Source organism: Equus caballus, chromosome 17 (genome assembly GCF_041296265.1).
Source record: "Equus caballus isolate H_3958 breed thoroughbred chromosome 17, TB-T2T, whole genome shotgun sequence".
In the NCBI taxonomy this organism is placed as follows: domain Eukaryota; kingdom Metazoa; phylum Chordata; class Mammalia; order Perissodactyla; family Equidae; genus Equus; species Equus caballus.
In genome coordinates this window covers 71,147,853-71,219,941 of record NC_091700.1, presented here as the reverse complement: position 1 = coordinate 71,219,941, position 72,089 = coordinate 71,147,853, and positions in this window count along the sequence as shown.

The window sequence follows — 72,089 nt, the reverse complement described above, 5'->3', positions numbered from 1 at the left end:
TATGTTAAGGAGAAAACAGAAGACATAAAAAGATCCAAATTAAATTTCCGAAGAGAAAAAAATACAATGTCTAAGAAGAAAACATATGGAAATTATCTTAGGAATTTCTTGGCCATAAGTATAGAGGTTTTGTTAATTTAAAATGAAATGTCCTTAAAATAACTGAGCCAAAGTATGTGGTAAGCACAGATTTTCTTTTTTTGTTTTCTCCCTTTTATCCTGCCACCCTAATCTCTACCCTCCTCAACCAAAACTTGTCTCATAAGCCCCTTGAAGCCTCTTCTGGGCAGAGGGAAGGTGAAGGGTCTTTGTGGCTCAGTAGTGGGGGACTTGCGCTCCTCAGAGAGCCTCTGACATGATGGTGTCACTGGTTTTCTTGATCACTGTTCATTGCTTTGGCATCTCCTTCCTTGGAAATATCTACCCTCCCTGCTTCCCTGGGCATAATGGCTTCCAAGGAAAATGATTTGTGGGAAGAGAAGAATGCGAAACATCAAATTACTATTTTCAAAATATTGTCCCAGGCATGTAATAGTTTGGTTAAAAAGAACCTTCATAACCACCTCTTCAAAATAGGGGTATGCTGGAACAATATTTTGTAAACTGTTCACATTGGAGTCTACCACTTCCTGTGGAGTTCCGCAGAGAATCCTCTAGTTTTTCTATGAACTGTGCAAACTGTAGCATCAGGAAAAATCCTGCTGCAGATTATCAAATAGCTACAATCCAAGCCTCTGTTAGTTGTAAAGAATGAGATTAAGTAACATTTTGTTTATTTACTTACCAAAATACTTTTTTCCTTGCCAAATAGACTTAATTATGTTTTAATTGGTTTGAATTCAAGTTCATGCTCTTGGCATTGACATTTCCTTTGCTAAAACATGTCACCTCTTCCAAAGTTCATATGTGACTTTAACAAATAACAGAAGATAACTCTGGAGGATTCTGCTCTAAAATGTGAGATCCTAAGGGACATTGAACTACATTTCAGTTTTAAGAATTTTTTTAACAGCATTTCACATCCAATCCAAGAATGTCCTGTTGAAATACGTCTAAGAGAAAAATAAATATTTATGCAAATTTTGTTGAGTTATTTATGTTGTGTGATAGATACTTTTATGGAGCAGGCTTTTGAAGAAAGAACGAGTTTGATGCACTTTGGCATCAACAATTGAGCTTTGAGTATAATGGATCAGTTTGTCAGTTTTAGGACTGTTTCACATGGATGAAACAAAGATTCTCTTGTATTTTATAGCTAAGTATAAGTAGCACAGAGTGTTTATTTCTTATAAGTCAATGATACAAATTAAAATAGAATTTGGCCCAAGGATTTCAAAATGGTTACTATGAGCAACGAAACAGTTTTAGCTTTTTAAAATGCTTTGTAAATTAATGGGGGTTTTTTTGTATGTGTGAGGAAGAGTGGCCCTGAGCTAACACCTGTTGCCAATCTTCCTCTTTTTGCTTGAGGAAGATTGTTCATCTATTCTGTATGTGGGATGCCGCCACAGCATGGCTTGATGAGTAGTGTGTAGGTCTGTGCAAAGGATCCAAAACCGCAAACTCTGGGTCACCAAAGAGGAGCACATGAACTTAACCACTATGCCACCAGGCCGGCCCCTGTAAGTGAATGTTCTTATGACTAAATCCTGTTAACTAATGACCACAAGATTAAAGAAATGACTGATAATTTACCTCCGTTTCACATAGACAAATTGCATCCTTTGGACATAGCTATTTACCTTGGTCATGAAAATAGGCATAAAATATAACTAAATAACCATAAAAGTAAAGTTTAAACAAACCATCAAGCAAAGTGTGTGCAAGAATACTGGTTTTCAAATAAGTTAAATTCAACTAATATTTATAGAGCATTTAATAAATGCAAAGCATTGTACAAAATCTACAGGTGACATAAACAGGACAAAAGTATATTTCCTGCCACTGAGACTTATAGAATCTTAAGTAAGACAGACACACAAATTATTAATGTAGAAATAATGAATGTTGAACTATGAAGTTATACGATAAAAATATTTATTGCCATTATATGTATTCACTACTCTGATAGGTTCTTTTTCATGAATTAATGTATTTGATCTCCCAACAACCTTATGAAATAAACAATCTTCATAGGCCTACTTCATAGATGAAGACGCTGAGACTTAGAGTTAAATGACCCAAGGTCAGAATGGTCAGAGGCAAGATTTGAATGAAGTTGGAGTTTGTAGAGATATAAGCAAATGGCCATAGGTAGCTGAAACAGTAAAAGAAGAAAAGGATAGGATGTAGAATCTAATTATATAGATTTGAGTTTAAACTATGGCTCTGTTTTTCACTAGCTGTATAAAATGATTAAATGCTCAAAGAAGCCTTTCCAAGGTTTATTGTCTGTAATCATAAAGGGATTATATCAGCTATTGCATAAGGCTATTATGGGGAATGTACAGTTTAATATTTACAACAAACCCAGTATAGTGTACTACATTTGGCTCCTCCCTCACAGGACTATAATTATTTTTATTTTTAAAAGTGTCTTATATCAGTTAGGAATAACAGTAATACAAAAATAACAGTGGCTCAAACACTCAAGTGTGTACTTTGTCAAGTAAATGAAGACCAGGGTTAAAAAGTACAGCATTGCTGTCACAGCTCCATGGAGTCATCAGATTCCTAGACTCTTCTATACTTCTACTCTACTGTTTTTGGTATGTCCCTTCCATATTTAAAGTGACCTCATGATCTAGACTGGATGCTGGAGTTCCAACCATCTCACCCACATATGAGACAGCAGAAGGAAGAGGAGAAAGTAAAATGAGTCTGTCTCTAAGGTCCCACTAAAGGATCTTCTTGGAAGTCTCTCACAAGACATCTATTCTCCCACATCTAAATTGGATAGGTACAACAGGCTCAGTCTGCCTAGGATTGTCATTCTCATTCAAATTGACCCTATGGTAAGCTAAAAATTGGCATTCTGTTAGTAAGGAAGGAGGGAAGGGGTATTGGATTGGCAACTGGCATTCTCTCTCATGGTTCTGAGGACAACACATGAACTAAAAACAATCTAGAAGATTGAGGAAAGAAAACACTAGCTACAATTCTTACTTGCTGACATGAGAACACGCTAACACATCCTAATGCAAAGGAAGAGAATGCTCTACCCTGTAAACGTGGAGATGAGGGAAGTCACTGTCTGATGCTGACCTTTGCATCAATAAATTATGCAGGCCCAAAGATGGCATCCGAGGTAAGAATTTCTTCACAGAATATGATAGCTGGTATCCCCACAGCATTGATTAAGGAAGTTGGTAAAACAGGTCTTGGAATACAATTTTTAAGCAATTACGGAAAAGAAAGCACAATGAGAGTGAGTCAGTAGGTTTTCAGTGGCCAACTCAGATAGAATTAAACACAAAAAGGGTGAATGTATGCCTCCTGTTTGCTGTAACTAAGCTTTTGTCGATTTCCCTGTCTGATCTAGGTGTTTGGGAAAAGAAATGAGAATTTTCAGGTATTACCTTTCAAAGCTTCCAGCTAGGTGGCTTCCCTTGGCAGCATCAGAGGTAGTTCCAGAAAGGTGCAGGAGGGGGAGCCCATGGACCAGTAAGGCTTGCTGGCAAGTCTCACTTGGCCTACAATCCATCACCCCCCTCCACACACCCCCACCTCTTAACCTTTGCAGCTGTCCTGACCATTGGAAGGAAATAGAGTCGCCTCGACACAAAAGGGTTCTAAAAGGCCTGAAATTATGGCTGACAGAACTGGGTTCATGTCTGATCTCCACAACAGGCCAGCTGGCAACCTTTGGCCCAGTTACCCATTTTAAGTCTTGATCTCTCATCTGCAAATCAGGGATGGTAATATTAACAGTACCTACCTCGTGGAGTTGTTTTGAGGATTAGGAGCTCAGTAGAGTACTTCATACTTAGTGAACACACAATAAACACTAGCTCTTCTGCACGTTGGAGTTGTATGGGTGAACGGTGGAATCCATGGACCAGCTAAGCAGCGTAAACTTCTAAGTCTCAACTTCTCAAGCATCTAGCACCTCACAGGTTTGAAGTAAAATGTAATGATTTTTTGGTGATAATTTCATATGCATTTAATTTTGAAATTATGTATATAAAGAAAAGCAATTGTTTTCTCGATAAGAGTTCTGGAAATTGTCTCTAACAAATTTATTTAACTACAAGTATACTTTATTATAATATGCCAAAGAACTCATTTGATATATTTCCTTCTGTCTTCAAACCCTCTCAAGTGGTGATATAACAAGATATATTATTTCGAGGGCAGATATGCATTTGACTTAGCCATAAACCAGTGTAACAGAAGACCCCTACCTCTTAGATCTGACACAAACTGCTTTCTTTTAATGGTAATACAGAATGTTGAAATAAGTCTGGATGTGTAAGCTTACATTTTGGTTCCATTAGAATGTGCAAAAATCATTGTATTTAAGCTATAGTCTCAAAAGGGATCACCTTTTATCTGCCAAATCTTAAAGACTCCAGACTTCTGAATTCCAGAAATTAGTTCACTGACCTAAATATTTGGAAAGGAGGTAAACGCATTTTCCCGAAAAGGGAATAAATCTACTATAGGAACATTAGCCAAGGAGGGAGAGAGCTTACCCTTGGAACAAGAACAGTTGGGTTTATACACAGTGCATTAACCAGCAATGTATTTAGTGCATTGTGACAGTCAGAAAAGGTACAGTAAGGCCAGGACTTTGCCTGCAAGAATGTTAACCACCTGTTTTCAGGAACCAGGCTATTTGGCTGAGTGTGGTTGGTTATTGATTCTCCTGCTTTCGTTTTTCATGTGGGCAAAACACCAACTGTTTCAAGACCAATGGTGCGTTTTCATGTTAAAAATATAGATATTAGGAAATTGTTTGAATTATTTTGCAGATGAATTATAAACCCAGAAGTTGGTAACATATTCCAAAACCAGTGAAAGTTTACTATTTTCAGGATTGGAGTTTCGAGGTAAGATAACTTCTTATGCACTAAGTCTGAAAACCAGTGGCTACCAGGTGACAGGTGACATCTTCTAGCAGTGCTATTTTCTTACTACAATTTCAGGTTACCTCAAGATGAGAAGAGAATGTTCCCACTGCTTCAGCTCCGAAACGATATGTGCTAGAATTATTTGGATGCAAATCGTACTCATATGCCATAGATCTCTTCACCCTCATTATTGAGGAGACATTCAGGATCCAAGCACTGCAAATGGAACACAGCGACTTGGAAACATATCAGTTTTGGGTTTCAGATCTCAACACTACTGCTAATGATGGGTTTCTCCCACACCCCAGCCAACCACTCCCTTCTTTTCCCCAAAGGTGTCTGCCAGAAGCAGACATTTAATAATAGCCTATGATATATTATTTCTCTGAGAAAAAAATTACTCATCGTTATAATCCTTTATTAAGTAGCCTAATAACCAAGACCTAATAAACAAATAAATACTGTGGCATCATTGGTATAGCATAAAGAACACTGAATTTGAGTTAAGGAAATTGGAGTTCAAATTCTGCTTCTAGCACTCACAGGATTGTGACCTTGGGCTGGTCTCTTAGTTCCAGTTCTTTGTTTATTAACTAATTCATTCACTCACTGCCCAATGTGTTCCAATCACTCTTCTTGGCTTAGTCATACAGAAGAGAAGTAAAGAGACAGTTTCCTGCTCCTTTGGAGTTTACAATCACAGAGACAAGAATGACATTTAAGACATATAACATCAGGTAGTGGTAAGTGCCATGAATACCATGAACAAAAATATAGCAACGTAAGGTCTCTTGTGTCCTAGGGGGTCACATTTTCGATAGGGAGGTAAACAAAGGCTTTTCTGAGATCAGAATGAAGCGAAGATGGGAATGTCTAGGGGAAGAATATTCCAGAAATTCCAGGAGTAGAGAATAATAGGATATGCATCCTTGTTTAAGGTAAAGGCTGAGATTGAGTGAGTGAGTGGGGGAAGTGCAGGCAGGAGATTGGGGGATGGGCTTAGTGTCAAGTCCAGTGGTACCTGGAGACTAAGTGAGGGATTTGGGTTTCATGGGTGATGAGCAGCCATTGGAGTGGCCTGAGTAAGTAGCATTCATATAAGATCTCTTTGGATACTGCTTGGATAATAGATTTTGGGGGTCCACAGTGGAAACAGGATAGGGATTCATAAAACAAAATACATGAAAATTCTGTGCACACTTTGTGTCAATCCTTGAGTTTGTTAGAGCTGAGAGTGAAAAATAAGTTGAAGCAAGGAGTGATTTCTTTGTTCATGGACTTGACTGTCATCAAACACTTGTTTATATTCTCTTGTGATGCTGGATCCTGGACTTTTCAATTCTTGAGTCTCAGCTGCTTAGCCAAGGAAGGTGTTAAATGCCTCCTGCAGGCTGGACTGGTTTTACAATCCTGGCCATGCTCCGCCCCCATCCCTACCAGAAGAAGACTCTAAGGAATTTTCCTAAATGATTATCATCCCTGGAAATTCTTCTTTTTGCTCCTCGCTGGGCTTTATCTTCTGACCAGTCGAAAGTATTCTCCCCAACGCTCAAGTGCAGTGTATGGCAGAACCGGAAAAAATGAGCTATAAGACAAAACACTATAAAGGACATTGCATAATATTTTGCCTCTTCTCGCGACAGATTCTCAACTCCATTTTCCAGTTTGGGTTCATGTTACCCAAGTGTATAAAAAATTCGAAAGGAGATTCTTTTAGAAATTATTAATTTTAATTCCATAGGAAATGCAGAATAGATATTCTCTTAGTTAAAAGAAAGTTTTAAAATATAACAGATTAGACTAAATCCCTTCTAACCAGCACTTCTAGTCTTAGTCTCTATTCTGGGTTAACTACAAATAAGAATTTGGTGTGTATCCCTTCAGAATGTCTTCCATGCCTATACTTTTCTAGAACATATCCTATCAGTTGGAATAGTTTCCTGTATATTTTTCTTTTTACAAATTTACGTATATGGTATACTTTTGCGAGGTCTTTTTTTGTATATATAAATAAAACATATCACTCTGTGCCATGCTGCAAATTGCATTGTGCTCCTAACAACACATCTAGTAGAACCTTCTAGGGATAAATATATGTCTTATTCCTTTTAACTGCTGCAATGCATTCTACAATATGAATATACAATAAATTGTTAGCCATTACCATTTTCATAAAAATTAAAAGTTTCTCTCTTGTTTTTCTGCTAAAGCTAAGACTGCAGTAAACACTCTTGTATATGATTACAAGTTCACATGAGAACATCATGAGTATTACTCCAGAGTAGATTTCTAGAAGTAAAATTGCTAGATCATAAGCTATATGTGTTTTAATTTAACTAGATAGTATCGAATTGATCACAAAGTAGAACTAATTTATAGCCTTACCATCAGAGTATTTACCTAGTTTTACTTATTTATTTATCTAGCTAGTTAGTTATTGCCATTCTAGCAAATGAAAAGGGCTATCTCATTTTTGGTCTAAATAGTTTCCCTTGTTCCTAGGAAGTTTGACCAGCTTTTCGTGTTCTTACTGACCATTTGTAATTCCATATTTTTCAATTATCTATTTAATTCTTTAACCATTTTTTCTATTGTGTTATTTGTCTTTTTCTTATACATTTGTAGAAGTCATTTACGTGTTTTCAATATTAATTCCTTGTCTATTATATGTTCTGCTAATATTTTCTCCAGGTTTATTTTTCTTTTAACAGTTTTAGCATGTCTTTTTTCATATAAAAGCTTTAAAGTCTGATTTATAGAATCAAATTTATCATTTTCCTTTATGTTTCTTCCATTATAACTTTGTTTTTTGTTTTAAAAAGCTATCCCTATCCCAATTAATACGCACATGTTTCTATGTTTGCTTCTTAGATGTGTCAGTTTATTTACGTATTCGCTCATGTATCTATTTGCATTTAGGTGTTTGGGCCATTTTGGATGCACTTTTACTAGGAGTGAGGGTGAAGAACTAAAAATAATTCTCCAACAGGAAAGCTAATTGTCTCAAAACTGTTTTACTGGATTGTCCACTCTTTCTGCCCAGATTAAAAATTTCACCGTGATTGTATACTAAATTTCCACATACACATGGGTCCATTTTCACACCTAAATCTGTGCATTGATGTAATTACCTTCCAGTTCCCCCTCCTCCACTTTCTTAGCTTAGCTTGAGACTTCACATATACAAGTGTGTTAGTATGCTTTGGGTTGCAAGTAGTGAAAAACTCCACTGAAATAGATAAACAATTAGGGGAATTATTGAAAAGTCCAATGAACTGAGAAGTCACTGAAAAAGTCCAGAAGTAGGGTCAGATTCAGGCCAGACTTGGTCTAGTGTCTCATGTGATGTCACCGGGAAACTTAGCTGCAAACAGTGCAAACAGCTAAGTGTTTCTTAGCTGCAAACAGTGCTCTCTCTCAATTTCACAACTTTGCTTCATTAGGGCTGACTCCATTCTTGGCAGCTCCCTTGCCATGGTTCAGGAAGATGAGAAAGAAAAGTCTATGCCCAGAATTTCCAGAAAAAAATTCTCTGAAGCTTATTGTGATTGAATCCCTGAACCAAACTTTTTTTAGATGGGTTAATGTGAAATGCTTGTGAGATATCTAAGTGGATATGTCAAGTAGGCAGTTGGATATGTGAGTCTGAAACTTAGGGGAGAGCTTTGGGCTAGAGACATAAATATGGGATTCACCCTGGATCTATATTTTATATAAATGACTATAGATGAAACATATATATAGATGAAATATAAAGCTATGGAAATAGATAAAATCTAGCAGGAGAATTTAGAGAGAATTCAGTAGAGGGCCTAGGATTTACCTTTGAAGAACTCCAGTGTTTAGAGGTTGGAGAAAGAAGAATATGCTATAAAAGAGTCTCAGAATATGTCCCCAGTGAAACAGAAGTTAAACCAAGAGAGTGTGATGCCCGAGTCTTGGAGTGGCTCACAATGTAAAACAGGTAAACTGAACTATGGGTATGCATTCATGGAGCATCCAGACAAGTGGGACAAATAATAATTAACTAATTCATGTGTGGACATTGATATACTTTCCTTTCAAGTTCATGATAAAAGTGTGTTAGAAGGTGCATCAATACATTTGGTGAAGCAGCATAATTTTGGAGTCAGACAGATAAGGGACTGTCTCCTTTGGTCAAGTTCCTCCCTATCTTGAAGCTCTAATTTTGCCACATGTTAAATGGGGCTAATCTACTTCATAGGGTTATTGTGAAGATGGATGATAAGACATGCATGAATCCCTGTTAGGTGTTTTCTTCTCCTTACTAGGAAGAGGAAGTGAATGGGAGAGGGGATTACCCGTGGTATATACTTTGGAGAGTAGCTCTGCGTACCCATGTCTAGATAGGTTTGACTGAGAGGTTAACAGTTCTCTCATCCGCACTGTCGGGCTTCATGGAGAATATGACTTGTCAAAAGCTGTTTACGTGACAGGAAGGACATGACCTGGCCTGGCTGTTCCTTCTGGACCTTTTGATGTCTTTGCTCCTCCTGTTCCTCCCACACACACAATAGCTAAAGAAGTCATTTCACATTTCAGTATGATTTCTAATTATTTTAATCACCTCTAAAGGAACAACAATGTCTATCCCTATGGGGTGTCTTCTACATCTTAAGGACATGTCTGAGTCTCTCTTGACTCTGGGTTATTTAGACATTGCCTTCTCCAACTCAATTCTTTGCTTGCTAGTGTTTCATATTCCTTATTCTTTTAATAATTCCTTTTCTCAATGACTTCTTCATGCATTAGTAGACTGCTAGGGCACAGATGGTTCTTTGAGAAGTAATCTCATCTCCCATCACTTTGATTTATTTCACAACTCCAAGGTTACAAGATATTTTTGCTTGGACTCAGTCTTTTAGAATATTTTGACATTACAAAACACTGAAGAGTATATTGTACCAAACAATGCTGTTCTCAGTACAGTGTCAACCAGATGACCTAATGCGTCTTTGCAGTTCTAAAATATCTTACAGTATGGAATCTCTTCGGAGCATAATAGTCTTTTATATGAAGAAATGAATATATCATCTAATTCTTTATTTCCTTTTTTAACCACAATGTAGCTTCTGATTAAACTACACATTGAAGTTAGAAAGCAGATGAACATCTTTCAATATCTGCTATAGCCTTTGATTAAAAGGTAGATTCAAAATTGATGAGGTCTATATATTTTGTAATTATCTTATATTTCCTTCTGTAGACTATAAAAACACAGAACAAAAACACATACTCCTGCTCTTCTATAGTGTATTTATTTTTCATTAAAACCTTTTCCTAATTTAAAATCAGTTCTAAATCAGTAAATCATCTGGTGTCATTTGTTTCAGGACATCAGTCTCATTTGCTCCACTAGATACAGTTTATGAATAATGTGCTGTTTTATCATTATCAGGGTTTAATTATACCTAGCACTTTATATCTTCAAAGATATTTATCATTGTTAATTGGAAACAATAGAATTTGACTGATGTGTATGGAACTTTGTTTATTTTGTGTGAGGAAGATTGCCCTGAGCTAACATCTGTTGTCAATCTTCCTCTTTTTGCTTGAGGAAGATTGTCATTGAGCTAACATCTGTGCCAATCTTCCTGTATTTTATGTGGGACACCGCCACAGCATGGCTTGATGAGTGGTGCTAGGTCTGTGCTGGGATCCCAACCCGTGAGCCCTGGGCCCCGAAACAGAGTTGCATGAACTTAGCCACTACACCACCGGGTCGGCTCCTGGATGGAACTTTCTTGCTAACAGTTTAGTTTTGTTAATATTTTCCAAGCAGTTTAAGAAATTCTTAATTCACATCTTGAAAAAAATTACATTTACTTACTTCGCTTGCTGTTCTATACATTAACAGGGAGAAAAAATTAAATTACATTCATTGCTTAATGGTATAGTGGACCTGTGAAGAGGGCCCATTTGTCTTTTAGGTACCACATGAGATAAATGCTTATCCTAAAATCTTGTTCCCAGCAGGTCCCTGACAGATGATGATATGGTAATACATATACAGCTGTGAGTAGTAGTTGTTTACTGGATGATTTCCATCAAAGTCATAACAGAAGACTATTTATCATAGATGATTAAAAATGTTATTGTGTTTTGTTAATAATTTTTAATAGACTTTATTTTTTAGAGCAGTTTTAGGTTGACAGCAAAATTGAGTGGAAGGTACAGAGATTTCCCATCAATAATTTTTTATGCTGAGACTGGGACTGTCAAAAATGTAAAAGCAAGGCTGCTTTTCTAATTGAACTACATTTAGTAAATTTATTCCAGGGCTAAGAAAGGAGTAAAGGTGCACAGAACTGACATAGCAGCATCAGCTGGAGGCCTCATCCACACGCAGAGCTAAGGCAGGCTAACCCTGTTGAGCAGTTCAAATACAGCAAGTAGCCAGCCTGGGCTGTGGGCATGTGGCTGATTTACTGAGAGGTGGAAGTAAAGGTGAGAGGAAGAACTAGCCTTACTCTGAAGAGGAGCAAAGGAAGGCCTCCAGGGACTGTGAGAACTGAACTCAGAATCATCACGTGTCCAGATCATTCCAACCAGAGATATTTTAAAAAAATATTTCATGAGTCATTCTGAAGTTTTGGTGTATTCTGACACTCCAGCCACCTTACAAATAGAGGACTTCCTAGCTGCCTGAATAAAGTACATTTGTGAAAGTCCTCAGACCTTTAATTATAACCTCCTTTGGTCCTGGAACCTGTGAGCAGATCTATTTAGTAATGCTCATTAAGACCCATGTGATTCAGGGCTCCCTTTCCACTTCAACAGTGTCAGCTTTGACCAAAGAGGAACCCCAGTGGAACTTCCCATGGGGTCATCACAACCCACCCTGTGAAAACAGAGAAACTCAGTATTTTGGTGACTGACACAGTGGTGTTTATATGAACTACATTTTATTGCTTTTTTCTTTCATATTACCACAATTCCAACTCGACACATTTCCTTACCCTTGATTTAACTATTGCTCAAGTAGAACTGATAAGTGGTCCAATTTTTCTCTTCATTTTACCTAGGCAAGAGAAAACTTCTTCCCATTTTTCAGTTTTCTGGGGCATGAGAAATGGCAAATCTGAGTGCTGAGAGCCTGTCTTCACAGGGTCTAGATTTATAAATGCTTCAGATAAATGAACAACTTGTAAAAGCAAGAAGTTGTGGTTTAAATTGTTCTTTCCTAAAACCGCTTATGCAGTAATCCAGGAGAGATTAATTTCAAATCCTTTTTTTAACAGTGAGGCACTATAAATAATCTTGCGATATGTACTAAAAAAAAAAAAAGAAAATTAGTATACCTCTAAGGCCTGAAAGTTCTTTGCATTTATGCTGATTTACCACATTTCCTCATGACTGCATCCTTATTGCTACTCATAAATCACTGCATATCTATCAAAATCTATCATGTATATCTATCATGAGTCTAGTCTAAATATAGCATGATCTTCCTAAAACACAAAATGGCATTTCTAAGATGCAACTCTGATTGTGTTATTTCTCTGCACAAAAATCTACAATGACTTTCCTCTCTGCCCATCATATTAAATCTTAACATGATATTTCCAGCTATAATCTGAACCCAATCTACCTCCCAGGATTTATAGTCCCCTTCCTACAGTCCATGTATCTTAGAGAGCTGACAACTGTTTCTTTCCCAAACTTGCTCAGGCTTGTTCCAGCTCTCTGCTTTGGCTCAAACTCTTCCTTCTGATTTATAATTCCTTTCCCAATTGCTGTACTTCCCACCATCAACATCCTTACTCACCATTGCTGTCTTTCAAAATCTACCAATGCGAGGAGTAACGTCAGCATCATGGTGGAGTGAGCTTCCACAGTAATCTCTCCCCTCCAACATACAACAAAAAGCACATTCATACTCAAACAGAGGACATCCAAACACAACACAAAAAATGTCAAAGAGACCCAAGCGGCCTTACAATGGAGGGTGGAGAGGCTGGAGCCCCTCTCAGAGGAGATGGAATGACTTAAGAGAAAACTTCGCTCCCTCCCTCAAAAGATTGTGATCTGGGACCATGGGAGGCCTCTGAGAGGGAAGGAACAGGGGAGGGAATGTTCATTTGCGGGAACATCAAACATCCCAGTGGGCCCTTGAAACCTAGAGGGAAACCCTGCAGTGAGGTGAAAGCTTTCACAAGGGGTAACCTTATCAAGCCAACACACCAGGAGAGCAGATAGTGAGAGCAGAGTGAGAAAACCCCAAGAGCACACAGGATAAAGCAGCCCTCCCCCCACCCATCTAGCCCAGCTCCAGCACCCAGGACCTCAGCTGAAGGCAAAGGGCTCAGAATATGCAGCAATAGTCAGCAACTATGACCAAATAACACCAGGATGTGAAAAAACATAACACTCCCCCAGCAATATCAAACATTATATAAGATCTCCATACCATAGAGAAAATGACAAGTACCCAGAAACCAGTCCTGAAGACACAGAAATATATAACCTAAATGACAAAGAATTCAAAATAGCTATCATCAAAAAACTCAATGAGTTAAAAGAGAATGGAGAGAAACAATTCAATGAGTTCAGTAGCTACTTCACAAAAGAGATTGAAACTATAAAGAAGACTCAATCAGAAATATTAGAGATGAAAGACACAATGGAAGAAATAAAACAAAATATGGATTCCCTGAATGCTCGAGCAGACACCATAGAGGAGTGAATCAGCATAATCGAAGATAGACATGTGGAAATGCTCCGGTTAGAGGAGGAGAGAGAACTAAGACTAAAAAGAAATGAAGAAAGTTTCTGAGAAATATCTTACTTAATTAGGAAATGCAACATAAGAATTATATGTATTCAAGAAGGACAAGAGAAGGAGAGTGGAGCAGAAAACTTGTTCAAAGAAATAATAACAGAGAACTTCCCAAACCTAGGGAAGGAGATGGAAATCCATTTGGAAGAAGCTATCAGATCTCCTAAATATGTCAATGTAAAAAGACCTACTGCAAGGCATATAGTAGTGAAACTGGCAAAAGTGAATGACAAAGAAATAATACTAAGGGCAGCAAGGCAGAAGAAAACTGGCAAAAGTGAATGACAAAGAAATAATACTAAGGGCAGCAAGGCAGAAGAAAATAACATACAATGAAACCCCTATCAGGCTTTCAACGTATTTCTCTGCAGAAACCTTACAGGGTAGGAGAGACTGGAATGACATATTCAAATTTTTGAAGGACAAAAACTTTCAGCCAAGAATACTCTATCCAGAGAAAATATCCTTCAGATGTGATGGAGAAATAAAAACTTTCCCAGACAAAGATAAACTAAGGGAGTTTGTAGACAGGAGACCCACCCCCCCACCACCACCACCACAAGAAATCATCAAGAAGGACTTCATACCTGAAAACAAAAGGAGGGAGGGAGAGAGGGGTTACAAAGCATGGCATAAGGAGATAAATAAGTAGACAAAATCAGAGCAGGATAGCAAATACTCAACTATAGCATTAAGGACAAAGGGAAGGAAAACATCAAAAACAAAGATAATCTTGTCATTTTAACCACAAACTCATAACACAAGATGGAATAAGATGTGAGAAAAACAACTTAGGAGCAGAAGAGGAAAGGGACTGAATTGGTTTAGTCCAAGGAAATAAGAGGCCATTAGAAAAGGGACTATCTTATCCACGAGATTTTGAATACAAATCCCATGGTAACCCATAAACAAGAAAGTAGAACAGAGACACAAATAATAAATAAGGAGAAAACAAAGAAATACAACATAAAAAACTACATAACTTGACTGGTAGACCAAAATACACAGGACAAGAAACAAAGGAAATGCAGGAGAACTGGAAAATGAAAGATAAAATGGCAGTGATAAAATCTATCAATAATCACCCTAAATGTAAACGGAGTGAATTCTCCAATAAAAAGACAAAGAGTGGCAAGATGGATTAAAGAACAAGACCCAACAATATGCTGCCTCCAGGAAATACATCTCAGCTCCAATGACAAACACAGGCTCAGAGTGAAGAGATGGAAGATGATACTCCAAGCTAATGGCAAACAAAAGAAAGCAGGTGTTGTCATACTTATATCAGACAAAGTAGACTTCAAGATAAGACAGGTAAAGAGAGACAAAGAGGGGCAATATATAATGATCAAAGAGACATTCCTTCAAGAAGAAATAACACTTGAAAGTATTTATGCACCTAACACAGGAGTACCAAAGTACATAAAGCAACTATTAACAAAGCTAAAAGAAGATATTAATAATAAGACAATAATAGTAGGGGACCTCAAAACTCCATTCAGATCAATCGATAGATCATCCAATCAGAAAATCAACAAGGAAACAGTGTAATTAAATGAAAAGCTAGACCATTTGGACTGACTAGACATATATAGAACACTCCATCCAAAAACAGAAGAATACACACTCTTCTCAAGTGCACACAGAACATTCTCAAGGATAGACCGTATGTTGGGAAATGAGACAAGCCTCAATAAATTTAAGATTGAAATAATAACAAGCATCTTTTATAATCACAATGCTATGAAGCTAGAAATTAATTACAAGAAAAAAGCTGAGAAAGGGACAAAGATGTGGATACTAACCCACATGCTATTGAACAAGCAATGGATCATTGAAGAAATTAAAGTAGAAGTCAAAAAATATCTGGTGACAAATGGAAATGAAAACATACCATACCAACTCATATGGGATGCAGCAAAAGCCATATTAAGAGGGAAATTCATCACAATATAGGCTCACCTTAACAAACAGGAAAAATCCCAAATAAGAAATCTCAAACTACACCTAAGTGAATTAGGAAAAGAAGAACAAATAAAGCCCAAAGTCAGCAGAAGGAGAGAAATAATAAAAATCAGAGCAGAAATAAGTGCTATTCAAATAAAAAAGGCAGCAGAAAGGATCAATGAAACAAAGAGTTGTTCTTTGAGAAAATAAATAAAATTGACAAACCCCTAGCCAGACTTACAAAGAAAAAAAGAGAGAAAGCTCAGATAAATAAAATTAGAAATGAAAGAGGAGAAATAACAATGGATGCCACAGAAATACAACAGATTATAAGTGAATACTATGAAAAACTATATGCCAACAAATGGACAATCTAGAGGAAATGGATAAATTCTTAGACTCTTACAACCTCCCAAAGCTGAATCAAGAAGAAAAAGAGAATCTGAACAGACCAATCACAAGTAAAGAGATTGAAACAGTAATCAGGGGCCGGCCCCATGGCCAACTGGTTAAGTTTGCGCTCTCTGCTGCGGCAGCCCAGGGTTTGGATCCTGGGCAGGGACGTGGCACTGCTCATCAGGTCACGTTGAGGTGGCGTCCCACATGCCACAACTAGAAGGATCCACAACTAGGATATACAACTATGTACAAAGGCTTTTAGGGAGATAAAGCAGGAAAAAAAAAAAAGATTGGCAACAGTTGTTAGCTCAGGTGCCAATCTAAAAAAAAAAAAACAAAAAATAAAAAAAAAAACAGTAATCAAAAGCATCCAAAAGAATAAAAGCCCAGGGCCAGACGGCTTCCCTGGGGAATTCTACCAAATTCTCAGAGAAGATTTAATACCTATCCTTCTCAAGCTATTCCAAAAAATTAGGGAAGATGGAACATTTCCTAACACATTCTATGAGGCCAACATCACTCTGATACCAAAGCCTGACAAGGACAATACAAAAAAGGAAAACTACAGGCCAACATCGCTGATGAACATAGGTGCAAAAGTCCTCAACAAAATATTGGCAACCTGAATTCAGCAATATATCAAGAAGATCATACATCATGATCAAGTGGGATTCATACCAGAGACACAAGGATGGTTCAACATCTGCAAATCAATCAATGTGATACACCACATTAACAAAAGGAGGAATAAAAACCACATGATCATCTCAATAGAGGCAGAGAAAGAAATTGACAAGATCCAACAGCAATTTATGATAACTCAACAAAATGGGGACAGAAGGATATTACCTCAATATAAAAGGAAGATGATATTTATCCAACTCAAATGATTAAACCAGAATTAAAAAATGTCTGTAGTGACAAAGAAAGTCTAATATCAAGCCAATTTGAAGACAAAAGAGCCCAATAAAACAAAAACTCAGAGTAATGACAGAGCTTAATAAGAACCTCTCCCTGCAAATTCAAAAAAGGATTGCAAAATTCACACCCTATTAGTGAGTAAAGGGAAAATACTGTGGTATAGCAAGCACCCATCAGTTGCAACCAGACTCAGAGACTGGCTTTTCCTGCTCTGTCCGCACTGGTTTCCTGAGGAAACACATCCAATCTGAACTGCCCTCATGCTATCTGGCCCAACAGAAGGTGGGAGGCCTTGCAAAAATTTCAAATGTTCCTAACATAATCAATATCCGTGTTGCAATTATGCTAAGAATTACCATCTATTAGAACCTTTATATCTTGGATTTCTTGAGTAATTATCCAGTAGCTTCCATTCAGAAATTGATTTCTTCCTTTCAATTCACTTATGCCAAAAGCAGTACTAAGCGGTACTAAGGCTAGAAGTCTGTGGAAATTCCCACTGTTATTAAAAACATTCTGGCCTCACTCAGCCTTGAAACATCTTACCTCCCAATAAAGCTTGCCCTGCTCCTAACTTCTCCTCTTCTAGCCCTTTAGGAAGCACAATGCCTGGTGTTTATATTTCCCACCCTTGAAGCCTAGGAGCCCTCTCAGAAATATTAAGGAGATAAAAGTACCTATAAAAGCTCTTAAGATATGCTTAAATTTACAGCAAACAATGGACTATTTACTTGCCTTATCTGAGGATGGGTGTTCCCTTCAGTTCATTAGAGAAGGCTGGGGCAGAGGAAATTTACACAAGGGACTCTGGGCCTCCCAAATCTCCTAGGAAGTGGCCAGACATTCAGGGCACCAGCCCCCTGACCTTGGCCAGTCCGGCCAGATTCTGAACACAATGTATTGTTTCAGATAAAGCCTTCCCTCTTCTTGTTGAAACTGCAAATTTTTTGTAACTGAAACCAGATACACATAGGTAGATCAGATGGATTGAAGACTGTTGCATCATTCAGGTGTGGAAAAAAATAAAGACCACCCAAAGAGAACAAACCAAGGCTATTTATTCAAGCTCGCTATAGCAAGGGAGTCAGACACCATCATCAGCGTTTGACAGAGACGTAAATGTAGGCAGGCAGGGGAGCTGGAAAGTTTTATAGTGAAAAAAAGGAGGGCTTCAGGTAGAGTCTGGTGGCGAGTTTTTGGAATGGGGAAGCTGAAGTCAGGCTAACTAGAAGCAGGGCATTCTATGATTAGTTTCGGGAGCATATTTGACTTTTTCTGGTTGATCTTGAGTTGGAAGCAGTGACAAAAATAAGAGAAGCTAGTCTTTATTGAGCAAGTCCTGACTGTTTGTTGTCAGTTGCTGCAGAGGTGGTGGTTTGGCTTCCTGGGCTGGTTGTTGTAGAGGTTGTGGGTCAGAGCTAGTCTACAAATGGTCTGGTCATCGTCTGTTTGTGTACTCAGTCTCTCACAGGGTTTTTGTGCTTGTTGTTCATTTTTAAATGAAATAATATCCAGGAAATCATCAACAAGAGTAGAAACAAACTATATTGGGGCTGGCCCGGCAGTGCAGTGGTTAAGTTCGCACATTCCGCTTCGGCGGCCTGGGGTTCGCTGGTTTGGGTCCTAGGTGTGGACATGGCACAGCTTATCACGCCATGCTGTGGCAGGAGTCCCACTTATAAAGTAGAGGAAGGTGGTCACGGATGTTAGCTCAGGGCCAGTCTTCCTCAGCAAAAAGAGGAGGATTGGCAGCAGTTAGCTCAGGGCTAATCTTCCTCCAAAAAAAAGAGTAGAAACAAACTATAAATTTGTCTGTGGATATTAGTTCTAGAACCATTTATAGTTTAAACAAAAGCCTTGGTTTCCTGGCCCCAAAGTTTCATCAAAGTAACATGAGATTTTCCACTGAGGAAAATCCTTTGATTATGAGCTGGAAACAAAAGCTGTCCAAATAGTATCTGTTTAGGTTGATCCAATTTCAAAATAGAATTATAAAAGGACAAGTGATTTGATACATCAGCTTTTCCACCAAATAGTTATTGAAAAACAAACACACAAGGTCTCTAGAACCGAAGAACAGAAGAGTGAGAGGATGAGACAGAGACTTAAAGTGGTTGTGAGGATAGTGAACAACATAGACGCAATAAATGCCTTGTAAGCTAAACCAATAGGATGAGTGTGATTGCATATGGAGATGAGGAGGAAAGAGGATTCTAGCATGGCTCCCATGTCTCTGATTTGGGTGGCAATGTAGATGACAAGACTGTTAGCTGAAAGTGGGCATATAAGAGGGGAAACATTCAGAAGGTGTACTCAGGAAGAAGGAAAAAAAAAGCTCTGGGGGAGAGTCAGAACTAGAAATACAGATTTCGGAGCCATTTATTCCATACATATTTTGGAATGGGGAATTTAAATATTAAAGAACTAAGTAATTGCAGCTGTAATAAGTGCTATGATGGAGCTAAGATAGCATCTTACAAGGGAAGCTCAACTATTTTTGGAGGATCAGGAAATGCAGAAGTGCTACACAACCAACAAGCAATATGTTTATTAGTGGGAGTTAGTTGATCACTGGGGCAGAGATTATTCCCGGCAGAGGAAATAGTATACCAAAGGCACTAAGACAGGAAGAAGTATGTTCCAAGAACTGAAAGGAAGTTGATGTGGCTGTAGTAGAAGAAATGGGGAGTTGAGCGGCTCTAGATATGACTGATGAGAGGCAGACTCGTATCATACAGAACCTTATCATCCACATTCAGAATTTGAGATATTACCTTAATATAAAGGGAAGGCATTAAAGCAGAGGAATTACATGAACAGATTTACATCTTAAAAAGATCATTTTGTCTACAATGAAGTGATAGTATTAAGGGTTGCAAGAGCAGATGTAAGGGACCTCCATAGAGGGTATTAAAGCAGTCTAAGTGAGAGGGAACAGTAGCTTGAACTAGCATAATAGTCATGGAGATAAAGAGAAATAGGTCAATTTGGGAAATAATTAGAAGAAAGATTTGGAGCTTTATTGATTGAATATGAAGACAAGGCAGGGAAGATCTCAAAGATAATTCCTAATTTTCTAGCTTGTGCATATGAATAGACAGCAGAGTCATTCCCTGAGATAAGGGATAATGGAGAAGTGCTAGGTGTGGAGAGGAAATTATGAGCTTGGTTTTGGAAATATAGGAAGCATAGGATGCTCATCAGATAAACAAGTGGAGATGGCAAGGAGGCAGTTGGTTCTATGAATCTGAAGTTCAGAGAACAGAGTCAACAGAAAAAGCAGAGAGTTATAGACAGCGATTGAAGATACGATAACAGTTGAGATTAACTAGGGAACAAAGCATAGAGAACAGGCCTAGGATAAAACTTTGAGAAAAATCAAGTATTTAAGGCCAAGTGGCAAAGAATGAACAGGCAAAAGTGAGAAGGAGGAAGAAAATCAAAAGGATGTAAGGTCATGAAAGGCAAAGGATAAGAATGTTTCAGTTACAAGGGTGTGGTGAACTCTCTCAGTGCTCCTGCAGGTCAAGTAAGAGGGAGATGGGAAAATGGCATTGAGTTTAGTGACATGCATGCCATTAGTGACCTCTCAAGGAGTGCTTTTGGTAGGGCAGTGGTGATAAAAGCTGGACTGGAGCAGGTCCAAGAGTGAGTAGGATTTGAGAAGATGGAGATAACAAATATAAACAAGGCTTTCAAGAGGTTTGGCTATGAAATGGAGGGCAGGGATGATAGCTGGATGGGAAAGAGGAATTGAAGGAAGTTTTGTTTTGTTTTGTTTGTTTTTAAACTCGTAAGGCTGGAGCAGGTTCACTTGCTACTGGGGTGGAAGCAGTAGAGACAAAGGGATTGAAAATATAGTTGTGAGAAGGGATAATAGACACTGTAGGGCTTCTGAGGAGGAGAGTGGGAAGAATATCTGTGGAAAGAGGGAGTCGTTGGCGTATGGTAGTGCTAATTAAACCACGAGAGTGAATGCTCAAGAGGTATGATCATCTTATCAGCATGAGTGGATGTAGATCCACTATGTGATCCTAATCAGGACGTGGGGGACTACTGTGTAACCCATAGCTAAAATTTAAGCCTCAGAAATGTGCAATTCATTATTTAAACTTTGAGCTTCTGTCCACAAGATGTCTCACCCACTTGCCTCCATTTATTTTGTACAGCCGAATATTTGATCCACGTAAACTAAGAGTGTAGTAATGAAACAGTGGCAATAGACCTCGTGAAATGAGTTTAAAAAATTGAACTACTGCAAGGTTAGTCAACAACTGGAATCTCATGCCTAGTACCTTTAAGTTCTGCTGCCCTTCAAGTGTGATGACACAGTATCCTGATTGTGCACTAGAAGGAATGGTGTGTAGTTACAGCATAACAGAAACAACACTGAAGTGGGAAGCAAGAGAACTGTATTCTTGTCCTACTTCTCACACCAACTCTTCCAGCTCTGAGCTTCCAGTTTGAGGACTTAACTAAGAGATATTTAAGAACTCCGGCTGTCCCAAGTCTGTTATCCCTGATGAGCTAATAGTTTGGTATGGTAATACTTCTATTGATGAAAACACTGTTCTCCGAGGATATCCTTTAACAACTGAGAACTTCTAACCGGGGGAGAAATGATCATTGTAGCTCTGATCAATCAAGTCCCAAATGATTCTTGTTATCAAGGATGTTTGAGAAACACTCTGCTGAGATATCAAACTTTGGTGGAGGACAAGGACAGGAAATTAACATATGATATAGTGTTAAACACTAATTATAGTTATACTCACAGGTGTATATATCTAACAGTACTCTATTAAAGGAAGTGAGTTCAGGGTTAATGTTGGGAGGTGAAGGAGGTAGATTTGAGAGTTGACCATGATAGGTGAAATAGGATAGAGCTTGTCAGTTAGCCAGTCCTCAAAAAGGCTGTGAAGCTCATATGCTTCCCCAGCACATGCTAGGACTGGGTCTCAACTGTGTCAGTCTCTGCTTGGCGTCTCTAAAAAGCAGAGGGCTATCGTCCAGAGGAGAGAAAGGAGAAACCATGATTGTTACAGCATAGATAGCATGGAGACAGTACAGCAGAGTGTTAAGTGCTCTTGAGTCGAGGACACTGGGATCTAGAGGCTGGCTTTAGGACATACTATATGAGTTCTTGAACAAAGTTACACTTCTTTAAGCCTTAGTTGCCTCATCCATGAAAAGAGAACTGTAACAGTACTGTCCTCATAGGATATAATATAAATTAAATTATGTTAGACATGGAAAATGCTTAGCAGTCCCTGAAACAAGTAAATAATCTAAACCAGGAAAGTCCTGTTTCCAATTAGAGAAAGAATTAAAACATTCAAATTAGATGACTGCCCATCCTATTAGGTAAATGTCTAATTTATTAATGTTTAGTGGAAGCCAATTGGCTGCATAGCCCTATACTAAGTGCCAAGAAGGAGGACATTATCTTTAAAAAAGAGCCCTTACAATCAGGAAGATGATACTGTAACAACGGAAAAGAAACTACAGTTTTAGACACTATTACATTTTATTATTTTGATACCACATATGTCTAGCCAAGCACTTTCCAAATCTTGCTGCTTGACCTTACTTATAAGCCTAGAACTTGTGGGCCTCTTGGAAGTATTAAGCATCTATACCAGGTAGAAGAAAGGAAGTCAGGCTCAAGAATAAAGTCTTTTCCTTAATTGATGAGTGACAACATGGAGAAGTTCTCTAAACAATGTCCATTTATGTAACCAATCTTTCAGGCCCTGACTTCTGTCAATTCTGCATGTGGTAAATCATATCAGATTGTCATTCCTGTATTTGATAGACATTTATAAGGATTCCAATATGTGCCTAGAACTATGCCAATGGGTAAGGATACAATGGTATACACTCAGGCACACTCAGTCCTCGCGAAGCTCTTCTCTTTTAAAATGTTTTCCTCAAAAGGAAATTAAAAAATCACTGCCATGTAGTCATAAAAACTTGAAGTTTCCAATGTTCTTAAACTCAAAATTCATCAATGGGAATCAATATTAATATATATCTCTTTCACCATGAATTTGCTCTGTGGTCATTGGTAATTAGATAATTTTCTTTCTCCATAAATGTTAATGAGTGAATAGCACAGTTTTCTCCCATCTGTAGAATTAGTGTACCTTGCCTATTGTTTCTGCCCTGCAAGATCCATCTCGTTAAGCCAGGATAACCTCCTCATGATGTGCCCGAGGAGCATCTCTCCCACTCTCAATTTAGGCAAATTCATCAAGTTCAAACCCTATGTCGATTTTGGCAAATGTCTATATTCCAATATATATATGTGTGTGTATATATATATATATATATAACTTTTACGCATATTAACTTTTATGACTTAATTGCCTCCAAACTATTGCCTATGTCCAAAATGTCCTTGTGTGTCTAGCACCGGGCAGAGTATGTGGACTATTTTGAATGAACGATGAAATGAATCCAGCAAGTCAAGCAAACTTTTGTAAAGGCTGAATTCTGGAAGTCAACCTTGAGGTCAATTGGGATAAAGCTTTTGGGAACATATAACAAGGTACCAATACAATGTGATATAAAATGTGCAACAAAGATTTTGCACTATTCATGTATTTTTTCATCAAAGATTATTAAAACCTGTTGCATGATAGCCACTGTGCTGAAAATTGGAAAAATATGAGCAAAGAAGATACAAATGAATTATATCTAGGAAATCTCTTCTTGACAAAGTCTACCTTCCCTCTATGTGTAGAGAACACCATTTTCATGAATTTGAAAGTGAACCAAAAACAGGAGAGTGACCTGTTGAAACATCCATACTGTGGTTTTTTCTTCTTCAATATCTACAATGTGTAGACATGAATCAAGTGAACACTCAGTCAACGCATGTTGAGTTGGATTTCTATTGTTCTCTGTCCAATAAAATTATTCCAACGTCATGGCCATTCAAGGCTTAGGAGACAGGCCATTTTTAATCTCCTTCCTTAGCTTGCACCAGTTCAAGAGTGTATAATTGTCTTATTTATATTAAATTCATCACAACATATTATTTTACTTGTTGAATAAATCACTGACTGAATTGGTGAATATGTGAGCCTTTGTAACAAGGACTTTCGAGAATATTTGTATAACTGAATTGGCACTGTAAATTTTGTATCTATACATGAAGGATGAGCGAGACCATCAGGCAACTTAAAATTTAAAAGAAGATTGAAACTTCTCATTCAGATTCAAGAGAAATTGAAGTGCTAGGAACTGAAAGAAAGGGGCAGACTTATAAATCCTCTCTTATTATCATCAGAGCAGCACAAACTTCAGCTCAGTTCACTACAAAACAGCAGAGGTTACCTTCAGTCATGACCTCAGCTACCTAGCTTTAGAATAATCTCAGAATGACAGAGAAATATGAAACTCAGTTCATGTTTCAGAGTCTTTAAAGAAAGCAATGGAAAGAAAGTCAGCTAACATTTATTAATGTCTAGTATAAGCAAGGTATCAGATTTGTCAAACTTCCATGTATAAACTTATATTTAACAATCTTCCCAACACCCTGAGAGGTAAAGTAATAATATCATTATTTTATGTGCAAAGCTAGGGAAAGTTATATTTTAATGGCAATGCAAGATGCTAATCATATCCTAGTTCCTTCCAGGATTCCATACGTTGGACTAGGAGATGGAGAGAACAGACAGCTATGATATTTTTCTCCTGAGTTTGAGACTAAAGCTACAGAAAAAAGGGAGGTTTTCTTTTAACACAGGGAGTGACATGGCTTGGAATCTTTAGAATAGTTTAAAATGTAACAAATGATTTTAGAGTTAATACACTAAGACTTGTTATTTATGCTTTTTTTTTTTTTTTTTTTTTTTTGCTGAGGAAGATTTGCCCTGAGCTAACGTCTGTTGCCAATCTTCCTTTTTTTTTTTACTGAGGAAGATTCACTCTGAGCTAACATCTGTTGTCAATCTTCCTCTATTTTGTATGTGAGCCACCATCACAGCATGGCCACTGATAGATGAGTGGTGTAGCTCTTCTCCTGGGAACCAAACCTGGGCTGCTGAAGCGGAGTGTGCTGAACTTAACCACTAGGCCACCAGGGCTGGCCTGCTAATATTTTTTTAAATTTCATTATTTATCTATCCATAAAAAATCCTTTAATAGTTTTTTTCTCTATCTGTAAAATAAGAATGACAGATAGAATAAATTGAAACACTTGAAGAATTTCAAAGAAATGCTAAATTTCCTGGCCATGGTTTCAGCATCAGTTGTCCATAGACTACAAACAATAAAAAAGAGAAAGTCATGAAAAAGACTTAAAAGAGATCAGAGTTCCACTTCTGAGATGACAGCATGAGGACTTCTCCTGATCCAGCTAAAAAAGCAAAACCAGTGAATAGTATTTTATGAACAACAACAAAAAAACACATAGTCTTTGGAAATTGTCCTAATGGCACCCAGGAAATGAAGAAACATTTATTTAAGAAAATCTACTAAAATTCAGTAAGAACAGTGAGAGTCTGTGGTATTTGAACCACAGCCTACTCTCTCTCTCCATCCTAGCCTAGCCTGAACAGATGCTCCAATCCAGGTGAATGTGGCCAAGAAAATGGTCTCCCTCTCCCCTTAGCTTCCAATCAAGGGTTACCATATATCACTGGGAGAGGCAGGTCACCAGCATTTCTCATGCCCTCTGACTTCTCCAAGTAGAAGAGAATAAATTCCAGGTGAGTGTTACCAAGAGTTTGGGAGCTAACTTCCGCCGCCCAGCCCTCACTCATCGAATGGAAAGTCTACTCCAGGCTTGGCTTGCAAGAATCCTGGGGTTCTGACCACCCTGTCATCAACTCACTCATAGAGCAGAAGTTCTGCACCAGGGGAGTCAGGCCAAAAGACCAGACGACCAGAGGCTGACTGCTCCAGCCATTCCTGGGAGAGAGTTAGAGATGTTGCACAAGTAAAAAGGCAGTCCATAAGAAAAGAGACTGCTGAAACTCTCCCCAAAGGAACTGACTTTATTTGAAACAGAGTACGGTGAAGTTCAAGCATAAGGGTGTTCTTGGAAACAATAGCACCTCTTAATTAGTAGCTAAAAGCTTAACCAGAGGCCAGCTAGTTCACTAGAAAGAAACAGAAAGGATAGCTAAGAAGTGCCTTCCTGAGGTCAGAACGAAGGCAAAGAATGTCCTCAAAAAATACTCCTGCCCCAAATGTAATTGGATCAGACTACAGAGCAATTTATGCCCCAGGGCATTGTCAAAAACAATAGAGCAATCAGCTGGCAATTAGTAGAGTCTAACTGGTGGCTGTGATACTAAATGAGGCAGAATGATCAGGAAAGGACACTCTCAAAAACATCCCTGCTAAAGCCACTGTCATTCCTGGTAACTGTGTGCACACCCAAGGCTGCATCATCTTAGACTCCAAAAGTTTCAAGCTTCAGGGGAGATAGATTTCATTAAAATAGTCTAGCATGTCACTAAACAAATAACAACAAAAACAAGCAAGGAGGTGGGGAATCAGTTGTGCTTGTCCAAGGCTAGGGGAGGTGAGAAGACTTGGGGGTTAATGAATTTGGTGTGGGTTTTTTTTTAGGGTAATGCGAATATTGTAAAATTGATTGGGGTCAAGGTGGCACAACTTGTGAATATACTAAAAGCCATCAGTGAATTGTACGGTTTGTGAATTATATTTCAATACAGATGTTGAAGAAAAAAAGACCCAAAGTAGTTTTTAGGCATAGGAAATGACAGTTCACCCTCAAATGCTCTGAAGTTGTTTAGACCACCAAGTGAAAGAGATATTGTTCAGCCAAAGCAAAAATTATAAATTGGCCTGGATTTGTTCAAATAGTTTGGCAGAGGACCTGTGGGAATTGGATTCTAGGCTGATGTTCAGCCAGCATTTCCAGTGAGCAGTAGCTGTGATGTCAGAGTGGCACACCATTTGTCATGTTTGTTACTGGCTGAAATAAACACTCCTGCCTGTAGGCCATGCACTAGACATGTGAAACCTTCCCAAGTCAGCTGTGTTATGAACTCTGCAGGCTTGTATATCTTGTTGCTAATCTCACAGTGACCTTATGCCTCTGAACATCAGGCTAGTAAGGAAAGTGAAAGATTTTTAATAAGTGAATCTAATTAGAAATATCATTTTACCTTGATGTCCTTTTATTTGTTGAAAAAGCTTACAGTTTTCCAGTGATGCCCAGCTTCTGATTACAGTTTTTGAGAATGTCAACTAGGCATTTTCTTTACCTCCTCGTTGATTTGCTTCCTCAAAATGGAAACCTCTTGTCTGGCTCTTAAGTTTGACATGGCTGAGTCAAATGGCCTTGGTGAAGTTCCTTCTAACTCAAATGGGAGGTTTATGGTCCGTCCCTGTTACTATTCCTCTGTCAAGAAGGTGATATGCCTCTTCAGTGTGATATTCAGTGTGGCATGTGGGGAATATTTAGGAGGAAAATGTTATCAACATAGACAGGCAAATCAGTTAACAATTGTTGAGATGGCATTCATTCACTCATCCAACATCATTAATTCAACATGTGCCAAGCAAAGTGTTCAGTCTTGGGAACATGGCAGTGCCTAAGACAGACATGGTGCCCACGGTCAGGGAGTGCACCATCCAGGGGCAGTGCCCTTACGGTCAACTAAACTGTCAACCTGATGAGATGTCTGTGTTGCAGATTATTGTTTCAATGCCTACACAGTTTGCTTTTCTTTGTCTCAACTAAATGGAAAGAATATCCCAAGTCTTTATAGTCAGAGAAATGTTCATCCTCATTTCTCTGTATGTCTATCCAAAAGAAACAAGAAAAATGAAGTCAGGGATCATTGTGTTTACACAATCGTGATGAATAGAATATACTCTGATGCAAAATTATCAACATCCTTGCTGCCCTTTACCCTTTATTGTATGTGAAATTGAAATATAGTTACAAAAGTATTTTTCTTATATATCATTTTCAAATTCTCAAAATACTCATAGTTCCTCATTGCAAAATAAAATTGTGATATTTAGAAGTTATTGAGAAGAGGTTGTCATTTTTAAAAGAATTCCAGGAAGACAAACGTTTCAGAGTAACATGTAAATCACAGCAAAAGAATTGGGGAAAAAAAATTTAACTAGGGTAGTGAGAGGCAAGCCTGGATCTTACTGACAGGGTAATAAAATTTTAAAAAAGTGGAGTTTTTATGACATTGCATTTCTTAAGCTGATTCTTGTGAAAAATAATCAATCAAAAATTACTGATATCACTCTAGAGACATCCAAATGATCAAAATCTGGAGGAAAAAGATGGAAAGAATCTCCACACTGTTTTTGGAGTTTAAACTGCTGGAAAGCACCACTTGCTCCCTTTTACTTGTTATGGACACGTCTTTTGGGACTAACTCTAATACAGTTGAGGCTCTATTGATGTCACTTCAGATTCTCCTAGGGTCTGTCTCACTCTGCAGGCCCTGCCTGATCACCAGTGCACTTCAACTTTAAAAGATCTTAAAGATTTGTTGCCAAACATAATTTTTTAATATTAAAAAAAGTTTAAAAATATGGTTTCCCACTTTTAAATCCATGTCATACTTTCACCTGATTTTTTAAAATAAGTTTATGTAGTACTGAGAAGCATATGTAACTCAGCCCAGCTCAACAGAGGCATATGATATATATTATCATATTAAAGAATTATCCATCAATTCTAAATTTATTGAGGAATTTTTTAAAGCATGATAGGTGTCAAATTTTGCCCAGTGCCTTTCTTGCATCTATGAAGAACAGAAATGCCCATAAGATAACTTTTAACTTAACTCTATCAGTGTGTTAGATACTGCTCTTCAAGTCCTAGAATAAATCTGACTTGCTCAAGATAGGTAGTTTTTTAATGCATTGTTGAATTCTATTTACTAGTAGTTGGTCTAAAATTTTTACAAAGATATCAATAGGTAGGATTTGTCTGCAGTTTCCTTTTCTTGGTGGAATCTGCCAAGTTTGGGGAAAAAAGGTTTTACTCCAGAAAATAAATTTAAAATTTTACCTCTTTTTCGCTGCACTGGAATAATTAAGAAAAAATGAGATTATAAGATTTTTAAAGTGCGCTTCGGAAGACGCAGCAAGTCCTCCATGAAGCCGCGCAAGCCAGGTGCATTTTAATTACTTTCCCTTTCATTCGATGGCACTTGGTCTATTCAGACTTTCTTTCAACTGGGGTCAATTTGAGTAGGAGCATTTTCCTATAAAATTATCCATTTTACCTAAGTTTTTTTTTTTTTTTAAGATTTTATTTTTTTCCTTTTTCTCCCCAAAGCCCCCCGGTACATAGTTGTGTATTCTTCGTTGTGGGTTCTTCCAGTTGCGGCATGCGGGACGCTGCCCCAGCATGGTCCGATGAGCAGTGCCATGTCCGCGCCCAGGATTCGAACCAACGAAACACTGGGCCGCCTGCAGCGGAGCGCGCGAACCCAACCACTCGGCCACGGGGCCAGCCCCCATTTTACCTAAGTTTTGAGAGAAATTGTCTAGAGCTTTTCCTTTAATCATACTGTAAACAACATTGAACGTGTTCACAAATCTTACTCTTGATATCTCAGTAGTACCACCTGGGCTGTAATAATCTCTACATAGCTACCATTTCTTTTTTAATTATTGGTTTTATGTTATTAGCTTTAATATATTGCGTTTTAAATTTTACTGTTTTATGTATAGCTAAATTTGCTTATAAACTTTCCATTAATTGACAAATTGCCAAATTACAGATGGACATGCATTGTACTCTTGGACATTCTTCTTACAAAGAAATCCTACAAAATACTTGCTAGAAATCTCTTCCCTCCTTTCCAGTGAAGTGCACTTTGGCATATGAAGCAAGAGAAGACTTTGTGATAATGCCTACAGAGTTTATTCTCCTAGTCTTTCCTCCTTTATGATTCCCTGAACCTTCATCTCCTTTTCTCTTCCATCTGAAAATGACATCCCTTTGTCTATTTACTAGGGAAAGATTCTCAGTATTTTCAATATAAACTGTCTCTCTCTCTTTCTCTCCTCAGGATACCTCAAATTTTGAAACGTTTGTTTTCTCATCAGATACTATTCATGATTGTGAATCAAAGGAAAGAAGCTTCAGGATTCTTAGCTATCCTTCAGAAAAATTTATAACACTACGTTTCTATTTCATTTGTTGATTACTTTTTCAATTTATTTTAAAAAAAAAGATTTCACCCATTTCTCCCACACACACCCCCTCCTCCCACCTCTGGCTACCACCAATCTATTCTTTGTATCTACAGGCTTGGTTTTTCATTTTTGGGTTTTTTTTTTAAGATTCCACATGTAGAGGGCCAACCCAGTGGTGCAGCGATTGAGTGCACACCTTCTGCTTTGGCAGCCTGGAGTTTGCCAGTTCGGATCCCTGGTGTGGACCTATGCACTGCTCATCAAGCCATGCTGTGGTAGGCATCCCACACATAAAGTAGAGGGAGATGAGCACGGATGTTAGCTCAGGCCAGTCTTCCTCAGCAAAAAGAGGAGGATTGGTGGCAGATGTTAGCTCAGGGTTAATCTTCCTCAAAAAAAAGATTCCACATGTAGTAGAGATCACACATTATTTGTCTTGCTTTCTCTATCTGACATTTCATTTAGCATAATGCCCTTGAAGTCCATCCATGTTGTCACAAATGGCAAGATTTCATTCTTTTTTATGATTGAATTTTTTTTATGATTGAATTTGTTTATCTATTTATCTATCAATGGACATTTAGATTGTTTCCATGTCTTGGCTATTGTAAGCAGTGCTGCAATAAACAGGGGATGCATGTATCTTTTCAAATTAGTGTTTTCATTTTCTTCAGATATACCCAAAAATAGAATTTCTGGATCATATGGTAGTTCTATTTTTAATTTTTTGAGGAATCTCCATACTGTTTTCCATAGTGTCTGCACCAATTTACATTCCCACCAACAGTGCACAAGGGTTTCCTTTTCTCCGCATCATCATCAACACTTGTTATTTCTAGGCTTTTGTTGATAGCTATTCTAACAGGTGTGAGGTGATATCTTGTGGTTTTGATTTGCATTTCCCTGATGATTAGAGATGTTGGGCATCTTTTCATGTACCTGTTGGCCACGCCTTCCTTGGAAAGAAGTCTATTCAGATTCTTTGCCCACTTTTAAAACAGATGGCTTATTTTTTGCTGTTGAGTTGTATAAGCTCTTTATATATTTTGGATATTAGCCTCTTTGAGATATATGATTGCAATATTTTCTCTCATTCAGTAAGTTGCCCTTTTATTTTGTTGATGGTTTCCTTTGCTATGCAGAAGCTTTTCAGTTTAATGTAGTCCTACTTGTTTATTTTTGCTTTTGGTGTCAGATTCAAATAACCATTGCCAAAACCTATGTCAAGGAGCTTACCACCTATGTTTTTTTCCTAGGAATGTTATGGTTTCAGGTCTTACAATCAAGTCTTTAATCCATTTTGAATTAATTTTTTTATGCGGTGTAAGATAGTTGTCCAGTTTCATCCTTTTGCATGTGGATGTCCAGTTTCCCAACACCATTTATTGAAGAGATCGTCATTTCCCCATTGTACATTTTTGGCTCCTTTGTCATAAATTAATTGACCATATATGTGTGGGTTTATTTCTAGGCTTTCTATTCTATTTCATTGATTGATGTGTCTGTTTTTATGACAATGCCATACTGTTTCAATTACCATAGCTTTGCAATATAGTCTACCATCAGAGAGGATGTGAGGCCTCCAGCTTTGTTCTTTCTCAAGATTGCTTTGACTATTTGGGGTCTTTTATGGTTTCATATAAATTTTAGGATTTTTTGTTCTATTTATGTGAAAAATGCCATTGGAATTTTGATAGGGATTGCATTGAATCTGTATATTGCTCTGGGTAGTATGGACATTTTAACAGTATTAACTCTTCCAATTCCATGAGTACAGAATATATTTCCATTTATTTGTATCTTCTTCAATTTTTTTCATTAGTGTCTTATAGTTTTCAATATATAGGACTCTCACTTCCCTGGCTAAATTATTCCTAAGTATGTTATTCTTTTTGATGCAATTGTTAATGGGATTGTTTTCTTAATTTCTTTTTCTCCTAATTCATTTTTAGACTATAGAAATGAAACAGATTTTTGTATATTGATTTCATATCCTGTAACTTTTTTGAATTCATTTATCAGTTCTAAGAGGGCTTTAATGGAGTCTTTAGGGTTTTCTCCTTATGGTATCACATCATTTGTAAATAGTGACAGATTTACTTCTTTCTTTCCAATTTGGATGGCTTTTATTTCTTTTCTTGGCTAATTACTCTGTCTGGGACTTCCAATACTATGTTGAATAAAGTGGTGAGAATGGGAATCCTTGTCTTGTTCCTAATCTTCATGGAAAAGCTTTCAGCTTTTCACCATTGAGTATAATGTTGACTGTGGGCTTGTTGTATAGAACCTTTGTTATGTTGAGGTACATTCCTTCTACACCTGCTTTCTTGAGAGGTTTTATCATAAATGGGTGTTGAATTTTGTCAAATTCATATGCGAGAAAGGTATGAATTTATCACATATGGACTTAACATTGTTCATTTTGTGATAAGATGGAAATAGCAGATATATTTAGTTAAACTAATTTGTATTCCAAATTTCACAGTTGCTCTTATTTAGGTGAATGTTCAATGGCTGTTGGATAGGCAATGAAATAGAATTTGGTGCAATTCCTCTACATAATAAAAATAGGACAGCTAAGTTACTTTTTGAAATACATAGTTTGTTGCATACACCCTGTTCAATTCAAATATTTGTTTACTGAGTTTAATGACATTCTATTTCATTTTATTTATTGGGAACCTGGGCTTAATACCTCATTGTCTCCCAAAGACCACATATTCTCAATGTAGCATTCAGGGAGCAGGACCAAAATACGCTTTGAAACTTTGTTAAAAAAGATTAATGATCTTTCATTCAACGGGTTCTTTTTTTTTTTGGTCTTCCTTCAAATGTTCACGTGACCGATAGCTTATCCATGTGCATTGTACATTACAAATGAGCTTGTCAGAAAAGGAATTATAGATGTCCGGGAACCAGAGATAACTTAACCTCAGAACCCATTTCCCATGCCCCACCCCTGGATAATGTGCAGAGTTTTCTTTCCTTAGGAAGAAAAAAGTTTTCATTATTGTTAGACCATGATTATTATGGGAAGTTGGTCCCAGAATTAAAGAGATTTTACATATTTTAAGGTTTACTTTGCTTTTTACTGGGAGGAATACAATTGCAATAAATGCAATATGAGAGGTTGTCATTATATTCTAATGTTGCGAGAATAACATGTTTGAGGACAAGTTTGTGATAGAAAACTAAGGAACATGGTTTGGGTTGTTCTCTAAAAGGGACTGAAAGGTGAAAAGTTTGGTCAATTCTTACTACACTAGGCAGAGCGAACATCTTCCATGCAGAGCAACTTCATGTATATTACTTTAAAATGTCTCTTGTTTCTCCGAAGTTGACAGCTAACACTTTACATAGCATGTAAGCAATCATTTCTTTAAAGAAGGATTCAAATTGTTAAACAGCTGTCATTATTGTACAGGATTTTTAGCAATAAAACCATGGAAAGAAGTATTTCATGGGGATAAAATAGGAGGGACAAAATTTACCAAAACTCAGATTCAGTTAAATTAGGAGACTTTCCTTTCATTCGATGAGCTCAAATTTTAGATGCTCAAAAACAGGAAGAAAATGCAGACATTCAGAAAATGCCCATAGCTCTCTACACACAATGTTAGTCAGGGAGAGAACTGTCAGACTGGGGGTAAAAGAATCAGAAAAAGGGAGCCTGGGATTTCAGGTCTCCTAAACATAGTGTTTGCTCCACAATCTCTGAAAATGAGGGTTCAAAGCTGTTTTTGCATCGTATTTTTCTTACAACATAGCAAAACAACAATTATCCATATCAAAGCAAGTAGAGACTGCTGGCAGTTTTGGTTCCAATGGGTAATAAAAACTAAAGGTGCCTGTAGGCGATGGGGCTAAGCCAGAATTCACAGCCTAAAACTAAGAGCTACTGTGGGGCTCTCCTTGCCATGAGTGGAAGCTCAGAAGAGGGGCACTCACCATTTCTGTGAACTGATGGCTAGACCTCTTATAAACCAGCACCCTCAGTGTACAAGAGGAAGGAGATAAGGCCCAGAGACTACACCACCCACTAGCTGGGCATTTAGACTTATAATATTTACAATGTCACTGTGAGATAGAGGGCCCAAGCCACCCTACAGAACATGACAGATTTCCAGACAAGATGAACCTGGAAACCAATGTTCCAAAACTCATGAGGAAAACCAACTTAGCAACAATAGACCGAGATGAATTCAATCTAGGTAAAATGAAAATATCACAGAGCAACATGAAAATCTATTGAAAGTACATATGTTAAGGATCCTCAAAGATATATAAGAAAGCATAACTCCACTAGAAGAAAAATTAAAACAATATAAAATAAGAACAAAGAGAACAGAAAATGAAAAATAGTGAAGTAAAAATACTACAAATAAACAATTCAGTAGTTGAAATTAAAAAAACAAAGCCAGAAAATCTCTACACTGGAGCCAAAAACAGAGACAATTAGTGAACAAGGAGAAAATACTGAGGCATTCTATCAGAACATTGCAGAGGGATAAAGAGATTAAAAATATAAAAGAGTAGTTAATCATGATGGAAAACGATTTGAGAGGGCTATACATGTGCTAATTGGGACTCCAGAAAAAGAGATTAGAGGGAATGGCAGAAAAACATTTAGACAGTGAGTAGCTAATAATTTTTAAGATATTTGGAAAGATATGAGTTTTCAGACCATGAACACTGAGTGTCAAGCAGGTCAAATAAAAATAAAACCAGGTTTAAATACAGCGTGGTGAAAATGCATGCTATCAAAAATGAAGAAATCTCATAAAGTAATAGAGATAGATTACATTCAAAGGCATACCAATCGGGTGGCAGTGAGGATGGGGAACAGGAGGGAGGTACCTTGCCTTGTTCAAGAAGAAGCGAGAGACAGAATAACTTTTGAGATAGAGAAAGTTGTAGTCAAGTATGTGTGTGAGAACAGAATAGAAATACAATCTATGGCTTCCAAACTAGCAGAAGAAATAAAGGGGGGAAAATTACCACTCCAATAGAAAGCAAGAAAGAAGAGGGAAAAGAAAATCAAAGAAAAAAAGAAGGCAAAGAGAAAATAGATAAATTAGAAGGTACATAGAATTCCAAATAAATGAGTAACCACAATAAAAATTGGTGGATTAAATTTTCTGATTTAAAGATTATCAGATCAGACTATAAACAATGAACACACTTCTAAAATAAAATGACTCAAAAAGTAGAAGAGAAGGAAAACAACACACTTAGCAAATACCAAGAAACAGAAGTTAAATTATCAATATTAATATCACATATAGCATCCAAGGTATTTCTTTCTGACAATGGACTAGCAATTTCCTACATCCAGTTGTAAATACTGATTTAATGGTGTTTTCTTTACCACTGATTCACATGTCTGGCTTTGAGATGAACAGTTAATTTCATAGGAGGTAAGATTAAACTTTTGATGTGCTTTCAAGGAGACTTCTGAGAAAAAAGGAGCAAAGACCCTTACGATGACAGAGACATAAAAACAGATGGTTACAACATTTAAAGCATTTTAAAATTTGATACAAAATGTCCTTTATTTTAGCATAGATTAGATTTAATTTTTCATATTGTCAAGCTTTTACTTTTCTCAAACTAGATATGGTTGCACTGTGTTTCAGACTGATTGCAGTAAAGGCTCTGGTTCTCCATACCTCCCTGTATCCATGACGTGTGACAAGAGATTTTGCAGTCTGACAAAAGGGGAGTATGTATTCCCATCCTTAGACTTTGGGTTTGTTCATGTGACTTGCATGGGACTCTTAGTGAGTATCACATGACCAAAGACTTGAAAGGTGCTTGCATTCTCGAGCTAGCTCTCTTGTACTTTTACCATTGCCATGAGAAGAACACACCTGATTGAGCAGAGTTCAACCACCCAAGTCACACACAGCCTAGATCAGCTAACATCCAGCTGAACCCTAGACACAAGAGCAAGCCCTGCTGAGAACAACAGAGCCGCTCAGCTGAGTGCATAGATCGATGAGCCCACAAATCTATGAGAAAAGGTGATGGTTGCTTTAAGTCCCTGTATTTTGCAGGTAGCTGGTTATTTGGCATTTTTGTGGCAATAGCTGACCAAAACACACTGCACTGTTTTAAAAAATCTTTTATTCTGCCAAAACTTTTCACTGACAACTGCTAATTAGAGGCTTTCAGTCTTTGGCTTCAACCATGATTTAATGGCCAAATAGAATTTAACAAACTAAAAACTGAATCAAGGAACATAGAGTTTGTTCCTTTGTGGAAAATAGAATTTCCACATTAAAGAAAATGGGACTTATAATTTTCTTTTTCCATAGTATTCAACCCAACAATCTAGAAAAAGAACAACCGAATAAACCCAAAAGAGGTAGAAGGAATAAAATTAGAAAATAAATGTAGAAATAAAAGAAATAGAAAAAAAAAGCAATTGAGATGTTAACTAAAACTAAAAGTTGCTTATTTGAATAAATTAATAAAATAAGAACATCTACCATCACTGGTTGAGAAAAAAAGAAAGGAATTCATTAAAAACATGTAGCAAAGAACAGAAAATATGAATGCAGGTACAGTAAAGAAAAATAAATGATTGCATAAAGGGATAAAAATAATTCACTTGGCAGGTTAAGCATTTATGAAATAATATTCTCCACCTTCTTAACTTGACATATATGTCCTCCCTAAGCAATCTCCTTATGCACATAATTTCAATAACTGTGTATTTCTGATAGTAGTCAAACTTTTATTTCCAGAATGCACTCCTAAGATTTAGATCTGTAATTCTGGTTGCCACTTTCTGGACAACTACCATTGGATGCACAACAGTATCTCAAAACCAACAGATTATTCCATCTCTACTCTCCTTTCCAGCAATCATTTCTTGAATTTTCCCTCTGAGTTTCAGTCTGGGTTAACGGAATGGCCACCTGCCCAAAAACCAGCAATGAAACCTTAACCAGCTCCATCTCTCACTCCCCCTCCATCAACTTGGTAATTTGGTTCTGTGGATTCTTCCACTAGCTATCAAGAAAAAATACTCAACTTAATAAACTATACTGTGCAAAATATGTACTGACAATATGAGAAGTTTCTTGATATCCTATGATTTCTTTGTTTTATTACATATTGATTTAATCTGGTTTTTATTTTTCAAAAATGCATCATTTTGTTTTCAAAGAGGTGAATGGTATACCAAAAACTAAACAAACTCAAGTCCGTGCCTTACTGACTTAACCTTGAATATTTGCAATTATTCCTTCACCGATTATTCATAACCCTGCCATGTTGCCAGGATACAGAAGTTGGAAAAGAATATTCAACTACTTTAAATAAACTTAGAAGAGCAGTGTTTTTAGGGAGAAAAAGATTTTGTGTTGTTCTTTTATTAATAGGTGTTTTTTCCATTCAAAGTCAGTGAATATTATGTTTTAGGTATTGACTTAAAGGAGATTACATCTGTGAGATAACAGAAAATATATATATATTAGTCTCTGCCCCTAGTTCCTGGCATAGAGCTCCTAAAGCTCTAGTAATTTCCTAAGTGATAAGAATACTAGGAGCAACTTTTGTTCTAATATTTGACCTTTGACCCTGGTTCCTGACACTGAGCTCCTAAATCCCTTGGAATTTCCTGGGTGATGGGAATGTCTTTTCTTCTAAAGAGGTGACTCCTGGTGGGCACCTGGGTAGGGACTGGTCACCAAAAAGACCAAGCCATGATTAGAAGCTTGGGACTTTCAGCCTGCTGCCCCCATTCTCTGCAGAGGGACTGGAAACTGAGCTAATGATTGACCATGCCTATGTGATGAAGGCTCCAAGAGCTTCCGAGTTGGTGAACGCGTAGCAGGGCCCAGAGAGTGGCACACTCAGGGAGAGCACGGAAGCTCTGCACCCCTCCCCACATACCTTGCCCTGAGTATCTCTTCCTTCTGGCTGTTCCTGAGTCATACCCTTTCATAATAAACCAGTAATCTAGTAAGTAAACTGTTTTCCTGCATTTTGTGAGCCCCTCCAGCAAATTAATTGAACCTGAGGAGTTGGTCATGGGAACCTCCAGATCACAGCCAGGTCAGAAGCCCAGGTGATAGCCTGGACTTGTGACTGGAATCTGAAATGGGGGAAGAGGAGGCAGCAGTCTTGTAGGACTGAACCCTTAACCTGTGGGACCTGATGCTATCTCCAGGTAGATGATATCAGAATTGAGTTGAATTGTAGGACAGCCAGCTGGTGTCACAGAGAATTGCTTTGTGGGGGAACACCCACACATATTTGGTGACCAGAAGTGTCTGAAATGAAGTGCTCTTTGTGAGTAGTAAAGGAGAGACAGACAGGAGAAATGAGATTTTTTTTCTATTAACATCTTAATGCAAGCACATGTACGATACATCTAGTGAGGATAAGTGCAATGAACGAAAATGAAATAGAGTAAGAAGGAGAATTTTGAGAGAATTACTATATATAGGGTGGTTTAGGAGGTCTTTCTGATCAGGTGATATTTTAAACAAAGGGTTGAAAGAAGTGAGGGAACCAGACATACGGATATTGGAGGATAGAGCATCCCAGATGGTGAGGATAGCAAGTTCAAAGGCCCTGGGTGTTTGGCATATTTGAGGAAAAGCAAGGCAGTCAGTGGCCAAGAAGAATGAGAAAGAGGAGTGGGGAAGAAGATGAGATTGGGTAGATAATGGGGTAAAAGGTGGGCTGGAATGGCCAGGTCAGTCATGTAAGGCCTGATAAACCTTTGTGAGAACATTGCCTTTTACACTGAGTTAGGTGGGACTCTATCTATGAGCCAGAGACCATAATTTAGTGCACGCTATAGAGAATTATCAGAAGGAAACCAGCTCACCAGATATTTGAACACTCTTGGATATACATTTAGTGTTTCAAGTGTGAATTTACAATTACATTTATTGACTATAAAAAACTAGAAAAAGTCCTCCTACGATGGAAATGTAACTTTCATATCAACAAACTATTACATTTTTTTCTAAAGATCACAAGAAAGTGTCCAACAAAATTCTTGATTTAGGGTAGCCAGCCATTAAAGCCACCAAGTATTTCTTTCCCAAAAAAAAGCACGTGGAGATATGAGAAAGATGAAAGCTGAACAAAAAACATGAATATTATATTTGTGAAAATAAAAATTTTAGCAATATAGTGTGTCTGTATATTGCCTCATGTTACACAAGCTCATATAAATTCAGAATAACACAGCTAGCCATAGTGACCCGCTCTGAATGTACAATAAGACTTAAGCTAACCAGACAGCAAAGAATCTGAATGACTCACAATGTGGCCCCAGAGAATGAGCAGGAAGACTTGCAAACAAGTTCCATCATAATAGAATAATAATACTTTTTAATTAAAAATATTAAACATTTCTCAACATATTTCCCAGACATTTCAAATCCTAGGAAAATTGGATGGATCCGGTTCAAAACCAAGTATGAGCAGACTCCACTCTTAAACAGTTCTTGAATTTATTTGTTCTTCATCAACCATTTCCTCACCTATTCCGCTTCACTTGTCTGTTTGCCCATCTTCTGATCCCCCGCACTACACTAGAATTTACTCAGCAGCAGTGAAATGCGGTGGTTAAGAGTGAAGGAGCTTAGTTCAAACTACCCTGATTTGAATATCTGCTTTGTGGCTTAATAGATGAGTGAGCTTGGACAACTCCCTTAATTTGTTTCTTTGTAAAATGTGGATAATAATAGTATTTCATTTACAGTATGATTTTCAGGATTAACTATGTATTTAAAGCAAGTACTCAATCAATATCAATGGTGATGATGATGATTGCCAAAAGGATCTTCCAAAATATGAATCTGATCCTGCCCGTTTCTTGCTTAACAAAAGCCTTCAATATCTCTCGAACACCAAGAGATGAAGAACAAATCCCATAGCATGCAGGACCCCTCATGATTGATTGACATCTTCCTTTCGAGGCTCATCTCCCACTGCTACCCCATTAACCACATCCTCCAGCCACACTGCACGACTGTGCTTGTCCCTCATCACTCCAAACCACCTTTGTACATATCATTTACCTCATTTGCAATACCTTCTCCCCCTCTGACTTTTCTACATGACAAAACTAGCATTAAAAAATTAGCTCAATTTATAACATCCCCCTTCATGGAGGGGCTATCCTTGAGTAGGAATCTCTCTCTGTATCGCTCTCTCTCTCTTTGTCTTTCTCTCTCTCTTTCCTCCCTGGGTTCTCATGGATCTTTGTACCTATCTCAGTTATGACATTTAATTGATTTATGCTAACTGTTGACTTCTTTGTTCCCCTTCACTACCATCACTACCACCAGAGGGAGGTTTTCTGACCCTTGAGGACTTTGTGTTTCTCATCTCTACATTCTCATTGCCTAGCAGAGGGCCAGGTTTATATGGCTCCCCTAATTATTGTCTGTTGAAAGAATTTAGGCTTCAAACGTGAGTGTTTCTTTTATTTTTCCTAAAAAGAAGTTTCTCCTACAAACTGTTACTGAGACTCAGAACAATTTTAAAATGTCTTAACGTTTCACTCACCACTGTGATACGTACAGTGATAGAAGTGGTGAAACAATAACAACATACGTATTTATTCTAAGAACCTCAAAGAATAATTTGCATAATAAAGACATGTGTAAAACAATGAATATTTGTTCAAACAAAAGTTGGTAAAAAAAATTCTTAAACAGGGGCCGGCCAGGTGGTGTAGTGGTTGAGTTCGCATGCTCTCCTTCAGCGGCCAGGGGCTCACAGGTTCGGATCCCAGGCACAGACCTAGCACCACTCGTCGTCAAGTTGTGCTGTGGCGGCATTCCACATAAAATAGAAGATTGGCACAGATGTTAGCTAAGGGCCAATCTTCCTCACACACAAAGAAAAACCTTTAATTATTTGTTGTGGTTTTGAGGAGAATCATAAAAATAAAGCATAAATTCATTGAATGACAGAATAATATGCACAACTTAATGACACAGACACAATTACTGTTCTTTTACTATTAATTTTAACAGCTACTTAGACTTTAAAGAACAGCTTGAGATATTGTTCTGTATATAGCTTCAACTTATAGTATATAAAGATATTCTGCAAGTGTAAAACTCACAGCAAATCTTTAATATGAGTTGAATTTTTCTCTCCACAGAATAGTGAAATTCAAGAGCTGTCTTAAAAAAAAAAGGTGCACCCTGAGAGAACTTACGTTGAAAATTAATTCAATTCGAACTGTTTTTCTTGTCGTTTTTAAAGTTTTATGAAAGGATATATATTTGAAATAATTCCTTAAAGTTTTCAATATGCTGACTTGATTTAGTCACATTAAATTTTGAGTATATTATGCCTGGAATTTTTAGATCCTGTGCAAAGGCTGAGTAATATAGAGTTCAATGAAATAAGCTCTAATGTTTAAGTTATGTAATGCAGGAATTTTTAGTGTGTATTGACCACATGTAGGATAAGATAGTGGGATTCTTGGTCCTCATAGATTTCCAAAGGCATAGAAAACCATCCCACTATGAATTCAGTTGTGTGGGATGACATACAGAAGCTCTTTGCCCCCATGGCGTGCCTGGAAGTGAGTTTGCCCCGCCATGGCTGCAGTTAGAGAGCAGTCAACTTTCCCTTCTCAGGGCACGCCTGTGTACCTGGTGGGCTATTGACATGGGAGCTAGCTCCTGGTGCTGGCAGCTCCCTTTGCCTTCCTTAAAGCTCAGGAAAAGTTGAGGGAAGCAGTGTCCTGGCAGAGTGGATCTCAATTCTAACCACACCCCACCCCCATAAACTTTCTTTGCACCTGCAGTGTACATCGCATTGTGGAAAATGAGGCAATGGGGAAATGACATTCACTCACAGGGAATTGTACCTTCCGGTCAATCATAATGAACATATCCTATTCCGTGTATTGAGAAATGTCAGTATAGAGATGCTATACCGGTAACATTGAGGCAAACAGAAAACCTTGGAAATGAGTGTTTTTACAGGTTCTATAAGATGTAATGCCTATTCTCCATCTGAGGTATGCCAATTATATTGTGCCTATGTTGATACTTCTGTTCTCTACTCAATGATTTATATATTAGTCTTAAATTGAGTTAATTTTAGCCAGGTTAAAGATTTTAGCTATACATATGGACATGCAGACATTACAATGGGAGGAAAAAAAAGAGATCTTTCTTTCATGTCTGTAAAAGATCATACTACCAAAAAAGTATATTTTTTTCAGGCAAGGCTAGTTATCTATTTTATTAACATTTGCTGCATTGAATTTCACAAATACACTTCAATTTCATAGCCTCGCATTTAACCACAGGCATCGGGACTCTGTTCAAAGTTCTCTTTGAGCAATCAAAATACATATTACAGACATACAGCTGATATGGGGTGGGGGTATGTATAAGAGCTCTGACAGAACCCTCCTTCTTACAGTGTTTTAGGTAAGTGTTTTAGAAAATGTCCTTATTGAATAGGAAGGCAACCACAAAAACCATCCACACATAAACATCTGCCTTTGTACAGTTTACAAAATGAAACCTATTCATAGTCCTCAGATAAACAAGGTTTCTTCCTCAACAATTTTGTCAACATTTCTTGGAACTCACTATCTGTCCTCATCAAAATTCCCTGCAATACTCAGCCTCTCTCCAGAACATTCCCTTCACCTTTCCGCTCACAGGGAAACCTGGCTCTCCTCTAAGACTCTCTCCTCGCAGCCTTCTCAAGTGGAGCTTTTGTCCCCACGACCTTCTCGTCTTTGGATCTGGAGATGATTACGTGCACTTCTTATTCCTCATTGCTATTTCCAGAGCTTGTCCTTCCTTGCATGCTAAAAAAACCTCATTTTTGAAGCTCTTGTCATCATAGTAGATGATTTGTCACTGTGCTTTTGTTAAACATATCCACAAATCCCTGGGCTCTTCCTGTCATTCCTTGGAAGCTTTTTTTAGCAGATCAGTGTCATTATTCTATATGATTGTCATCATTTTGAGTGATTTCAATATTTACGTCTTCGGCATTTTAAGAGACTGCCAAAATGTTTTCCAACATGATTGAATTTCAGTCCTTCTATATCCTTGCAAATTCTCTGTACAGTCAGTCTTTTGAAATTTTAACCATTCTTTTGGCTGTGTGGTGGTATATCACTGTGGTTTTAAGTTGCATTTACTTGATGATGTTCACCATCTTTACATGTGCCTATCTATCATCTGTATATCTTCTTTGGCAAAGTGTCTATTCAAAATGGGTATTTTTTTATATTGAATTTTAAGAGTTCTTTATATATTTTGGATACAAGTTCATTGTCAGTCATATGATTTGCAAATATTTTCTCCCAATTTATGGTTTGTCTTTTCATTCTCTTAATGGTGTCTTTCAAAGATTAGTACTTTTTAATATGGATTAAGCCCAGATTATCAATTTGTTCTTTTATGGATTGTGCTTTAGATGTTGTAGCTAAGAAATTTTTGCTTAACCCAGGGTCACGTAGGTTTCTTCTTACGTTTTCTTCTAATAGTTTTATGGTTCATGATTTATATTTAGTTTATGACCCATTTTAAGTTTTATATATGGTGTGAATTATGGATCGAATTTCTTTCTTTTCTTTCCCTTTTTCTTTTTTCTTTTTTTTTTTTCCATATGGATATCCACTTGTTATAGCAGTGCTTGTTGAAAAGACTATACTTTCTCCACTGAATTGTCTTTGTGCCTTTATCAAAATCCATTGTCCATATATGTGTAGTTCTATTTCTGGGCTCTATGTTATGTTTCATTAATCTATTTTTCTATCTTGATACAATGCTGCCCTGATTTGTGTAGACTTCTAATAAGTCTTGAAATCGGTTAGTGTTAGCCCTCCAACTTTGTTTTTTCTTTCAAAGTTATTTAGGCTATTCTAAATCCTTTGCATTTTCATATTAATTTTAAAATCATTTTGTCAATTTCTAAAAAATAGCCTGATGATAGGAATTATATTTGGATTTTATTCTATCTAGAGATCAGTTTAGGGAGAATTAACATCCTAAAAATACTCAGTTTCTGACTCATGAAAGTGATGTAGCTCTCCATTTATTTCATGGTTATTAAAATGGTCAGGTTCAAATTGTTCATCCTGCTAAGTGTCTTCTGTTTATCCCAATCTGTTCTTTGCTCCCTTTTCTCTCTTTTTCTACTTCTTTTTGATTAATTGAATATTTTTAATGATTTTATTTTACCTTCTCTTCATTTGGCTATTTTAGTGGTTTCTTTATTTATGGTATACATTTTTAAATATCACAGTGTATCTGTAAGTGATATTATGCTACTAAACAACTGATCATATAGTATAAGAAACATACAATAGTAAGGTCAGGTTTTCCCCTTTGTATTTTTCACCTATGATGTAAAGCATACACAATACTATTATTATCTTTGTTTAATCTAATTATCTTTTACAAAGATTTAAATAAGAAGAAAAGTAGGTTATATATTTAACTATGCTGTTACCATTTCCAGTGCTTTTCACTCCCTATGGCTCTACAGATCCTTGTTCTTTCATTTTCCTTTTGCCTTCAGGATTTCCTTTAACATTTCTTGGTGAGACTCTATTGACAATGAGTTCTCTCAGCTTGTTATACCTGAAAAAGTCCTTTTTTCCTTTCATTTCTGAAAGATATTCTCATTTGGTATAGAATTCTAGGCTGGCACTTTTTTTTCTTTCAGGACTTTAAACATATTTCTCCACTGTCTTCTCATTTGCATTGTTTCTGGCATTAATCTGCTGTCGCCCTAATCTTTGTACCTCTATGTGTAGTGTGCTTTTTTCTCTTTGCCTCCTTTTAAGATTTTTCTTCATGAGTGATTTTGAGCAATTTTATTATGATGTGCAGTGGTGTAGTTTTCTTTGAGGCCTGACATTTATTGAGTTCCTTAGATCTGTGAGTTTATAATTATCATCAAGTTTGGGAAAGTTTTGGCCATTATTTCTTCAAATAGTTGTTCTGTCTCCCACTCTATCCTCTTCTTAAAGGACTCCAATTATATATTTATTAAGCCACTTGAAGTCCCACAGCTTACTAAGGCTCTGTTCATTGTTTTGTTTTTTTAAATTCTCTCTTCTCTCTGGGTTTCATTTTGGATAGTTTATATTGCTATGTCTTTATTCATAGCTTCTTTTACAATGTCTAATCACTCTTAATACCATCCAATATATTTTTTGCTCAATACATTTTAAATTTCATCTCTAGAAGTTTGATTTGGGTCCTTTCTATGTCTCTATTTAACTTTGTGAACATATAGACTACAGTTATAATAATTGTTTTAAAGTCCTTGTCTGCTAATTCTAACATCTGTGCCAGTTCTGGGTGGGTTTTAATGGATTGATTGACCTCTTCATTACGAATGAGATTTTCCTGCTGCTTTGCATGTCTGGTATATGTCTATTTGATTCAAGGTACTTTAAATTTTGCTTTATTGAATGGTGGATATTTTGTATTCCTATAAATATTCTTGAGCTCTATCTGAGATACAGCTGGGTTACTTGGAAACAGTTTGATCATGATGGTCTCACTTTAAGAATTTGTTGGGGAGAACCCTGGCAGTACTCAGTCTAGGGCTATATATTCCACGCTACTGAGGTGAGACCCTTCTTTATATTTAACCAAGTACCCTGTGAAACCTGAGATTTTCCAGTCTGCCTGGTGGGACAGACACTAGTCTCAGCCCCTTATGGACATCAGTGCCATTGCTGGATCACATGGGAAGACTATGTTTAGTTTTGTAAGAAATTGCCAAACTGTCTTCCAAAATGGCTGTACCACTTTGCATTCCCACCAACAACAAATGAGAGTTCCTGTTGCTCCACATTCTCATCAGCATTTGTAGTTGTCAATGTTTTCATTTTTGCCGATCTATTAGGTGTGTAGTGGTATCTCACTGTTGTTTTAATTTGCAATTCCCTAGTGACATATGATATAGAGCATCTCTTCATAGCTCTTTTGCCATCTGTATAATTTCTTTGGTGAGGCACCTGTTCAGATCTCTTGCCCATTTTTTAATTGCATTGGTTGTTTTTTATTGTTGACTTTTAACAGTTCTTTGTATATTTTGGATACAAATACTAGTTTTCTTATTGTAACTTGATACTTTATCTGTGGGGATGCTGTGAGGTCTAGATTGAACATGTATCACTGTTGACTGGAATTGTGTTTGCAATGAGACACTATCAATTTCTCATCACCTTAAATTGAGTTCTTAGCTTGATGTTGTCTAGATATCTCTGTTGTGGGAAATTCAAACGCTAAACTTAAATGAGGGCAATCTGTGCTTGCAGTTTCTTGGGGAAAACTTATTTTTCCCTCTGCTGAGCTGAGGTTGACTCTGATAAACATCCCTGCCATTTCCCTCCTGTAGCAGATAAGCTTTCTGGCCCACCCATTCACTATGGAGGCAACTCTTCAAGACCTTCAGCTTTATGCTGGGATTTCAGTTCCAAAGCCTCATCTTACTTGGGCTCAAGGCCTTATTTCCTGAGCCCACTAAGCTATTGAAACCCAAACCTCTGAATGAGGCAAATCGGCAAGTTTTACTGGATGACTACAGCCTCGTGTTCAATTTGAATTATCACTTTTGTTTTCAACACTATCTTAGTCTTTTTGTCTCTGAGAAATCCTCCAACTTCATCAGGAGCTCAGTTATGAAATTCAAAGTGTAGTTTTGTTATACTTATCCTTCACTTCTAGATTTTTTATTGAGGTTTTTTAATCATGTCGAATTCATACATTGCCAAAAACAGAAGGTCATATGTGGTTTTAACTTTTTTTTTTTCACAGCCTATCCAAATATCTACTGGTTGTCTCTAAGAAGGAATTAATTGAGTCCCATTCAAGATGATAGCATTTCTCTTGTTAATCTCTCTTGAAAGTGGGATCTACATCTGATTTCTCTTTGTATACCTCCACAATCCTCATGCAGAGTAGGTATTTAATAAAGGTTCGTTGAGCAAAAATTTTCTAAAATTGAATGATGAAATAAATGAATGATGTGGCTGACCCTTGACATAACTAAGCCTAACAGACCCTTATAACAAGGTTCACTTCCAAACCAAGAGGCTGGATTTTCACTAGTAATTAAAAATACAGCCCTCAAATACAGCTGGGCAGTTCTATTCGGGGAAGGGCCTGTGAGGCTCAGGAACAATGTTACATATTAATTCTCTGGGAAGGCTTGGTATACAACTACTATACAGGTGTTTCCTGTTGAGACTTCAAGTTCCCATACAAGAACTCAGAAGACAGCTGAGAACAAAACTTAGCTCACTTAATTACATTTGCCCAGTGTGCTGCATAAAAAGTCATTGACCAAAAATAACATGTTTAAGTAATGTTCAAGTTGAGATACAAACCAGCAGCAGTCAGGAAATTCAAAATTAAATCTGATCTCCACCCTTCACTCGCCTCATTGTGCCCAGGCAGCACCAAGGTCAGAAATTAATTGGAGACACTGCAAAACACACAGCCTGTAATATTTCAGTTCAGTGAGGTCACAAGAAAAACTCAGTTAAAGCCTTATTAGAGCAGTTTACAGGAGCACATTACTGCGAATATGAAATGAGAGTCTTGTCTTGATGGATGCGTCACCTACCCAAGATATTTGTTGAGAATAATTTGAAAATGTAAGTAAGCATAATTAAGCTTCTGTCTTATGGTAGTCTGGTCATTTGTATCCAGGTGCCCTCATCTGTGTAGATTTGACACTGCAAATGCCTGGAATATAATGAGACACATTTCAGTCATTCAGTTTTAAGTTAATATATGGGCTTTTGCGAATTAAAAGAGGTCTTTAGAATTGAAAATAAATTGCAATTAATATTTTTTTTAAAGATTTTATTTTTTTTTCCTTTTTCTCCCCAAAGCACCCCCGTACATGGTTGTATATTCTTCGTTGTGGGTCCTTCTAGTTGTGGCATGTGGGACGCTGCCTCAGCGTGGTTTGACGAGCAGTGCCATGTCCGCGCCCAGGATTCGAACCAACGAAACACTGGGCCGCCTGCAGCGGAGCGCGCGAACTTAACCACTCGGCCACGGGGCCAGCCCCTGCAATTAATATTTTTATCCGTGAGTTTTCTTCTGTAGAACCATAAGGATAAGATAAAATCTCAAGGGTAATATCACCATGAAAATCAGTGGCACACCATAGTACATTTCATACTAGAGTGAAGCCCTTGGAAAATTTTCCCCTAAATGAAAGATGCCATGCTCAGCTGGGATTATAAATGCCTACCTGATTTCTAAAATACGTGGAGGAAAGTCTTTTCTTGATTTTAGAATATCCTTAAGGTATATTTGAACTTTCCTTTTAGAAATCTCTCTAATTCCAGGCCAAACTCATTAATTCCTTCCAATTTTATTAGAGGCTGTCTCTTAGCGTTAATCAAGCTATTTTCTTTAAATAAGAAAACACTATATCTTTTTTCAAGATTAAGGAAAAGAGTAAAAGGAAAACAGATGTAGAAAATGCCAGATAGTACCAGGAATTTGATTTTTTTTAAATCAGTGCTTAATCATCTAAAGTATACTAACTGAAGAATATGATTTAGTTTATACTAAAGATTCCAATTATACTTACCAAGATTGGAGCCAAAGATAAATATATCATTAACTCAGAATAGCTAGTATTTCCTGACTTATAGTTTGTCATTTTTCCTTTCATTATAGAATGTAAACTAGAATAAATTATTTTGATTTTAAACTACATTTACTTATATTTAGTTATTATACCCCCACGTTATTCCAAAAATAGATTCATGGAACTTTTAAAAAGACATAATTGATAGTCATATTTTAACGTGTCTTTCAAAGAGAGATCAAATAGTTGCAACACATTGTGCCTTAATCTGCAACTATTCCTGGATGTTGCAACTGCCTATATGTCTTGGTATGGAAAAGATAAAATTAACCAGAAAAAAGTACAACAATTTAAATATTCCTTTAAAAGTCAGACTGATACTACATAAGAAAATATGTTTTATGACTCTGCAAGATTTTAAAAAATCTAAATTTGTTTTGGTATCAGATCTGGTTACTTTTTACATTATGTGTGTGGGTTTGATTTCCATGGTCACTGTGTTTTTTCTTTTCTCAAGAGATCTGGGAAAAGGGCTCATTATGAGGCTGCACCATGTTGCTAGGCACATGGGTTCGGTATTCAGACATTCCAGTTCTTCTAGAAGCTTTTCAGTTCTCTGACTTTCCTATTAAATTTTGTCAATTGCCTTCTATGCTTCCAAACAGCAGACAAGCACAGACAAGCACACAGTGAAAAACTCTATTGAAATGGCTAGTTCCCTCACTACCAGGGAGTTACACAAGAACAATTCGGTATTCACCATTTTCAGGCACAAAGGAAGAACAAAAGCCCACCCTAAACGTGACCTGCTGCACAAAATACCTTTTGTTATCAACTTAAGAGCTCTTCTGAATCCACAAGCCACCCATTGATAGATTTTCTTTTTCCCACATACATAATTTATGTCATCTAATTAATTTTTCATAAGTTAAACAACTGTTAATATTAGTGCCTGGCCTTCATAAATAGAAAAAATTAATTCTTTCCCAAAATCCACTTGAGAGGCAGTTTTTCCTTTCTCTAATACTATCCAGAAGCAGACACTTGAATATTTGTAGGCTTAAGTTGAGGAACAGTCTGAAGAGTCCCTGATCAGACAAAAGCTTCCACACTCTGAGCAAGTCTTGGCAGAGGATTGCTTAAGGGGAAATCCTATACCACATGATATATCACTGACCTTTCTCCTCTGTCCTTGTTACACAGAGAACTGAACCCCTCCTCTGTCTCCATTTATAAAATATTTGACAATGACTGATAGTTTTATTTTTTCATAGCTGTCACTGCATTAAAATGTAGTTACTGTTACACGGAGTATTGGAGAGCACTGAGTGAGTCAGAAAGGAGCAGGGAAAAATTTGCACAAAACCTTTGTCTGACAGGATGTATCGTATCCACTATCTCAGATTATGAGGAACTTTTAAACTCCTAGTACCTAACCAGCATGAGGCACCATCATATACTACAACAAATAGAATTATTTGAAATGAAAACTTGGGCTGTTCCCCTGTTCCTGGATTTAAGGGGGAGATGAGATATGGGACAGCATGAAGAGACTTTGATGACTTTTCTCTTTACACATAGGACTAAAATCCTCAACTTGGGATCAGACGAGGGTCTAGCATGAAAAAGGGGCCTGATCTCAAGAGTTAAGTAGAAACTCGCTCAATCTTAAAATGTGTGATTAAAAAGTACATGACCTTGACTCCCACCTCTTCTTTCTAAAGTCACTAAATCCAAGTGATACTCCTTCGATGTCTCTATAATCTGTCCACTGCTTCCATATCTATAGCCACTACCCTAGTTTGGCCACCATTACCTCTTTCTTGGACTCCTTCCACAACTGTTAACCAGACAGCCCACCTCCACTTTCCCCACCTGCAGCAGGAGAGTCTTCCAACCACATAAAACAAACTGTCACTCTCCTGCTTAAAATCCTTTCTTAGCTCCCATTGCTCCTAAAATGAAGTCTAAATTTCCTAACATGGCTTATAAAGTCCTGTGTGAACTGGCTCCCGCTAAAAACTCAACTTTGCTGCTCTACACTGCCTCTGCAACCCCTGCTGTGCTCTCATCTGGAAAACTCTGTCCTCGGCTCTGCACTTGGCCAACTCTTCATCAGCACTAGGCTTCAACATAGAAAGTCTTTTCGTCTTTTAGTCTTTCTGACCTCCTCAGACTGGGTTAGCTGTTCCTGCCGTATGTTTCCTTATCATTCTTTTCGCTCTCTATCATGCAGTACATCACAGTGCATTATAATTGCCACTTTAGTTATTACTTGTCTATTTTACCCACGAAAGTTATTTGTAGTCAGGAACCATGTCCACTGTGATAATGCCAAGGCTTAGAACAGTGTCTGACCCATAGTGAGTGCTCATTGACTATTGAAGGAGGGGAAGGAGGGAGTTTGGAAGGCCAGCCTACAGAGACCAAAGTGAAATCATGTTAAGGAGGTACCTACCCTTACATAGGAGGGTCAAATGAATCGGGAAATGAAACCCAAAGGAAAATCAAATAGCAGTATATCATCATACTATACTATTATCAATTCTTATCATAGACATTCTTGTCTAACAAAATATATTTGAATTTATCGGACTATCATATTTCGCTTTTTCTGATTCTTAAGCCTCTTTCACAATACTATATAATCTTGTGAATTCTCTTAAAAATTTTTAAAACCTTTTCATGCTTTTGTGTGGTAAATGGAAAAGAAGTGGCCTTTAGTAAGAAAATAAAATATTTCATTTAGATTAGTTTATTTTTAAAGACATTATAGAGTTTATTTAGAACCTTTTGTAATAGTCATTATAATTAAAGAAAATTCTTGATTTTTTCTATTTAAATGGTGCATGTTTATTGATTTATTTTTAATTATTTATGTAAGGAGAAAACGTTACCTGTTGACTACAAGTTTTGTTTAATTACTTGTTACATCATGTTTAGTTGCAGAGACCAAATAGTTATTAAAGTATATTGAAATTTAACTATGTTATGGCATCGACAACAGATAAAAACTGCTTTAGCAAACTTGGAAATTCTTTACTTAAAGCTAAAAAGTTAACCGGTTAATTTATTTATGACAAAACACAGGGCGCTAGTGGTGATCTGAAAAGAACACATTGCAAGCAAAGATATACTTTATTTGTCCAAATAAAAGCCATATTGAATTCAAATTTTACTATATTTTTCTCTTTATAACTTGGGTTTGAAGTACTAGTGACATCTTAATGCCCTATAAGAAGATTTTGATCAGATGTATGAAACTTTCAGATTGTGAATATCAAATTTTGCAGAATTATTACCATTTATGCTTTACACATACACACACACACACACACATTTCTTTGGTTAACACAATGAAATTTACTTGACAGATCCTAATAGCCAACTGTTGGTGTACCTGGTGAGCCTGCTGTCTCCCATGCGGTGATTCAGGGACTCACGTTGTTTCTATCTTGTGGCTGCCCCATCCACTCTAGGGCCCAAGAATCCTCTACCTACGGCTGGCAGATGAAGAAAAGAAATCGGAGGAGGCACACTGTCTACAGGTGAGAACAAGTCATATGGCCACACCTGGATACAAGGGGCTGGGAAATATAGGTTTTGACTAGGCAGCTGCCTCTTAGTGACAAGTTTGGAAGAGGAAGCACGAATATTGGTAGATAGTTGCCATTTCTGCTGGAGAGAGGGGGTGGGGGACAGCCATGGACACATATATTTCCTTTGATGTCTTGTTAAAGAGCGCAACTTTATTCAACAAGTAACAAGTTTGTGTCACTTCTTGATGGTTGGATAATGTCTCCTCCAGGAAGAGATTTTGAAATTACTTAATGTAGACTGCCTACTTATGTGTGTTATACCAAATTCTGACACAATAGAGACAACCAGTGGGTAAATATTTCTCACCAAAATTATGTCATTGATTAGAAAGTCCACAGCTCTGCATTGGTTCTTTTTTAAAAAAATTTAAACCACACATATTCATCAGTTTAAAATAGCACACACAAGAACATGACCACATCCCAGTATGCTATATGCTCAACTAAATGCTAAGTAACACCCAGACAGGTATATCTTCTCATCTCATGTTCACATCTGTGCACTGGGAAGAGAACACCAAAATATCATATCTGGATGATAGTAAACTTATTTTGTGCTTATTGTAGATTTTGGATACTTTTTTTAAATAATGATTTGAGCAAATGTTAGGTGGTGTTCTTCATACAACATTCCAGATTAAGTCAATGACTCTATATCGACACCAAAAGCAAGTTTAAGTAATATATGTCAGTTAGTCATGTAGCTTCCAAGAATGTGTTGTTTCAGTACAGAGTAAGAGAAGAAGATGGAATGGGACTGTGGCTGCTTGTGTGCACACAGAAGAGAAGAGTTCATTGAAATCTCAAGATATATGGTCTGGTTCCACCTCTTCCCTTTCCGTAGAGAACACACTTCCAGGCTCATTCAGTTTGTTGGCATAATTCAGTCCCTTGTGGTTATCAGACTGAAGTCTTCATTTCCTTGGTGACCCATATTCCTTGCCATGTGGCCTCCTCCATCTTCAAGTTGGCAATATCTTCTCAAATCCTTCTCACTTAGAATCTCCCTGATTTCTTCTGCCACCAGGAGAAAACTCTGCATTTAAAGGGCTCCTGTGATTAGGTCAGGCTCACCTAGTAATCTCCCTAGTGTAAGGTTAACAGATTAGTAACCACAGTTACATCTCCAAAATGCCTTTCACCATGTAGCATAATTGTAGGAGTAACACCAAGGGCAAAGGTCATGGCACCCAAGTTAGAATTCTGCCTACCACATTAGGGAGGGGGTTTATAATGCCTCTCACTGTAGAGCTTTCTGGTGGTTATTATCTTGCAGAAAAACAAGAAATTCTTCCTGATGTCCAAGTCTCAGGTGTATTCCACACGCTCCTGTTCTGCCTTTTGTGGATTAGTAGTACATATGCCCGAATAAGCATAAATTAGTGTGTTTCTTCTCTGTGGTGAATAGGGGACATACTTTTCTCCAGTTTATACTGGTGAACATGAAGAGACCTCCTGAGACAGGTTTGCCTTTCTCTTCAATTCTCAACATGATTCTACATAGGGATCAATTGCTCAGGATTCCTGAAAAGTCCTCAAAACTTCTTTTCTCCTCCTACATGCTTCCTCCTAGGCAATCTCAATCAGACTCTAGATGCTAGTATACACTGACTATGCTATACAGTTCTGATCCCCTTTCTGATTTCTAGACTGTCTTCTTGACACACACACTTTGGTACTTATAATGTATGTAATCCTTCACGCTTCATTCTTCGCAACTCCCAAACCTGTTCCCTCACCTTCCCCAAGTCGGTAATTGGCAATACCATCGACCTAATTTCTCAAGCCAAAAGCACAGGAGCCGTTCTCAATTTCTCTTTTTCTCTCTACTGTCAGAATTCCATCAGCAAGACTTGGCCACATTATCTCTAAAATATATTTCAAAACAATCTACTTCTGAATAACAGAATTATATTATCACTATTTTGGTATCACTATCACTAATTAATTAAAGTATCTGAGCAACAATTATCAACAATTGCTTTGCTAACACCAAGAAAAGAGATAGTCCGGTATTATATGCCACCTGATGGAATGACACTTGCCTAAGAAAAGAAAAAAACAAACAAATCCTATTAAACTTCTAGTTCTAAATGCCAGTTTTCAGAATATAAAAGGGATAGAGGAATATGTAAAATGACAACATTATGATGCAGTTAGGAAAACCGAACTCTCCAAGAAGTGACCCAAATTCTTCAGTAAATAAATTACAGGGAAAAACAAAGATATAAAATAGATAGATACAGAGAGAGAGAGAGAGAGAGAAAAGACACATCAACCAAATGCAATATATGAATGTAGGGAGCTTAACTCAAACTGTAAAAAAAAAAAAAAAATTATAAGACAAAGAAATTTGAACATTGATAGGAATATTTTGATAACACTATGAATTATTGTTCACCTTTATGTATAAATTAATATCCTTGTCTATTAGAGATTTACATTATAATATTTCTAGCTAAAATGGCATAATATATTTGCTGCAAATTAATCTGAAGAAGTTGGTGAGGTACAGAAGAAACAAAATTGGAAATCGTTGATAATGGCTAAATGTGGGTAATGAGTATATCAGATTTTACTTCACCATTTTCTTTAATGTTGTATATATTTGACATTTTCCATAATAAAAGGGGCTTCAAACATTCACTTCTTTCCAGTTCCACTGCTGCCACCTATTCAGTGCCACCTTCATCTCTTACCTGGGAGGCATGTGAGGCAGCCTCCTGAGGGTCTCCCAGCATCCAGTGTAGCCCACTTCAACCCACCTTCCTTGTGGAGTCACAGTGCTCATTAAAACTGGAATCATACCCTGTCTTCTTCACCTTGTCTCCTTTAATAACCTTCCCACAGCTTCGCATTCAACTGGACTAAATTCTAAACCCTGCATCTACAAGGTCCTCTGTAGCCTGGACCCTGATGACCTCTTCAAAGTCATTCTCTGTCACTCTCCCTGATGCTCACAGTTCTCCAACCACCCTGAGGTTCTTTCTGTCCTTTAAATCTGCTTGTCCATATTTGAAGGCATGCTTGTCCCTATCTCAGGGTCTTCGTCCCAGCAATCCCCTCTGCCTGAAAGGCTCTTCCCACTGCCTTCTGCCAGGCTGGCTTCTTCTATTCTGGTTTTAAGAGGCCTTTCCTGGTGCCACTGAGCAAAAGGAGCCTTCCATCATTGCCTATCTTATGACCCTATTTTATTGCTATCATTTTATCACTGATATTTAGGTAGCTAGTTTGTTAATCTATTACCATTTTCCATCCACAAAAATGTAAGCTTTATTAGAAGAGGTACTTTTTCTAGCTTTTTCAATATTGTATCCTCTTGTGCCTAGAATTGCCACTCAACAATATTATTTGAGTAAATCAATGAATTAATTTACATAGGATCTAAGTCTCTGTTCCAGTTCTATATTTGTATGAGTCTTGCTTCAATGCGCATGTGACCAGGAAGACAGAACATGAAAGAGTTAATCTCTCACGCTGTAGGTGTGTGACTCTGGAAATCAACCGTGCTAATTCTCTGTCTATTCTTCTGAAAAATGAGGATCCTACTAGACTGTGAGCACTGAATGAATTATTATACCATGTCTTTCTCATGACAGTCAAAGCAACTGACCCCTTAACTACTTTGTACATTTGTTCCAACTCATTCTTCACGCTGCAGCCAGGGTTATTTTAGGAAAAATTAGATCGTGTTATATTGGTACTTGAAAACCTTCAACAGCTTCCCGTTGCTCCCTAGGATACTCTGCTAGGCCCTGTGTGATCTGGCTTCTTTCCACGTCCCCAGCCCGCTTTATGGAAATCTTCCCAGCACCTCACTAGCTCTCACAACCTGCAAGAACTGTTCTCTGTCCAGGGCACCATTCTCTCCCCTTCCTCCAGTTCTTTGCTGCTCATCCTTCACATTGCAGCACTTCCTCAGACCAAGTCAGGGCCCCTAGGTCTCCTACTGTCCCTTTCAATTTTTAATAACACATCACATCTTTAATTGTATGTATATTTATATTTATTTAAGTTGCATACACTACATGATTAATAGCTGTCTCACCCTTACTATCAGAGTGATGACCACGTTTGTTTTATTCACAATTGTATCCTAGTAACTATCACAGTACCAGGCACATTCTAGGCTCAACATATATTTATAAAACAAAGGAATGAATGAAAGAATCCCTATACTATGTTCAGGCACATAGTAAGCCCTCAATAAAGGAAAATTTTATTATAATGATAAAAATGGTTACAGTTCTCTTAGGATTAACCAGAAAGATCAGGTGAAGGAGGCCAGATCTCCGAAATTCTCATGAGTCTCAAATCCCCCTGTTGCAGGCGGAGAACCGGACGGTGGCCCCCCACAAACCCACTGGGACTCCTGGTGCTAGCACCTCCGGTTTGACAGCCTGATGCTCATTTCCTCCGTCTCTGACCCTGTCATGGAATCTAACTCAGGCTGCCGATGTTTCTTACTGCTCTCACTTCCTGTTTGCTACTCAGTATTGTACCACATCCTGATTTCTATGTTTTCACCTCAGCCTCGTAACCTAAAAATAACTTTTCTCTGATGCCCTCCTGGCTTTCTAGGGTTTAAAGTTCTGCCCCACACTCTGACTAAATAAGTGCACTGCAGCTCCCCATCAGGAGTAATGCATTGAAATGGAGTAACAGAAATGAAACACAACATTCTCCTTTTGTAAAACAGAGCCGTAGGAATGCTTCCTGGTATCTAATACATTTGGTCGGTCATGATATCACACAGCCGTATTTCATAAAAGCCTTTTATCCATACCTTTTAGTTAGTGCATTGACAACAAAATTTGGTTTATCCCCCCTACTATATTTGTTTAATCTTTTTTGTCCCCTATCTACCTTGTATTGACCATTACTAAATGTCATCTTTTCTAGATTAACCAATTTTCTTAGTCATCTTGTATATTATTCCTGGTTTCTAGAACAGTAACATTGTTACTTAGTTTAGTAATATTTACAAATTTGTTGAGCAAATTCTCGGTTATATTTTCTATTAGATTTATTCATTGAAATTACCATGAATTAGATCAGTACATCTGCCTAAAGTCTGGAGAAGATCAATTATATTAAATATTTCAAATATTTGAAAATTGGATTGGAAGATCTTTCAATAATACTAAAATATTCTCTCTCTAGAAATATATCTGAGTTACATCCCATCAGAGACTTAAATTCAGACTAGACAAGACATAAGAAATGTTATTTAAAGAATATTCTTTTATTACATATAAGATTAAGTTAACTGACATATGATGTGCTTTTTGTTTTCCACTTTGTGATTTTATGATCCTTTATTTACAAGGTCTATAGGATTTTCAGCCTGAATGCAATTCATTTGTTTGCATCCAAGTTATTCTCCTATTTACACACAGGAGTTTCCATCCTAATGCTGATTTAATATTCTTTTTAAATATCATGTTAAAATCTCAAGGATATAAAGGAAAATAGATGTAATATTTTAATGCTGGTTTATGTCCATATTCCACTTGAAATGTATATGGAAAGCACAAGAAAATAGCTCCTTTCACTTCAGAATGTTTGCCATGTCTTTGATAAGAAAACAAGAAGTCGAACTGCATGCTGGGATGTTCTGTCTTGAAAACAGTCCATGTTTTCATCCAAGGAATCATCTGAAGAGACACACAGACAGCTGCAGACTCGTCCCATAGCTAAGAGTCTTCCAGAGAATCCTATGAAGCCACTGCCACAGTCCATGGGGAAATGGCTGACCTCTGACCCCGCCTGACAGCCAGTACTCTTGTTATCCTGCTGTGCAACAAGTCAAATTAGGCTATAATTACTCTGCAGACAACAGGCTGCAATTATACATTCAAGTCTCAGGGTCTGGAAGGAGGGAGATTGTGGCTGGAAGGGGATGAGGAGAAGTCAAAAAGTCACAAGACAAACCACTTTTTCATATTTTTCTCTAAAAAAGCATAGCTGTAATGTGTGCTCCTTAAGAGGAGGATCAAACCACAGTGGACAGCAACCATTCTCTTACTCAAAACACCATGAAGACATTGCTTTCAAGGACTCTAATAGATGGATACACCAAAGGCTATGTGACTATCTAATAAATAAAAGGAAGGAAACTCTGTGGTTCCCAGACGTTCCTGTGCAGATGCTGTTTACTATTACTGATTCATTTTAATTCAACAAAAAATTAATAAACAATAATTAGGGACCAGATTGGGACTGGGAGAAATAAGATATGCACTTAATATTTTTCAGTTATGTTTTAAGAACTACTTTGTTTTCATTTTTTAATTTATATAAAGTCTAGGTATGAAGAAATTTTCATTAAAGCAGACCACAGTATTCCGGAAAAATATTTCTAAAACCCTATCTTTAAATATGCAAAATGTTTTACAACAGCAAATTATGTAGGTTGAACAGCATAGAACTGCCCATAGAAGTCAGTCTGCACTGGCTGCCTTTGAGATTGTCTGCAAAACTGTCAGCACTTCTGCTCTCCCTAGCCAAGGTTGTAGATTTACCACATAATTTAGAGTTTTCTCAGGAATGAGATGGCTTGTATTTGCTCACCAAATTTCTGTTGTTTGCTTGTTCTGCCTGTTGAAATGACTTTAGGACTAAACACCCATCTCCTAATGAGGCAAACCAGGCCATTAAAAATATCTTCCTCATGTTAAAACAGAAGGCTTTGTTTTAGTTATCATCCATTGATAACTAAACTCTATGTTTTGTGTACGAGTCCCTGGCCACATTCCACTTGGAAAATCTTTTAATCTTTAAAGACAGTTATAATGCTACCCCCCTAACTGGATATTCTTTGTTTATTTTCTCTCTGACATGATTTTAACTCTTTTAGCAATCTCATATGGACAAATATCCTTATACTTTATGGCACCTAGAACTTAATACAAAATTCCGGAGGTGTTCTGATTAATGCAAAACAGTCTGGCACTGTCCCCTTCATTGTTCTATTGTTCTATTAATACACTGTGATCACAGAGTTCTCTGAGCACCCACATTAAAGTGTTGCCTCTCTTGGAACTTACTACAAACCAAAACCTCAAAGTCTTTTTCACACATGCTCCAATGTGTGCTTTTTTCTACACCACCAAGCAATTAACTCTGACCAAGTAATTCATTCTGACACTATCTACCTGGAGATAGCATCAGATCCCACAGGTTAAAGGCTCAGTTCCACAAGACTGCACTCACTTCAGACTCCAATAGTAAGTCCAAGATCTTACCTGTGTTTCTGACTCACTGGCTATAAATGGATGTCCCCACGACCCACTCCTTGGGTTGGATTAATTTGCTATAGCAGCTCACAGAACTCGGAGAAACACTTTATTTACCAAATTATCAGTTTATTATAAAAGGATACACTTTATTTACCAAATTATCAGTTTATTATAAAAGGATATAATTCAGGAACAGCCAGATGGAAGAGATGTGTAGGGCAAGGTATGGGGAAAGAGGAACTTCCATGCCCTCCTCAGGCGCATCGCTCTCTGAGCACCTCCACGTGTTCACGAACCTGAAAGCTCACCAATCCCCATCCTTTTGAGTTTTTATGGAGGTTTCGTTACATAGTCAAGATTGACTAAATAATTGACCATTGGTGATTGCTTCAACCTTCAGCCCCTCTCCCCTCCCAAGGGGTCAAGGGGATTGGACTGTAAGTTTTGACCCTCTAATCACTCCATTGGTTCCCCTGGCAACCAGTTCCCCATTCTTAGGTTATCTAGAGGCTTTCCAAGAAGTCACCTCATTAACATAACAAAAGACGCTTTTGTGGCTCTCACCTCTTTTGAAATTCCAAGGGTTTTAGGAGCTCTGAGACTTGGGTGCCTGGGAGAAAGACCAAATATTTATTTCTCATGATAAATCACAGTACCACACAAGCTAAGCCACATACATTGCTTCTCTCAGGTGTTCTCACTTTTCTTTCTTGGATCCAAGGGTCAGTTCTTACATTTATCTTGGTTAAATTTCATCTTGTTCATTTCGACCAAATAATGCCAGTTTTCAATATCATTCTAGATTCCGAAGCTGTCATTCAAAGTACAAGTGCCCAATGAAATGTTATTAATGGAATAAATTAAGCAAAACTACCAGCAATACAAATAAATGATTCATAATTTCATACCAATAGGTTAAAATTATATGACAATACAATTACATCATTGAAGTAATGTCCTCTATATTTCATTCAAGGAGAATAATTCAACTGAAGTAAATAAAGCCAAGGTTAACACGAGACTCTTCCACTAAGATTATATTAATTTAGTGGTAGCAAGTATGGTCTTGGAGTCAAACTTCTTGTGTTCATATATTGGCATCTCCTTTTGCTTATTGAGTGAACTTGGCAAAGTTTACTTACTCTCTAACCCTCAGTTTCCTTGTCTGTAAAACTGGAATATACCTCTCATAGGTTACGTTAAATATTAAATGAGATAACACATATGTTTAGTACAACATGTGGCACATGGTAAGTGTTCAGTAAATGATAGTTATTAGATTATTATTATGTGAACAATTTTTAAATAAAATCCTTCAACTCTTCTCGAATCTATTTAGTTGTTTTAAATCTAGTCCACACTTTCCAATCTCTTCCACTAAAATCCCATAAGAAAATTTATCAAGTGCCTTGCTAATGCCTCTACACGTTCTACACATTTGTCATATATCTGCTATATATTCCTGATTATTCAGTCAGGTAAGCCCATGAAAGACAGACCTGAGCTCAGTCTGATATGACTTTTCCAAGTGTTTTAGGTAATCTATGTGATAATTATGGATTATTAATTATTTGTTAAATATTCATAGTCATTTAAATATCCATTCCAGATTTTACCCGGAATGGATGTTGAGTTCATATGTTTGAAATAAATATCCTTACAAGAAGTTTAAGTTAATCCAAACTTTTCTTTCTAAATATTTATTCTCACTTATAGTTCTGTAGCCAAAAATCTCGAAACTTATTTTTAATGACAGGAAGCAGCAAAAGAAAAGTACAGGTAGAATTTTCTAATGATCTATTATTCAGCTTCCTCACACACATTCTTTTTCAATCAGATTTCTTCTTCTAGAAACCAGAGTAAGTGTCTAACATGAACAAATATGCAAACTAGCAGAGTTAATTCGTAGATTAATTTCAGGATAATGAATTCATCCTTAATGGAGCAAATTCCAAGACTCAGGAATATTTAATGCTGTGCACTCAGGTAAACATAGAAATATGCCACGTATACCAGTCTTGGCCAATAAACCTCCAAAAATCTGAGGAAATATCATTGTCATGTACAGTGGAGGGGGCCAATTCAAAAAGTCTGGGTTTGGCCACTTTCACTTGACTTTAACATTATTTCATCTTGAAGCCTTGTATTTCTTTCAATTGACTTTAACGTTTTTTCATCTTAAAGCCTTCTCTGTATTTCTCATATACGAAATGAAATGTGATGTTTGGATAAGACGGCATTGAAACAAATCTTAATATTAATGACAAAATTAATAATTATTATATAATTACTAAAGTCCCTTCCAGCTCCAAAATGTTGTCTTTGATTTTGACTTTCATGGACAAAATAACCCGAAACTAATTCAGCACAAGTTAACAAACATCTTTCTTTCTTTCTTTCTTCTTTAAAGATTGTCCCTGAGCTAACATCTGTTTCCAATCTCCCTCTTTTTTTTTTCTTCTCCCCAAAACCCCCAATACATAGTTGTATATTCTAGTTGTTGGTCCTTCTAATTCTGTTATATAGGACATTGCCTCAGCATGGCTTGATGAGCAGTGCTAGGTCCATGCCCAGGATCTGAACTGGTGAAACCCTGGGTGACCAAAATGGGGTGCCCAAGCTTAACCACTCAGCCCCAGGGCTGACCCCAACATCTTTCATCTTGTTCAACATTGATATACCAATGTTAATGCATCTTCCCTGACTACTTAGCAAAACACATGAATGTATAAAGATAGAGGATCACAATTACTGTTTGAGAGCAGACGAAAAGTGAAAAAAAATTGATTTTTTTTTTCGAGGAAGATTACCCCTGAGCTAACATCTGCCACCAATCCTCCTCTTTTGCTGAGGAAGATTGGCCCTGAGCTAACATCTATGCCCATCTCTCTCTATTTTATATGTGGGATGCCTGCCACAGCATGGCTTGATGAGTGGTGCGTAAGTCCACACCTAGGGTTCCAAACCTGCGAACCCTGGGGCCACCAAAGCAAAGCGTACAAACTCAACCACCATGCCACCAGCCCAGTCCTGAATTGATTCCTTAATTGCAAAACATCCCTCCATTAGTCTCCGTTGTTCTTCTCTAGGGATTCTCTACACTTCAAGAAGTAAAATTCAATACTCTCCCCTCCTCCTCTGACCTTGTCTGCTTCCGTCTCCTTCCCTATGGCCTCTATTTCCACCTCTGGCTGCAGAAAAATTAGTATTTGTGGAAAACAGTACAGCATGATTCAATGAAGATCTGGATCAAAGTGAAAATGGATGAATTGTCATAACCATGATTTATTCAATCAAAAAGAAAAGAGAAGAGGGAGTAATGTTGCAGAACCTTCAATTCTGGTTGTTACTGACTGAATTCTCTACAGAAGATAATGACTTCTCACTCTGGGAGAAAGAAAATCTCATCCATTCAGTTCATTTGATCTACGACAAACTTCAGCTGAGGTATCTATGAAAGCTGCAAGGTGGGGAAGGGCCCTGAATACTGCAGTAGCCTATAGGGCTCTTTGTTTTTCTCAACCCTTAGAAACATCCAGGTTAGAAGTTAAATGAGAACACAAACCCTCCCTCCTGTGTGACTTAATGACATTGACACTTTAGAGTCAGCCGCACGAGTCAGTTGTACAGTCATTCTACAAGTTCCAATCAACTGAGAAAACGCAGAACAAAAAGCAGGAATGAGACACAGAAAGAACAATCAATAATCAGATTATCTTAAAGCATTAAAAATTGTTCAACTGATATTTGGCTGATGTCCCAGACAAAGTTCAAGCCAGTACTTAATAATTGTCAGATACGTAGCCTTACCTAGAGTTCATTTGCCAACACGCTTGATATTTCTTCTTCAAGCTAAGAGTAAATACTGTTCATCTACAAATGTAAAGAAACAAGTGAAGAAATGTGAAAGCAATCCACTGATATCAAAAATCATTGGGAAAATCACAAAATGGATGGTGTGGATAGGCCAAATTCTCATTTAACCCTCCGTATTGATTTAATGAGCACATTTTTGTGGAGCATTTACTCTATATTATGCACTCTGCTATGACTCATGAATAATTGGTAAGATAAGGACCCTGTTCTTAAAAGTTTACAATCTACCAAAGAGCCTAATGTCTCCTATGAAATACCACTGGCGAAATTGGCATTTACGCTTTGCTATAAATTAGAAAAAAATTATTGACCTAGATGAGGCTTTTGGGTGGCAAGAACCAGAGACTCAAACATAGTGAGTTAAGAAGAAGAGAAAATACTATAAAAATCAGTGTAATCTCTGAGACCGTGGTAACAGGAGCACAGCCAGGCTGACCAAGAGCGAGGGCTAGAAAGGGGAAGCTTTTAGGAACAAAGGCTGTTCTCTAGAAGTGAAAATCTAGCTACCTTTTTCCAATTGTTCTTAGTAAACCTGCTTCTTGCTAAAGACCAGTTCTCTCTCTTTATCTCTCAGTCCATATTTTCCCAAAGTGGGTACCCAAATTGTTCCCTCAGTCTCCCATTCAGCCCTGGGACGTTAAGTTTGCGTGTCCTTCAATGTTCGACACCCATGATTGATCAGAAATGCTGAGGTCCCATTCCAAAATCAGGGGAGAGAATATAATTGGCCCAGCTGAGCATACGTTTCCCTGCTTTCCAGTTATCTGTAGTGAGGGGTAGAGTCATGTATTACAAATGTGGCTTCAGGGACTCACCCCACTGTGGACGGCAGTTCTCCTGGAAGGGAAAAGAACCAGTCAGACACCGGAAGTTGTTAGAGTGTCATGTCCACTCTCCACAACTTTTGGCAAATATTTTCTTTGATAAATAACTTATTATATATATAGTGATGTGCAGAATTGATGTAGGCTACTAAGAAAAGAGAATAAATGTAAACCATAAATTGGTTAAATAAAGTATATTTAATTTCCTTATATATAATTTTCAGGCTGCTGATCAAATGTGAAGTCATCCAAAGATGAAATCTCATACATTTCATAAGCTATTAGTGGAAACACCTTTATTCTAAAAGATTAGATTATGTTTAAACATAAGATTAATGGCTAACAAAGATGCATTTGCGATTATTTCAAACTCAGAATATGTTCATATGTTCTAGAACAGAGAGATATTTTTTCTTGAATGCCTTGATGACATACACTAAAATATTTTATATCTGTATAACCACTACTTTGTATATATCTGAATAAAGTGTTCATCACAGATTATCATATTAGAATGACTTATTTTTATGCAATGTTTTTACATATCTTTCTCTCACTAGTTTGTAATCTTTTTGAGAATAGTGCCTGTAACCTTCAAAATGAGTTAACTGTAAATAAGTAATTATGCTGGTTTATATAGATTCATTTACTTTTTCCAAATTACTACATGTTATTCTTTATTTATCTAGAGGAGAAAGTACCCAGAAACTTCAACCATCTCTGATAGTTATGATCCTAAAAGTCAGGGAGAAAAACACTCTTGTCAATTCTAGTGACACATAAAATTAATAAAGCACATACATTTAATGTGCTTTGTTTCAGTGGAGATGAGTGGAGGTGAGAAGGAGTGGAACTCCTTACCTGTTTTACTTGCTTAGTGTTATGTTTCAAGTGATCAGTCTTTTAGGTATTTGAACTGTATTTGAACCTGTTCTGGGTTACAGTCAGGCACCAGTGGAGTTAAAACTGTAGTAAAAGCAGTAAAAGATTGGACTTGAGGATCAATATTTAAAAGTTGGTTTAGAACATTTAAATTAGATTTTTAAAAGTCTTAGTCATATTTCACATGTTAAAATAATTGCTAACAAATAAAAATAGCTTTACTTTTGATGTTTTATTATCCAATATATCGTACCAACTATAATATTTAAGAGCTAAAAAGAAACCATTTGAGAAACGGGTTTGTTGCATAGGTATTTAAGTGGAAACTTTACCTGTAGCTTAGTTGAAGCCCTAAGAGGCTAGTCACAGCTTACAACAGCAGTAACTTCTTCTCTGAGGATCCCTCAGTCTTCATTTTTGAACTAATCTGTTCTAAGTTTAGAAACTGGAAATGGAAAATAGGACGAGGAATATCAAGTTAAAGTAATCATTTAATATTTTAATTTTCTCATATAGGGAACAACATATATTTTGCATTTAAATACTATTTATAATTCTGATTATGTAGAATTTTTTTTAAAAAGCAAAGAATATAAATAACTAGAATGGAATTTCATTTTGTTCCATTCTTTTATAAGAAAAATGTAAATTAAATTAAGCTGACATCAGGATCATATTAAGAAAAGAACCCATAGGAGAAGCAATGAAGCGTGTAGAAACGATTCCTTCTCTGCTCTGTCGGCACAGAACACTGTAAAATGACAAGCATTGCTCAAAGGACGTTGAAAATCCAAAAGTGCCTTTAAATAATCAAAATACGTTAGATTAAAGTCGACATAGTTTACTCTCCAGTACGCATTTATTTTTTCCAATATATGTACCTATTATGAAAATATAGCAATAACACAGAAAAAATAAATGTCTTTTACTCTTATTACTTCTTAATAATTACGGTTAATTTTTTGGTGATATCTTTTCAATGTGCTTTCTCTGTCTAGTCTTTAGGATAAAAAACCCCCTAATTTTTAGAGATCTTACATAAAGCGTTCTATGTCCTGCTTTCATTGTGCTCTACTTTTTTCACTGAACATTGTATCATGTGTTTTTCATAAGCATTATTTTTAATGGCTGTATGTTATTTTTTTGAGTGTAAAGACAACAGACTTCTTAACTGTGCCTCTATGTTTTGATTTACAGCTGGTTTTGTTTCCAATTGCTCATTATTATAAATAATGCTGTGATGAACATCTTTAGACACAATGTTTTCTCTTTATTATTTCCTAATGAGACATTTTCAGAAGTGGAATTTCTGGGTCACAGAGATGTTTTAAGCGTTCATGTATTTAACAACTCAGCATAGTAAAGAGAACAGATATCTTACTTGAAATCCAGAGATGTGCGTTCTAATCCCAGTATTTTTTCTAAGTTACTTCGTAACATTGATCAAATGAGTTCACTGCTCTGGCCTTGGGTTTCTTCAGCTATAGTATAAGACGACTAAACTATTTTAGGGTGCCTACTTTGGTTATCTATGACTGCACAACAAATTATCTCAAAACCTAGTGGCCTAAAACAGCAATCATTCTGTTATTTCTCCTGATTCTGTGGGTTGACTGGGGCTCAGCTATATGGTTCTTCTGTCTCCTCTTCATGTGACCTTTCTGCATAGTGTTTCCATGTGGTCTCTTCTTCAGAACAAAGCTCAGGCTTTCACAGATGCAAAAACATCACCACTTCTACCCCATTCTATTGGGAAAGCAAGTCACAGGATCAACCAAGCTTTAATGTGAGGGAGACAGCACAAGGGCATGGATATTGGGAGCAAGTTTCACTAGGCACCATCTTTGGTGAACAGCTACCACGTATTACATGACTGGAACAGTGTCTTTAGAGCCCTAAGATTTTAATTATTTGAAAATTGGCAAGCCATGTATGGCAAGTACTATGATAGTCTACGTATCACATGAAGGACAGTGTGGTGAGTCTCTCTTGTCAAGGATGCTCACTTTTACCAGAACACTCAATTCTCAACACTTCTAGGGAGAAAAAAAAAGAAAGTGCACTCAGTAATTGCTCCAAATAACTACACTATCTTCCTTGTCTTGACAATCTCCACATTTACGTGTCAGCCATGAGCTGCACAGAAGATATAAACAGCCTGAACCTCCCCATACCCTACCCCAAAGAGTGTACCTGGTAGGCAATTCACCAGTGTCTGAGAATAACTGAGTTTCCTCATGTGGAGTTTAGAGGAAGGTAAATCTGACTGGATTTTACCAATACTCCACACGATTGGGGAAATGAAAGAGAGATTAACCAAAAATGGGTCCCCGGAGCAATGGAAAATGAATGAGCTTTGCCTAGCCTCCCCTAATAAAAGATTAGACTCCTTTCAGTAGATTAATTTATTATTTGATAGCTGAATGTGTACACTAAGCCCAATAGAACTGAGGCTGCCAAGCTATGATAAAACCAAATAACCATTGTTACAAACAGATAACAAAGTTAGACTCAATAACATTTTATTAATCCTCAATGCCAAATTCCATATGCTGCAGAAGAATAGCCTTTTTTTCCCACACTAGGAAAATGGCAGCTTTTTATTAAGGCTATCTCTTAAACATTTGCTCTTTCTCCCTACTGCCTAACAGCGAGAGCTAAAACTTCTGGAGTATTTTATTTATTTATAGGGCATTTGCCTTGACGTTTCCCAAGTAATAATACGTAGTAACAGAGACAAATGAGAGTTCTGGATCATTCTTCACCTCAGGGCAAACCAGGCACAAATAGACCTCTAATGAAAAAATCCACAGAGCGGGACAATAAACAACAGGGCACAAAACGAAGGAAAGAGTTTCCAAGCACAAGCTTTAAAAAATACAGAACAGAACAATATTCTACTCAAAGTGAGGTAAGACCTCTGCAACTTTCACATTATACAGTGGGTTTTACTTGATCCTTTCCCACAATCCAGGTTACTTCTAAATCTGATATCATTTTCTTTGGTTCCAAGAAATAGCAATAATTTCAATGGTGTTTTATTAATAAAATAGTGTTTGTTCCTAACTAGTTCCTGAAATATAGAGATATTTTTAAATCAAATATAAATTACTCAAACCATGCTTATTTCCTGATAAGCAATTACATATTCATTCAACAAATACCTTGTAATTGCTGACTATATGCCAGACACCATGCTAGGTCCTGGGAACACATAAGTGAACAAGACGTGGTTTCTGGCCTCAGGAAACTTTAGTCTGGAGGAAGCAATAGACCATTAAACAGGCTAAAGCTCAAAGAAATGTTATCCAATCAGTCTAAAGCTTCAGGGAAGGATACTCAGAGAGAGTATTTAGGCTGAGATAGAAAAGATGCAGAAGAGATGATCAAGGAAAGAGGAGGAGGGTATATTAGGATTCTCCAGCAAAATAGAACCAAATATATATGTGTGTGTGTATCCCATATGTATATGTATGTATGTATGTATGTATGTATGTATATATATATGTATAGATAGACAGATAGATTTATATAGGGAATTGGCTCAAGTGATTATGGAGGCTGACAAGTCTCAAGATCTGCAGCTGAACAGGTGGAGACCCAAGAGAGCCAATAGTGTAGTTCCCATCCAAGTCTGAAGGCCTGAGAACAAGGAGAGCCAATGGTATAAGTTCCACTCCAAAAGCTGGCAGGTTCTAGACCCAAGAAGAACTGATATTTCAATTTGAGTCCAAAGGCAAGAAAAGCCTGATGTTCCAACTCAACCGTTCAGGCAAGAGGAGTTCCCTCTTATTTAAAAGAGGGTCAGCTTTTTTGTTCTATGCAGGTCTTCAACTGATTGGATGAGGCTCACCCACATTAGGGAGGGCAATCTGCTTTACTCAGTCTACAAACTCAATTGATAATCTCATCCAAAAACACTCTCACTGGTGCACCCAGAATAATGTTTGGCCAAATGTTGACTACATGGCCCAGTCAAGTTGACACATACAATTAACCATCAGAGAAGGCGTAGTGGCAGAGCCAAAAAGAAAGGCTGTGGGGGCACTGGTCCTCAGGGAAGAAGTTTGCAAGCAAAGGAACAGCAAGAGTAAAGGCTCTAAAGGCTGAAGATGGCACTGAGAGGCTTCTAGACTTTCGGGATTCAGGAGCTAAGACCTCCCAGCATATACTTCAGAATATCCAATTATATGCTAAGACTGGAACAGGAATCACACATCCTGAAAGAGCCATACACCTCCTTCTCCTGTGCACACGGCCTTCAGTTTTGTATCCTCAGTGCACAACTTGTGCTTTGCCAGCTTGCCCCCCTCCTGCTACTGAAGGGCCTCTAGTTTTCCACAAAGCCCACCCTGTGCAGATATTTCTGGAGGTCCTCAGAGGGAATTACAACTGTTCTCATAGATCGATGGCTCTCAACCAGGGATGATTTGCTACCCAGGGGACATTTGGCTATGTTGATAATGACACTTTCATTTTTCACACCTGAAGGGGGTGCTACTGGCATCTACTAGGTAGAAACCAGGGATGCTTCTAAGTGCTCTTTAGTGCATAGGACAGCCTCCACCAGAAAGAATTGTCCAGTCCAAAATGTCAATAGACAAGTGCTATCAGTCACCACTGGTACTTCCGGAGGGATCAGGCAAGTCTCAACATGGGACTTCTTCTCATCTGATATCCCATCTGTGGAGTTGTTTGTAGCTACTCCTCCAGACCCCAGGGCTACAGGCCTCCTTTCATTGGCTCCTGAGTGCACTTTAATGGAAGACTTTAAGAATTCACCACTGATAGCTCATGCACTGTGGCCTTCTGGCCTCTGACTTCCTCCAGTAGAGTGCACAGCCTCTGCCTCCAGAGGAGGCGCTTGCCCCAGTACCTGCAGTTTCCACAGGCATTGTCTCTAATGTCTCTAAGTGTGCTTTGTTAAGGTGAACAATAATAATTTGCCCTCCAAGGGCATGTGTTCCTTAGCAGATTCTGTTTTAAGTGTTTTGGTGGACATTATTTATTCCTAGAGCAGAACAATGTTTTACTTATTTTACAAATAAAGCTATTTACACCGATGGAGTCAAGTAGCCTTCCCAATTTGTACTGCTCATTAAAAAACTAAAGTTTTAGGTTAGAACCAGTTCTGTCTGCCTCCTGAACTGTGCTCTCAATCACTGAACTAAACTGCGTGAAACTCGGGCGGGTGACCAGCCTCCACAGTTGACTGTGACTTTGTATTGTGTCCGTAATGAGACCCTTCCCACATTCGCTATCCTCTCATCCTAAAAATTATTGGGCTCAATAGAATGTAAGCAAATAACATAGTTTATGGGGAAATAGAAAAAATTTTCACTGTAATATTTTAAAAATTTCATTTAAATCATATTTGTTCTTTCCTCAATGCCGTTTTCCATTGCAAGTTTCTCTCCATCTCCTTAACACACACACAATCTCTATCATTTCGTCTGTGGTACTGAGCAGTGCAGCTTTCACTTGCAGGTGGCAAACCACAATAAGTAAGAAAAGAAAAAAGGACAGGAAATCAGAAGTGAGTTGTTCCTTTCCACCTTAAAAGCCATGTCATCTATTGTTTCTTAAGACTGCTTCTTGGGAGTTTCTATGTCAGAACTTTATTCTATCAAAGTCTTCATTCAAAGAAAAGAAAAAGCTTCATAGGATTGAGGGAACAGGGGAATAAGGGGAGGTTCTATTGCTGAGAAAATAAAAATTCTCTATCATTGATAGATATATAATTTGACCAGCCACTGAATTAGCTTTCAAGATCTGCTCTGAGTGCAAGAGCGTTACGTAATACTGACAGTCATATAAGCCACTACTCCTTATGTGCTCAGCATCCAGGTAATTCACGCATTTAATACAGGGGTCAGCAAACTACAGTCTACAGCCCCAGTTCAGTCCTTTGCCTGGTTATGTATTGTCCATGTGCCATACATAAGAACGGTTTTTAAATTTTTTAATAGTTACATTTAGGTGGTTACATAGGTATTTATATAGTATCCTTGGTTCCGCCTCTTGGCACATCTCTGATTTAATCAACAATTTGTGAAGTAGAAACTGTCAATACCCCCATTTTACAGATGCTGAGACTGAGCCTTGGAGTAATTAAGTGAATTATCTAATCGCACAGGTGGAAAGTGGCAAATTCAGGATTCCAACCTTCATTTTCTCACTTCAACGCCACCACTCCTAACCACCATCCTGTACAATGCCCCTATCGCCATGGCCTGGGGCCAAGAGTATGTATCTTTCTTTTCGTTTGTTTGTTTTTGTGAGGAAGATTTGCCCTGAGCTAACATCTGTGCCAATCTCCCTCTACTTTGTCTGTGGGATGTCTCCACAGCATGGCTGATGAATGGTGTAGTTCTGCACCTGGGATCCGAACCTGCAAACCCCGGGGCCACCAAAGTGGAGTGCAAGGAAATCTAACCACTTGGCCATGGGGCCATCCTCAACAGCACATATCTTTTAATAGATGAAATTTAATTTGAAGCAAGGCATGGTTCTTTCTCCATCCCAACTCTGACTGGGCAGCATGCCATCATCCTGGGGCAGCCGCCACCAATGTACTCGTCTGGAGGCACCAATGGCACGTGCTGCCTGACTCATCCTGTGTCAGCATGTCACATGGGGTTCTGTACCCACTGGAGAGAGAATGCCTTTCTCAGAAAGGGAGGAGAATCAAAGCAGCACTTCCCAGGCCCTGAAGTCTCACAAAGTTCCTGCTGAAACAGCCCCACTGCCCTCACAGGATGTGGACATGATTCCAGGAGTGTCTGGGCCAGAAGATAAATGAATGAAGTTGGCACAAACCTTGTGCTGTATTT